Genomic DNA, 60,948 nt, shown 5'->3' with positions numbered 1-60,948 from the left:
AGGATTCCTGGGCAACTAGAGCGTCCACACAAGACTGACAGATGGCTCTTTTATATAAGGATTCTACTGGACTTCTACATTGCGCACATTCTAGATTAGGAGTTTTAGATGGCGCTTTCCTAGGGGCCTCAGCTGAGCTTTCATCTGCCTACAACAAAGCACATGATAACCCCTATTAGACCATAGAAATAAAAACATGGAAAAGGTCTCACCCACGGAAGCTGTAGTACTGGGCTGGGGCTCTTGGATTTAGAACGTCCACCTTCTTTCCCAGATTCAGGCATGTGGGAGGAGGTCTTCGGTTGGGAAACAAAACAGGAATTCAGGCACCAACTTCGGGATCCACTGCAGTGTAGAACTGCACCGGTGCAGGAGCTGGCTACTGCGGTCAGCGGGATCTCCGGATGCAGGAGAAGCAAGAGACGCCCAGCTCAGTCTCTTAAATTTTTGCGCGTCTCCCGCACGACCGCCGGAAGTGAAGTGTCTCCCAGTGTTTGCTGGGCCTGACGTCATCACTGTGCGCCATGCGCCTAGTCACATGCGCACACGCGTGCACACACGGGAAACGCGCAGAGACTGGAGAGCTGGCCACCCGACCCGCACTCTTCAGGAGAGAACACCGCCGAACCACGTGCCGGACACTGCCTGACCCCACAGCAGACATGCCTGCGGCTCCCAAGGAGACTTATGTCGGCCGGGAAATCCCTCAGAACCAATGGCAACGGGGCCCTGCAGCTCAGGACAAGAAAATAGGTCAGAATAAAATTCCCAGGCCTCCTATCCGTAGGACAGGAAACCTGAACTGAGGGTGGAGAGGAAGGAGGTCCACATTTATATCCAGGTTTCCTGTCCCATGGTGGGAGGTCCTCTTCAGGGGTGCTGTCATGGGTGATAGGGTTTTTACAAATTTTTCCCTAAGTAAAATAGAGAGCTGGTTGTTTTTTTTTTTTTGGTCGCAAATGACCTGACAAAAAAAAGGTCATGTTTACAATAATAGAAGAGGGCCATTTTGTCTTGTCCAATACCACCTACAGTAAAGCATGGTGGTGGCAGCAGCATCATACTGTGTGAATGTTTTTCAGCAGGGAGAAGGGTAAGGATTGAGGGAAAGCAATGTACAGAGACTGTCTTAATGAAAACCTTATCCAGAATGCTGTGAATGTCCCTGAGTGGCCTAGCCAGAGCCCTTACTTAAAAGGGGGTTATCCAGGATTAGAAAAACAGAGCTAATATCTTACCAAAACAGCACCACGCCAGTCCTCAGGTTGTGTGTGGTATTGCAGCTTTATTCCATTGAAGTGAATGGAGCCAAGTTGTAATACTCAGCGGTCAGGACCCCCACGATCAGACACTTATCACCTATGCTAGGCGATAAGTTGTCTTTCACTGGACAACCCCTTTAAACCTCACTCAACATCTCTGTAGAGACCGAAAAATGGCTTTCCCCATCCAATCAGCGATTGGCTGAGCAGGCAGTCACTCCTGCCTGTCTCCAACAGTGGGGGCCAGAGTGCCTCGGAGACAGGCAAGTAGCCAAGCCCAGTACAGAAGATTGCAGGGTGTCCAGCCGCTGGAAAGGGGACAAATTTCTCTGGTATTCCCAGCTGAAATAGTATCTAACCTCTTTACATATTGCTAAAACTGATCAAATAAAAAATAGCACAAGACCCAGTATAATGTGATTCTATGGCTGGCTATTATTTTCATAAAACTTTACAGGTACAGAGAGCAGGAGAGGTCTGCTATGGGGATTTACTCCTTCTCTGGACAGTTCCTGATATGGACAGAGGTGTCAGCAGAGAGCACTGTGGTCAGACAAAACTATACAACTTCCTCTGGAGCATACAGCAGCTGATAAGTACTGGAAGGATAAAGATTTATTTAATGGAAGTAATTTACACGTCTTTCTGGCACCAGTTGATTAGAAAAAGAATGTTTACCACTGGAGTACCCCTTTAACTATATAATTTGAAGACAAAAATTTGGATTCCTGTCAGTTTTTTTTCTGAACAGGGGCAAACTGAAGACTAAGGCTGGGATTCCACTTGGAAGTTGTTGTTTTTTTCAACTGCCAATGCAGTTTTTGAGCCAAAGCTTGAAGTGGATCCAGTAGGCAGGAGAAGTATAAATCCTAACTTTATATTTCAAATTCCAATTGAATGTTTGGCTTTGGCTCAAAAACTGCAGTGGCAGTCTTCCAAAATGCTGTCAAGTGGAAACCCAGCCTAAATAGCAATCAGACTGGCTCTGCATATTGAAGTATTAAGTGCATTATAAAGTTGGGTCAAGAAAATCAAAGACAAGCACATGATGAAAGTTTCCTGTGATTATATAATATTGTCCCTGAACTACTAATAAATAAAATAATATCAGCCAAATGCACATTTAATATTTTATTTACCATAGTATAAAATACATTTAAAATCAGCAACCCAAATACCAGCATAGAAATATGTTATAAAGTTTCAAAAAGGAAAGAATATTAGTGAGTTTATAAAATACATCAGTTATTTGTACACCCAGTATGAAAAGAATCATTAAAAATCAGGCACTTGTTGGTATTGCAGGTCCCCATTATTTGGCAATATAGAATAGAAGCCATCATGGTTTTTTCATTTTACAAAATGGCTACTTCTAGTGCATAAATAAGAATGAGATCCATATTAAATTACTTTCCGGCACATCATTTATCAGTTTAGATCTAGAGATTGCCAGCACAATACTGTGCAAGGGTAGGGTCACACAATGTAGGGTCATTTCACAATGACGATGTGCCAACGGCAGTCACAAGAGGGACCTGAGAGAAAGAGCTCTGTGTCCGCTAGTTGCGGCGGATTTCTACAGTGGGAAATCCGCCACTACAAGCGGACACACAGAGCTACCCAGACACAGCAGGGGGCTTGCACTGCAGCGTGAAATAAGCTGCGGATGTGCAACCCTGCCCATAGGCTATGTTCACATCTCTGTTTTGCTCCTCTTGCTGGAAAAGTATTGCTTTATAAAGCACCATTTTTCCTATTAAAATTATACACACCACTTAACGGAACTATAGTTAGTCAATGAGGCTGTGGCGCTACCATGTAATGGATCCAAACTGCATTGTGGTTTTGATTTGTATTGGTAACCACTATGCAGATACGGACAGAGCCTTAAAGGGGTACTTCGCCCCGAGACAGCTTATCCACTATCGGAAGGATAGGGGATAAGATGTAGGATCATGGGGGGCTCCCCGCGATCTCCCTACTGCACCCAGCGTTTGTTTTGAGCATTGGCTGCACCAACGGAGGCTCGTGACGTCACGGCCACGCCCCCTCAATGCAAGTCTATGGGAGGGGTTGTGAGGCAGTCACACCCCCTCCCATAGACTTGCAATGAGGGGGCTCGGCCGTGACGTCACGAGCCTCCTCCCCGCATCAGCAGTCATCCAGCATGGAGCAAAGTTCGCTCCGTGCCCCGGCTGTCTGGGCTGACGCAGCGGCGGGACCCCCTTTGGATAGGGGATAAGATGTCTCGGGGCAAAGTACCCCTTTAAAGAGGTATTCCCAACCAGGACATGCCATAAATGTGTTAACGTGATTGTACCAGCATCTATCTGAAGATTAAGGGCCCATCCAGCTTGCAGTCACTGAAGGTAGTCAGGAAGACAAAAAAAAAAAAAAATTCCAAGTAGCCTTTTTTACACATTTTGCATAACTCCCATTCACATGAATGGGAGTTGTGTGGCACCTTGAGCTCTGCTGTTTTCTTAAAGGAGTTCTCTAGGATTAGAAAAATATTGCTGCTTCCAGATATAGTGCCACTCGTGTGCTCAGTTTGTGGGTGGTCTTGCAGATCTTTTTTTTATTAAATTTAAATGGAGCAGAGTATTAATACCGTACACCACCTGAGATCAGGTGTGGCATTATATTTGGAAGAAAGTATCCATGTTTTCCTAATCCTGGATAACCCCTATAGTTCAACTGTTACAAAAAAAAAAAAAAAAGAATTTGCTGTTTACACAATTCTATTAACCTGTACAGAATTATACAAACTACACAAAACAGACAAATTGGCTTTTATTCCACATTCAGCCCCCAGAAGCAGAGTTGGGGGGCCCTCGATCTCAATATAGTCAGGTGTCCCAGAGATAAGAACCACATTTATTACCATAGATGTTAGATGAACATAGGATGAATCTACCAAGTATGGTAAGACTGGCTGACCATCCTTAAAGGGATACTTCGGGGGAAATGTATAAAAAAATTTTTTTTTTTTTTTTTTTTTTTTTTTATCAACTGGTGCCAGAAAGTTAAACAGATTTATAAATTACTTCTATAAAAAAAAAAAAATCTTAATACTTCCAGTACTTCTTAGCTGCTGAATACTACAGAGGAAATTCTTTTTGGAACACATAGCTCTCTGCTGACACCTCTGTCCATTTTAAGAACTGTACAGAGTAGGAGAAAATCCCCATAGCAAACATATGCTGCTCTGGTCAGTTCCTAAAATGGACAGATGTCAGCAGAGAGGACTGTGCTCATGATTCAGCAGAGAGCACTGTGTTCCAAAAAGAAAAGAATTTCCTCTGTAGTATTCAGCAGCTAATAAGTACTGGAAGGATTAAGATTTTTTTTCATAGTAGTAATTTACAAATCTGTTTAACTTTCTGCCACCAATTGATTTAAAAAAATAAAAAAAATAAAAAAAGTTTTCCACCGGAGTACCCCTTTAAGTGTAAGTAGGTGTTCAAACTCTCCTCCGATGGCAGGGGAAGGAAGGGGACATGTTGGATTTAAACATTTTTGTTCTCACAGAAGAAAAACCACCAGCAGAAAGCTCATCTCCCTTCTGCCTACTGAGATCACTTACTTGCATGACTGAGCCAAACATGCACACATACTGGGAGGCTATGGATCGGGAGGAATACCTGTTGGCTAAACACGCATTCAGCTGAAAGTGCCACCTTTTAAGATAATAAAGTCCATTATTTTACTTGTTAAATCAATAAATAATTTTAAGAATCTCCAACCTGATATTTTTTCTTCTGTAAAAGAGTTTAACAGTCAGAAGTGCAGCTAGATGAGTGTAAATGACAGAACAGCATGTAAACATATTCATACACACAGGAACACACATCAGATTTACTTTACAAGACAGAATTCTGTAAATCCCATAATGCTATTTTAAGGACTTTTGAGCACAGTCCACAACTTTGAAGGTGTTAGTCCTGGCTGTGTAAGACCTTATTGCAAAGTACATTGAAATATTGCTTTATATTTTTTATATTATATGTTTTATAGCTTACATATATTATATATGTTTTATAGCTTGAGCAGCTTATGTTAAAACTGCTATTACAACACTGAGATTTCTCAGACTACAACAATATGGAAGGTGCCATCCACATCGGAGCAGTCTCGGAGAATTCAGCTCTAGGACTAAACAGTAAGTATGTTGCCAAGATTAATCTGACTGTCCTGGTACATAAATGATACTTAATTGACACAAACCCCATTCTTACAAATAAGGATGCTTTCTGAGGTTGTTACATTTAAGACACATACAAAAGATATATACATAGAAACATCATAGATAAAACATACAGCCCTCCTCTGCTATCACATACATTAGGAATACAGTGATAGATTGTGCCCACACTTTATAAAGCGCTTTGTTTTCATAGAATCTTTATTACACAAGTGGAATATAAGATATAATAGAAGAGAATTATTCTCTAAAGAACATATGGGAATGTTACTCCTCTTTGTCAACTTCTTCTGATCTTGTGTTTATCATCTTCTTTGGCTAAACGACAAAATACACAGAAATTACTACAGAACACCAGATGTCATAAGAATGATGAGACCACCTAACCAAACCTTTATTGGGCAGTCGTCATGTTCTTACCTTGTTTCTGGTGCCAGTAGTCCTGCAGAAATGAGAAATACCATTTAATGTGCACATAAAGCCAACACACAATTCTTCTCAGTATCTTAAATGTACAATGTACGTAAATGTACGTCCTGGTGCTGTGGTACTTAATGCACCATGACGTACATTTAGGCTCCGCAGTTATGCACGGCAGGTCCCAGCTGCTATCAGCAGCCAGGGACCCGCCGGTAATGGCGGACATCCGCGATCGCACGGAAGTCCGCCATTAACCCCTCAGATGCCGTGATCAAAACAGATCATGGCATCTGCAGCAGTGCGGTACTTTAAATGGATGATCGTAGCGCCCGCAGCGCTGCCGCAGGGATCCGATCATCCATAATGGAGGTCCCCTCATCTGTCTCTGTCCGTCTCCAGGGGTCTTCTGCTCTGGTCTGAGATCGAGCAGAAGATGACCGATAACACTGATCAGTGCTATGCCCTATGCATAGCACTGAACAGTATTAGCAATCAAATGACTGCTATAAATAGTCCCCTATGGGGACTATTTAAGTGTATTAAATTGGTATCGCCGCGTGTGTGTAAAAGTCTGAATTGTCAATATATAATGTTAATTATCCCGTACGGTGAACGGCGTAAAAGGTAAAAAAAAAAAAAAATTGCTGCTTTTGTCACCTTTTACTCGAGAAAAAAAAAAAAAAGTGTTAAAAAGTAAAACCTAAGCAAAGTGGTACAGATAAAAACTACAGATCACGGTAGAAAAAATGAGCCCTCATACCGCCCAAGTTATAGGTGGTCAAAATAGGGCAATTTCAGACATACTAATTTTGTTAAAATGGTTTGAGTTTTTTTTAAGCGGTACAATTATAGAAAAGCATATAACATGGGTATCATTTTAATCGTATTGACCCACACAATAAACAAATATGTAATTTTTACCGGAAAGTGTACAGTGTGAAAACAAAACCTAACAAAATTTGCTAAATTGTGGGTTTCTTTTCAATTTTCCCACATAAATAATATTTGTTTGGTTGCGCCGTACATTTTATGGTAAAATAAGTGATGTCATTACAAAGTACAATTGGTGATGCAAAAAACAAACCCCATATGGGTCTGTGGATGGAAATATAAAAGAGTTATGATTTTTAGAAGGCGAGGAGGGAAAAACAAAATAAAATGGGCCTTATCCTTAAGGGGTTTTTCCTTTACTGAGGGTGGGGTGTTTGATTATTGCACCTGTTCATCTAATTAGGCTGCTGGTGTTCACCCAGGGGAACTGAGACTAATAAGTGGGTTGAGGTCAGTTTATGTACAGTTTTGATGCATGTTTTCTAATTCATAGTGTGTTTTTTTAGAGCAAAATTTATTGCCATGAGACAAAAGTGATTTGACTTATAATTAGAGATGAGCGAACTTACAGTAAATTCGATTTGTCACGAACTTCTCGGCTCGGTAAGTCTCCTAGGACTATATCCACCTATTCCAGCCCACCGGAGCACCTGAAAGCTGAACTAATCAACTGCCGAGCCAAGAAGTTCGTGACAAATCGAATATACTGTTAGTTCGCTCATCTCTACTTATAATCACTAAGGTGTTTTGAAGTCTTTAGGCTGTGTTTGCATGTTATTTTTTCTGCATTTTTCATATGTTTTCTGCATTTAGAATTTGCTGAGATTTTCCAAGCTCACAGTAAAATTACACATTAGCTCAATTACGGTAAAATAGCAACATTTTTTTTAATGTTGCCGCAATTTGGGGAAAATTACAATGCAATGTGTGAACAAAGCCTCAGGGGAGGTGTATAACTACTATGAACCCTGGCCCCATAGAGATAGCAGATGGAGCTGGGAGGGGTGGGGAGACTGACATCCTGCTCTGATACATTAAGCACTAGAAGGTTTGGAGAGTCAGTCACGCCGTACAATTTATGGTAAAATTGCATGTTTTCTTTATTCTGTGGGTCAATACGATTAAAATGATACCCATGATGATATATGCTTTTCTATAATTGTACAGTTAAAAAAAAAAAAAAAAAAAACTTAACAAAATTAGTTTGTTTGAAATTGTCCTATTTTGACCACCTATAACTTTCTAATTTTTCCGTAGACTGGTCATCACATGACCAAGTTACTGTAATAAAACACAGAGATGCAGCAGAGTGCTTCTTTACTACATGTCCATACCTCCGGAGAGAAAGAAAGTCAAGAACATAATTATTTTCTGTATACTAAACTAATAGTCCCATCAGCGGGGGGGGCAGTAGTCACATTAGGGTCCTGGTGCCTAAAAGAGGTGAAAGACCATACAGAAAGACTAGTGATGCAAACTGTATGTGATAGGTAGGAGAACTGTTAAAGGCAGTCTAATACCAATTTTGGGGAAATTAAACTATTGGTATTGCTGACTAGAGGATGTTATTGTGTAACAGATGCTACCTTTAGCATTTTGTTTTGTAGCTTTTGGTGCACTAGAGGCATGACTGAATCTCTAGGAGCACCACTATGCCCACTCTGGTTTCTGCCATCTCCAACCATGAACAATGAAAAGAAGGAGATGGCAGGGGTCAGGTCGGGCATAGTGGTGCAGCAAGAGTAGCAGAGTATAATTTCACCAGGTAGACTCCCTTTAAAGATTTGGCATTGGGACCCAGGAGCTTCAAGTTACACATCTGCCCACAGGGTACAAATGTGATGAAACATTTTAATTTGACTGAAAAGACAGATAACATTCTTAAAGATCTGATTTTGAAAAAAAATAAATACAAAAGTTTCAAAATGGCAGTTATGTAATATTTTTTAGGTCCTAAAACAAGGGCATATACAGAGTGACTGTACTACCTGTTAGATGCTCCTCCTGTAGGACCAAATACATCCTGGTATTGGTGTCTGACCATACTGGCATTCTCTTCTATGTTCCTTTTTCTCATCTCTTCAAGATTGGAGCGATGGGTGTTAGTTGACCTATACAGATTGTCAATTCTGTTATGATCCCTCCTTGTGTTCTCTGCAATAGCCCTTGTTTGGTTCCTGGAAAAGACTGCAGTATGGCCCCCCAGTGCTGAAACAAATGAGAACACAACCCATTATATAAGTCATTTACATATATATTGTCTAGATAAACATTGGGAACAGAAGCAATAAAGAGTTAACTATGTCCTATCTTTGTAAAGACTTTTAATAGAAACATGTAGCAGGCCGACTACACTCAATTCAGATCTGAACCAGGAGAGGATACAATGAAAGGAAAACCTGGGTCCCTAAAAATGTATGACGAAAGAACAGCAAGATGATGGGATTGTGTCCTAATTGACATATACAGCGACTGTTCAGCCCCTACTAAAGCTTTTAGCAAAAGAGGAAGCAATGCAGAATACTCTATGAAAAAAGGGTTTTTGCATCATATTTTATGAAAGGGCCTTATGGTTGACATCTAACTACAAATCTAAACATAGGAGTTGACTGGTTTAACCACTTAAGAACCAAGTCCATTTTGGCCTTAAGGACCAGACCAATTTTATTTTTGCATTTTCGTTTTTTCCTCCTCGCCTTCTAAAAATCATAACTCTTATATTTCCATCCACAGACCCATATGAGGGCTTTTTTTTTTTGCATCACCAATTGTACTTTGTAATGACATCACTTATTTTACCATAAAATGTACAGCGCAACCAAACAAATATTATTTATGTGGGAAAATTGAAAAGAAAACCGCAATTTAGCAAATTTTGGAAGGTTTTGTTTTCACGCTGTACACTTTACAGTAAAAATGACGTTTTCTTTATTCTGTGGGTCAGTACGATTAAAATGATACCCATGTTATATGCTTTTCTATAATTGTACCGCTTAAAAAAATCTCAAACCATTTTAACAAAATTAGTATGTTTGAAATTGCCCTAGTTTGACCACCTATAACTTTCTCATTTTTCCGTATATGGGGCAATATGAGGGCTCATTTTTTGCGCCATGATCTGTAGTTTTTATCAGTACCACTTTTGCAATGCAATGCATTTTAAAGCAAAACTGGCATTTTATCTCTATTCAGTGGGTCGATACGATGACTATACCCATAATTACATAGCTTTAGTATTACTTTACAAATTATATAAAAATATATATATTTTTTTAAAGAAGTATACTTAAAATTGCCCTATTTTGACCCCTATAACACTTTTTCTGTCTTTGGTGCTGTATGAGGTCTCTTTCTTTTGAGCCGTGATTTGCAGTTTTTAGCCGTACCACTTTTGCGTATGCATGACTTTTTGTTCAAGTTTTTTCTGAGATGTGTTGTGTCCAAAAATCGGAAATTTGTACTTTGCTATTGTTTTGCATTAATAGTTACTAGTTCACCGTAAGGGATAAATAATGTTATATCTTAAAGAGTACCTGTCATCAACTAAACTTTCCCTGATCCCCCTCCCCATCTGTCCCTTACTCTAACTATGCCGATCCCTGTGTTTATTGAGGTTTAAAACGCTGTGGAAATACCTTTTTTTATCCCTCTTCATTAGCTCAGGAGCACTGTCTTTCTGAGGGGTGGAAGGAGGCGGGTCCTGGCAGGCATGATGTCACATGAAGCCTGGCCGGGACTCTGCTTCTGCCAGTCTTCCTGTATGCTGCTCTCCCGCTGCAGCAGTGTTTCCCAACCAGGGTACCTCCAGCTGTTGCAAAACTACAACTCCCAGCATGCCCAGACAGCCAACAGCTGTCCGGGCATGCTGGGAGTTGTAGTTTTGTAACAGCTGGAGGCACCCTGGTTGGGAAACACTGCTCTGCAGTGAGCATACAGACTAAGTACAGGGGAGGGACGGCAGCCTCTGTCTCTCTCTCTCTCTCCTGTGTCTCTCTGCACTAAAAAGTCAATGCTGAGAACCAGGGGTGGTGGGAGCAATTACAGAGGCAGTAATTAAGATGAATGTCGGGGGGGGGGGGGGGGGGCACAGAGCAGGGAGTGCAGTGAGATAATACAATGTATAAGATAACGTGTGGTAAGGGGCATGGAGAACACAGAGCAGGGGGGAGGGGGAGGTGACTGGCCTCTGTTATATGAGAGGCATGTGCAGGCTTGTAGCTCACAGTGCTGCTCCAGGCTGGGAGCGAGTCCTGAGCTGAGAGTATGGAACTTCCTGTGGAAGGACCAGTGCCCTTTCAGCATTAGTCCTAAAGCTGTACACTTACTATGAAAAGCATAGGAAGCTGCCAGCAGACCAGGCATAGAAGAGAGACCCCTAGTGGCCAAAAGTATAAAATGAAAAACTGGTATGAATATTAATATTTTTTAATGAAGATATATTACAATATGTCTTCATTAATGATTATGAACAGCATATTAAAAGTTTTTGTTGATGACAGGTACTCTTTAACAGATTGGACAATTCAGCATGCAGCGATATCAGATGTTTAATTTTATTTTTTATTAAAAAAAAAATGGGGAAAGGGGGAGGTTTTAAGTTTTTATATTCAGATTATTTTTTTCACATATTTTAACTCCTTAAGGACGCAGGGCGTACCTGTATGTCCTGCTCTCGCTGTGACCCCGTGTCATATCGGGTCTGATGGCTAATAGCGGACATCACCGATCGCAGTGATGTGCGCTATTAACCTTTTAGACGGGGTGATCAAAGTTGATCGCCGCATCTAATGTAAAAAAAAAAAAAAAAAAAGCATTCCTGGCTGCTCAGGCGGGCCGATCGCAGTGAAAACGCAATGTCCCGATCAGCTAGGATGCATCAGGGAGGTCCCTTACCTGCTTCCTGCACGTACGATCAGCGATTGATTGCTCTAAGCCAGAGATCCAGGCTTGAGCAATTGACCGCCGGAAAAAAAAAAAAATGTATAAATGTGATTTAACCCCTTCCCTAATAAAAGTTTGAATCACCCCACTTGACCTATTGAAAAAAAAAACTATGTAAATAAAAATAAATATAAACATATGTGGTATCACCACGTGCGTAAATGTCCAAACTATAAAAATATATCATTAATTAAACCGCACAACCAATGGCGTACGCGTAAAAAAAATAAATCAACAATTGCGTATTTTTCGTGACTTTTTATACACTAAAAAATGTATAATAAGTGATCATTAAGTCCGGTCAAAACAAAAATGGTACCGATAAAAACTTAAGATCACAAAAGAAAAAAAATGAGGGGAAAAAAAAATAAAATGTATAGGGGTTAGAAGATGACACTTTTAAACATATTAATTTTTGTGCATGTACCGTATTTATCGGCATATAACACGCATTTTTTAGGCTAAAATTTTTAGCCTAAAGTCTATGTGCGTGTCATACGCTGATAAGCCGCTGCAGTTCAATGATTTTTAAATCAATGAACTGCAGTGGCTTTTGCAGGTGCAGAGACTTGCGTCCCTGCCGGCTTCTCTCCCCCTGGCTATCGGTGCCGCTGCTCCTTTTCTCCCCCTGGCTATCGGTGCCGCTGCCCCATTTCCGGTGCAGATAGCCAGGGGGAGAGAAGCAGCGCCGGCAATGGGGCAGCGGCGCCGACAGACAGGGGGAGAGAAGGGGCAGCGGCACCCATTGCTGGCGCCGCTGCCCCGTTGCCTCATCCATCCCCGGTTGTATAATTACCTGTTGCCGGGGTCGGGTCCGCGCTGCTTCAGGCCTCCGGTGTGCTGCGTCGTTGCTATGCGCTGCACGGCGTGGCGCAATGACGAGTGACGTTACTAGTCATTGCGTCTCGCAACGAATAGCAACGACGCAGGGGACGCCACACCGGAGGCCTGAAGCAGGGTGGACCCGACCCCTGCAACAAGTAATTAAACACCCGGGGATGGGGGAGGCAACGGGGCAGCGGCGCCGGCAATGGGTGCCGCTGCCCCTGTCTGTCTGCATCGCTGCCCCATTGCCGGCGCCGCTTCTCTCCACCTGGATATCGGCGTCGGCAATGGGGTAGCGGCACCGATAGCCAGGGGGAGAGAAGGGGCAGTGGCACCGATAGCCAGGGGGGAGAGAAGGGGCAGCGGTGCCGATAGCCGGGGGGAGGGGGGGAGAAGCGGGAGCAGCAGGGCTCTAGACCCCAGGAAAGGCAGGGGGAGAGAAGCGGGCAGCGGCGGCCTCTCTCCCCCTGCCTTTCTTGGGGGCTTCTGCGGGGTCAGAAACAGTGTATCGGGGTATATCATGTTATAGGCCGGTGTGTGGTATACCCCGATAAATACGGTAGTTATGATTTTTTTTAGAAGCCAGACAAAAATCAAAACTATATAAGTAGGGTATGATTTTAATCGTATGGACCTACAAAATAAAGAGAAGGTGTCATTTTCACGGAAAAATTGATGCAGTGTGTAGAAACGGAAGCACCCAAAAGTTACAAAATGGCGTTTGTTCAATTTTGTCACACAATGATTTTATTTTTTGGTTTCTCTGTACATTTTTGGGTAAAATGACTGATGCCATTACAAAGTAGAATTGGTGGAAATTTTGTTGGAAAATTTTAAGGGTTATGATTTTTAAAAGGTAAGGAGGAAAAAACTAAAATGCAAAAACTAAAAATGTTGAGTCCTTAAACCCCTTAACGACCATGGACATAAGTGTACGTCCTGGTTTGGCAGGACTTCCCGCACCAGGATGTACATTTACATCCTGTGTATGACCGCTAGGATCGGAACAGTGCTCGCGTCATACACGGCAGGTTCCGGCTGCTAGTAGCAGCCGGGGACCCGCTGGTAATGGCCGTTAACCCAGATACAGATCACGGCACTTTGAATGGATGATCGGATCGCCCGCAGTGCTGCTGCGGCAATCCGATCATCCAGCATGGCGGCTGGAGGTCCCTTCACCTGGCTCCGGCAGTCTCCCGGGGTCTTCTACTCTGGTCTGAGATCGAGCAGACCAGAGCAGAAGATCACCAATAATACTGATCGGTGCTATACATAGCACTGCACAGTATTAGCAATCAAATGATTGCTATAGATAGTCCCCTATGGGGACATAAAAAGTGTAAAATAAAAGTTGAAAAATGTAAAAAAAAAAAAAAAAAAAAAAAAAATTTCAAAATCCCCTCCCCCAATAAAAATGAAAATTATCAGTTTTTCCCATTCTACCCCCAAAAAGCGTACATTTTTTTTATAAACATATTTGGTATCGCCGCGTGCATAAATGTCCGTACTATCAAAATATAATGTTAATTATTCCATACGGTGAATGGCCTAAATGTAAAAAATAAAAAATAAAATTTAAAAAAAAAAGTCCAAAAATGCAGCTTTTTTTGTCACATTTTATAAAAAATAAATTTTAATTAAAAAAGATTTAAAAGTTTTATATGCGCAAATGTGGTATCGATAAAAAGTACAGATGACGGCGCAAAAAAATGAGCCCTCATACTGCCCTATATACGGAAAAATGAAAAAGTTATAGGTGGTCAAAATAGGGCAATTTAAGATTACTGATTTTGTACAAAAAGTTTTAGATTTTTTTTAAGCGGTAAAAAAATATAAAAGTATCTAGCCATGGGTATCATTTTAATCGTGTTGACCCACAGAATAAAGAACACGCCATTTTTACCGTAAAATGTATAGTGTGAAAACAAAACCCTCCAAAATGTTCAAACTTTTGGTTTTCATTTAAATTTCCTCCCTAAAAAAATTTGTTTGGGGTTTGCCGTACATTTTATGGTAAACTGAGAGGTTTCATTACAAAGTACAATTGGTCACGCAAAAAATAAATAAATAAATAAATAAAAAAACAGCCCTTATATGGGTCTGTAGATGGAAATATAAAGGAGTTATGGATTTAGAAGGCCAGGAGAAAAAAACGAAAAAACGCAAAAATAAAAATTGGCCTGGTCCTTAAGGTTAAAATGGGCTTGGTCCTTAAGGGGTTAAATCCCCATAAGGGCTATTATAAGCAATCATTAGACTGTATTTACTGAACAAGACTATGCTTTTATATAGCATAGCTCAGTGTGATGGTCATCTGCTAGTAAAGTCTGTGATTGTGGTGCCACCTGTATAAAAGGACTCTGGCTGCCAGGGAAAATGTTTGAACCCCTGTAGTCCTGTTGTGGGAGTGCCAGTCTGCAGGTAAAATATGCCGTTCCTGTCAGAAAACTTAAATGCCACGATTGCGGCATTTAATGAGGTTACCGACAAACTTCACCGTGAATGTTCATGTTGGTCACTTTATAGAGTTACTGTACACATACATGTATGTTGCTGTGCGCTAATAACCATGCAGCGGCAACATACATGTACGTTGCATGTCCTCTAGGGGTAAGAATACCACATCCACTAGTGCAGAAAGCAGTTATTGTCTGTTTTAACTGTCTGTAGTATATGCATACTCTACTGGGATCACACATAATAGTTTGGTCAAGAACTCAGAAAAAGATGCAAATCTTTCTATTCTTCTAACTTTCTATAGTTTTAATTAATGTTGGTTTCAGCCTAATAGTTTTAATTAATGTTGGTTTCAGCCTAAGGATCCAATAGGCATCCAGGCATTGTCTACCTATCCTATCAAAGTATTATTGTGAATTTTCTAAAATGAATTACCATCCCAAATAATACCATGATAGAGAAGCACAACCAGATTGTGCAGCAAAGTTCCAGCTCAACTTCTGCACTGTCTGTAGAGTGCCAAGAGATCTAGCCAAGCCAGCTGAGGAAGGGTCCAGAAAACGCCTTTAACTTTTTGTTTTGTTGCCTTTGAATTTCAGTATTCGTCATCACATTATGCATGAAGCACCAAGGATACCCAAGTACACACAAGTGTATTTCCAGCACCCCCATTGAGAATTCAGAGTGTGTGCCAATTCCACACTCCATGCAGTGTAGATTCAGAGCCCTGTTCTAGAGATTGTGGGGGGGGGCCCACATGTACTCCAAAATAGTACCAATACAAACGTGTGATTGCTGTATAAAAAAACTAAAAAAAAATAAAAAAAAATCACTGAACTGCTGTTAACAGAGCAGTAGCTTGGGCAAGATGGCTTCCCCCCCATAATCCTACACAGAAAGGAAAATTACAATGAAATATAAACAAAGTAAAAGGAGAAGAGGAATATGTTCCATTATCTGGTTTTAATTTGTGAAAATAAAATGTAATAGATAAATTCCATTTAAGCCTGAGGAGCTCAGTGTGAAAATCTTCGAGCAGTACAAAAGGGGCTCAGGCTCCATGGTTTTGCTAATTTATGGTGGCCTGAGAGCAATGACCCCATTAGCATCTGCAATATCTGACTTGTCAGAAGATGATTTAAGGTCAATTTTCCTTTTAAATTATTTTGTATGCAACAAACCTGTTCTGGGACCATGTAACTGGGAAGCTGTTGGCCCAGTATTACTCCTGTGATCTTCTTCAGCTGGGGAGACATCATCAGCAAAAGTTGGAGTAGAAAACTGAGATGTTTTCTCAGAGTTTGGACCCATGTCACACTGATCCTATGATAAACGAGTAGTAGCAATTATTAGATGGATCTATGCATTTGTATTAACAAAATACTAGTACATGGTACCAGATTACACCCCCATGCAGATTTTATAAAACTAAATGCAAAAACAACTCTATGCTAAGAGGTTTCACACTATTTCTGCTGGCTACTTGTACTGGCTTATTCCCCAATGAGTAGAGTAGAACCACTGGCTTAAGAGTCTTCTTATGCTGCTCGTAAGGCCTGCTGGTTTAAAGTAACAACTATTTAGGGTTTTAAACTGTCGGTAACCATATGCCATGCTAAACAGGGTGTGTGATCTGCAGGCATCACAATATAGAGCAGGAAGAACTTAGATTGATATATAGTTTTGACGAATAAGAATTAGTAGAACCAAAACTGATGACAGCCTTATAAATACAGAGATAACAGACAGGAGTAAGTGCTGTCATGTGATTGGCCAAACAAATAAGGGAATAGGCTATAACATTACAATTTTGGAATATAAAGGTTTAAGTGGACAATGTAAAAAAAAAAAATGTAAATTGTCGTCAGGTACAATTTAATGAATTATTTTTACGTAATTGTGACCAAAAAATTGTTCTGGGTAAATTCCCCTGACTGGATGAGGAGGCACCCCTCTCCCTCATTCCCCGCTTGTTCATTTTAGTGAACAGACAAAAGGGAAATGATCTGTTTTAGGCTGCATTCACATCTCGTTTTTACAATACGGGTGCTGGATCCGGCTGGGGGAGAGGGCAAACCCCTCCCCAGCCGGATCTGGCACCCATAATGTTAAAACGTGATGTGAATGAAGCCTTACACACAGTTATGCAAGAGCTTGTTCCTGCTGTCAACATATATATGACTATGTGATAGAGGTCGCCTGTTTTCACTGATTAATAGCCCATCATTGTTTACTTGTTGTTAGTCCTACGTATGTTTTTTGAGTCATGGATTATAATTGTTATGGTAGTATAGAGCATTTTCATTCTCTGTCCTGTAACTATTTACATACTGTAGTAGGCGCAGATTTTTACAATGCAGGTACCTGATGGTGAAACAGGATATCCCCTTCCATTAAAACACCACAGAATTCACATGGAATGAGCACACTCTGAGGATTGTGAGAAGGAGGGGAGGATGATCTGAGAATTTCATCAAAGTCCAGCGGAGGACTGGGAGAACATCGTCTATCTGAGGAAGAAACACTGGGCCTGCAACCAGACTGCAAAAATAAAGAAAAAAAAACAAATAATTTTATTAGAGTTGTTTATTAACAAATGTGTAACTTTAATATACATTTTTAAGTTAAAGATCTCTATCTGTAGATGGCATTTATTTGTGCGTACTGTATGTCCTCTCCTGACCTGAGATCACACTGCATCAAGTTCTCCACAGACTTGAACGAAAATTTTAAGTTATGCCAAGAAATGCAATAATGCTAAGTGTGTATATACAGCATAAATGACACAAACTGTAGGAATATATAAATCATTTCTGCATTTTATGGAGCACTAAAAATTGATGAGTAAGCAGAAAATCACATAAAAGGAAGTTAGAAATAGAAATTCACATTTTCTTATATTTAGCAATGACTGAAGTTCATATTGGTTTAAAGGTGTTATCCCCCATAAGGTGATTTTAGTAACTACCTGGCAGACAGTAATGGACATACTTAGGAAGGATCTGCGCTTGTCTTGGGGCTAAATGGCTATGTTGTGAGAGTACCATTATACTGTGGCTAGCTTTTTGTGAACTGGTATTTTCCTCCCTCCCACACATCCGCCACCCCACCCATTTAAACATAAATGAGCTGCATCCATTCAAAGACCTGTATTTTTCAACCAGGGTGCCTACAGCTGTTACATCAGTTGCAGATTGATCTCTCTCCCACCAAGCGATTGCTCCACCCATTGAAGCAGACAGGCTCCCTGTCATCAGCTGACTAGTGAGTCAGGTCTCGGCTGCATTGCAACCTGGGAAAAATCTGAGACAACAGCAGTCATTTTGTATGCTGTTAAAAATAAATATGGGAGTGAAAAATCACAGAAGAATTGGGAGAAAACAGTCACACACACAGGTACAGACACTATATTATGAACTACACTAACTTTACAGCCCCTGTAGCATAGTCAAATAAAAAAAAATTCCCAGAATACCCCTTTAACCACTTAGGGGCCCAGGGCGTACAGGTATGCCTTCACTCCCTGGTACTTAAGGACCAAAGCCCGTGGGAATTTCAGTCATCGCCACGCGTCAAGCGGGGACCAGACCGGGGTGACTGCTGATATCTACCCCCCATGTCTGCAATCGCCGCAGATCACCGGTGAAACCACACCGGCGATTCCGGTCATACGGGTCACGTGTGACCCGATGACCTGGATATCCATTGGGGGGAGGGGGCGGGGGTAGAATACATTCCCAATCACCTCCTGTATCTATGGGGAGGTGGCGATTTCGTCACCCCCCAAGGAGAGCTGCTAATGGCCGGACCAATAGCAGCCGGCAGGGGAGGGGTTAATGTCCCCTTCTTGCAGTTCTGCTAGCCCACTGAGTTCAGTCAGCGGGCAGAGCTGTGAAAAGGAGCCAGGGATCCCCCCCTCTGCCGAGATCGGAGCCCCTCATGGTCCTTTAGTTTGGGTGAGTTTTTATGCAGGGACAGGTAGGAGGTGAAAAATAGAAAAAAAAGTCAAAAGAATTCCTCCCCCCGAATAGGTCCTCAAGGGTCCACCACAGTTTTTCAGCATGACCCGGGCCCTATAAGGGGTTCAGGGTGCTGCATTTGGCCCCCCTTTTTTTTGGTCTGCAGCTTTCCCCCCCCCCCCCCTCCCCATATAACGGTGTGTGATTTATAATTACACACCGTTATATATAAAAGTTACACCAAGCACACACACTACAAATTTCCCGCCAAATTTTTGGAGGCCTACGTTCCCTTCAGGGAGCTCTCGGTAGATGAGTCTCTTATCAGTTTTAAGGGGAGACTCATCTTCCGCCAGTATATTCCCTTGAAGCCGGCACGGTATGGCGTGAAACTCTACAAGCTCTGCGAGAGTACCTCCGGGTACACTTGCAAGTTTAGAGTATATGAGGGATGAGATTCCCGTATTGAACCCCCAGAATGTACCCCCACTCTGGGCATTAGCGGGAAAATAGTTTGGGACCATGCGGAAGAATCAGAGAAGCCTCCCTCTAAATTTTGTTCAGACACCTATGCCCAAGGGCGAGTCCCGTGCCCTTACCCATGAAAACCTGTTGCTGGTCAGGTATAAGGATAAGAGGGATGTCCTTATGCTGACCACTATTCATGGTAACGGCAGCTCACCTGTCCCTGTGCGAGGTACCACAACAACGGTCCTCAAGCCCGATTGTATTCTGGACTATACTACAATCGGCATATGGGGGGAGTTGATCTCTCTGATCAAATCCTCAAGCCATACAACGCCATGCGCAAAACACGGGTATGGTACAAAAAAGTTGCGGTCTACTTGGTACAGGTTGCCATGTACAACTCTTTTGTACTGTCCCAGCATGCTGGCAACACAGGGACTGATCTTTGGCGACCGGGAAAGAGCCGACCGGAGTTCGGCTGGGTTCACATCAAGTTTTTGCCATACTGTTTTCAAACAGTTTTTCTAAAGAAAACCATATGGCAAAAAAAAAAAACGGATGGAACAGTATGGGAAAAAATAAACCGTATGCGTTTTAAAACTGTATACTGTTTTTAAAAGTGCATACAGTTCCGTCTTTTTTTTTTTTTTTTTTTTAAACATACGTTTTTGAAAATTTTGTCCATTTTTAATGGGAGGGGTGTTGGGTGGGGACTTTAGGATGCAAATGTGCATGGGCAAAGTAAAAACCGTATACTGTTTACCGTATGGAACCGTATACATGTGCGTTTCCCATTGACGTCCATGTTTAAATTAAAAAAAAAAAAAAAAAGCGTATGCAGTTGCAGTACGGTTTTTAAACAGAGTAAAAATCGTGGTTGCCATACGGTTTTCTTGAGAAAAACTGATTGAAAACAGTATGGCAAAAACGTAATGTGAACCCAGCCTTCCCAAGGAACTAAAATTATAGGTCCCAGGCCAAAACTTTCCAGGTGAAGTCCCCCACACTGGAAAGAAGGGACGATCTCAGAAAAAAAGCAGAGTGTGTCACAAGAAGGGGATTCGGAAGGACACCACCACTCAATGTGACACTTGCCACGATCATCCGGGCCTCTGCATTAAAGACTGCTTCAGGAAGTATCACACTTTCATGCACTAAATTTTCCCTTTTCATTTTAATTTACAATAATTTGACCCCAATGACACCAGGTCCAGAGTACATTCCAAGTTTTAACCCCAGAAACCACTAAATTGCCCAAAAAAATGTTTAAAAAAAAAACCCTGATAAGACCTCTGGGGGTATTTTTTCCAAATATTGGGTCATGGGTCACTATCATCGGGGACTTTTTTATGTTGCCTCAAATGCGCAGAGCTCTCTCTCCACCTGAGCGGGGTGCGCATTTGAGGCAACAGGTTAGGGACGGCCACACGCATCACATTCCCAGAATGATGATTCAGAGCATAGGGTTTGGGGTGGGCAAATTTTTTAGTTTTGGCTATGCTCTGGGTCATCATTCTGGGAACATAACCTATTTTATTATTTTACGTTCCACTGTGCCCCATTTTAGTAATTTACCCCATGTAACGCTCCTTGAGGGGGGGGGGGGTCCCACTGTTCTTGCTCCATAGGCAGCTATGTAAATGCTCAAGGCCCTCTCCCGTGACCGGTGTGCAACTGCAGAGCTGTTTACGCCCAGATATGGAGGTATGTCCTTACTCCAAAGAAATGTATTTACAAATTTATGGTGATATTTTCTCCTGTTACCACTTGTGAAAATGAAAAATTTCGGGTAACCTCAGCATTTAAGTGTAAAAAATTTTTCCTTTTCACATCCCACTTTAACGAAAAGTCGTCAAACACCTGTGGTGTGTTAAGGCTCACTGTACCCCTTGTTATGTGCCTTGAGGGGTGTAGTTTCCAAAAAAGTATGCCATGTGTTTTCTTTTTTTTCTGTTCTGGCACCATAGGGGCTTCCTAAATGTGACATGCGCCCGCCGCCCCCAATTTCAGCAAAATTTGCATATGTGACTCCTTCTCTTCTGAGCATTGTAGTGCGCCCGCAGTGCATTTGACGTCCACACATGGGGTATTTCCATGCTCAGAAAAGATGGGGTTACAAATTTTGGGGGGCATTTTCTCCTATTACCCCTTGTAAAAATGTAAAATTTTGGGAAAAAACAGCATTTTAGTGAAAAAATAAAAAAAATTAAAATCCTTTACACATTCAACTTTATCGTCAAACACCTGTGGGGTATTAAGGCTCACTGTACCCCCAGTTACGTTCCTTGATGGATGTAGTTTCCAAAATAGTATGCAGTGTTTTTTTTTTTTTTTGCTGTTCTGGCACCATAGGGGCTTCTTAAATGGGACATGCCCCCCAAAAACCATTTCAGAAAAACTCACTCTCTAAAATCCCACTGTTGCTCCTTCCCTTCTGAGCCCTCTAGTGCACCCACAGAGCACTTTACATACATATGAGGTATTTCCTTACTCGAGAGAAATTGGGTTACAAATTTTAGGAAGATTTCTCTCCTTTTACCCCTTGTCAAAATTCAAAAACTGGGTCAACAAGAACATGCAAGTATAAAAAATGAAGATTTAGAATGTTCTCCTTCAATTTGCTGCTATTCCTGTGAAACACCTAAAGGGTTAACACATTTTTTTTTTAATGTCATTTTGAATACTTTGAGGGGTGCAGTTTTTATAATGGGGTCATTTATGGGGTATTTCTAATATGAAGGCCCTTCAAATCCACTTCAAAACTGAACGGGTCCCTGATAAATTTAGATTTTGAAAATTTTGTGAAAAAATTTTGAATTTTTCACCAAGAAATTATGCAAGTATCGATGAAATTTTACCACTAACATGAAGTAGAATATGTCACGAACAAACTCTCTCGGAATCAGAATGAAAGGTAAAAGCATCCCAGAGTTATTAATGCTTAAAGTGACAGTGGTCAGATGTGCAAAAAATGGCAGGGTCCTTAAGGTTAAAATGGGCTGGATCTTTAAGGGGTTAAGAAATGAAACCATAATAAAAAGTAACAAAGAAAGAAATGACAGGACATTTACCTGGTGTAAGATAAGATCCTCCTCAGGAAAGAGCTTTTCACAGAACTCACAGGGTAGTTGGATGGCGTCATCTGCAGAAACAAACATAGGGGTAAAACAATATAACCAACTTGATCTTAGCCGTGACTTTATGGAGTAAAAGTGTCAGAAACTTTCGTATATACATGTAAGGTTCCCTGACCGCTAACTGTACACACGTAAACCTCTGACATATAACATTACACACCATTTTGATGTTAGAGCCTAAAAATGTAGGTAAAAGTGCAACTTACCAGTAGGAGTGCTGGGGGAATTTAAGTGCATAGAGTCATCATTGGGGAGATAGTCAAGGTTACGTCGGCCCTGGGCATTGGCCTTCATTTTATTATCTTTATAGTATAAGTCATGCCAGAAGTCTTGGTTATTTTCAGTAAAGGGATCAGCAGGCTCTGGACCAGATTGTGTGTTCTGACGGTTCTGAGAGCGGAAATCACTGAATGCTTTAGGTGTTTCTTCCAAAAACTGATGAAGTAAATCCAGTGGACTATCTATGTTGAGATCCACATTAGGCTGTCCTCTCCCTAGAAAGAGAAAGATTTGCAGTTGGGAGAGAGTTTGTTAGTCCTGCCAAAAATCAGTGGATGCAGTAAGCTTACAATGGCATCTTTATTTGTTGTTCTCTGGTATTTCAGACATAGTAGAACGTTTTGGATGCCATTAATGGAAGTCTATGCATATTACAGTCGATTTATTGTAAATGTAACAGCTCCCAGATGCAGAAATCTGAGTCTTAACTGACTAACAGTATGACATAGAATATATTCAATACATGTTAGCAGACAGATAAAAGTGGAGGTATGAATACATAGAAACTACTTTTCATACTGCCAGGAAACATTTTAGAAAGGTCAGTAACTCTTCCTTGTTGGGGAGCGTTAGGTTGCACCATCTCAGATAAAAATAAAGGTGAAATTTTAGGAGATGAACCGGCCCACATACATAAGGCTGTGTTCACTATGGCATTGTAGCTTCCTTTGAAAATAAAAGCCACAAAACTGTGCCTGGCCCATTGCACGAGTGAAACCAGTGGAACCTGATAGCTCCCATTCACTTTTATAGTGGTGCTATTTTTTTAGTCGAATGTGACTCTACAAGCGAGGTTCAAAATTCCTCCACTCAGATGTAAACACAAGAGGTTAAGAAACTCAGCAACTTTCTAAGGCTGTGTTTAGAAATTTGCCTTAGAAAGTTTAGCAGTTTTTTTTACTTTTTAAGGACACAGCCCATTTTATTTTTACGTTTTAGTTTTTTTCCTCCACGCCTGCTAAAAATCATACCACTTTTATTTCCATCCACAAACCCATATGAGGGCTTGTTTTTTTGCGCGACCAACTGTACACCACTCCTTTTACTATATAATGTACAGCAAACCCCCCCCCAAAAAAAATTTTGTGGGAGGAAATTGAAAAGAAAATGGAAATTTTGCACATTTTGGAAGGTTTTGTTTTTTACACTGTACACTTGATGGTAAAAATTACGTTGTCATTATTCTGTGAGTCAATACCATTAAAATCATACCCATCTTTACATACTTTTCTATTATTGTACTGCTTTAAAAAAATTTAAAAAAAACACGAACTTTTTTTCACAAACTAAGTATGTTTAAAATTGGCAACAAATAATACTAAGAATTCTGGCACTCTGGGTCATGGATAACTGAGGCACACTGAACTGGTTTAGTTATAAATATAAGGATATTTTGTTATATTCAAATAATGAGACACTGGATGACTGGCGACTTGCAGGGCCCTTGCTCGCCACTTACAGGAGTACTCCGGTGCTTACACATCTTATCCCCTATCCAAAGGATAGGGAATAAGATGCCTGACCGCGGGAGTCCCGCCGCTGGGGACCCCCGTGATCTTGCACGCGGCACCCAGTTTGTAATCAGTCCCCGAAGCGTGTTCGCTACGGGTCTGATTACGAGCAACTACAGGGCCGGCGGCGTGACGTCACGCCTGCACCCCCGTGTGACGTCACGCTCTGCCCCTCAATGCAAGCCTATGGGAGGAGGCGTGACAGCTATCATGCCCCCTCCCGTAGGTTTGCATTGAGGGGCGGAGCGTGACGTCACACGGGGGCGCAGGCGTGACGTCACATGCCGCCCGCCCTGTGATCGCCCGTAATCAGTTATAGGGGTTCGGGACCGTCGTGGTGAAATCGCAGCGGTCCCGAACAGCCGGGATAGTTTCACTTTCGCTTCAGACGCAGCGGTCAGCTTTGATCGCCACGTCTGAAGGGTTAATACAGGGCATCACCGCGATCGGTGATGTCCTGTATTAGTCGCAGGTCCCGGCCGTTGATGGCCGCTGGGACCATCGCGATATGACGAGGCATATCGCGGGAGCCGGCGCAGGACGTAAAGTCCCTAAGGGGTTAAGTACCAGGGGACGAGGGCATACCTGTACGCCTTGTGTCCTTAAGTGGTTAACAATGGCAGCTCCAGTGTAGCTTTAAAAAAATGTTTTCCCTTTTAATGCTTCCCTAGAAAAGGCATGACAGTTGGTTTTATGTGTATACATTTAAAGTCAAAATCCAATTGAAATGATAGGATCATATGACTAAAATCTGTTTTCTCCATTGAAATCTCACCTCCGTTTTGTTCTCTCCGGGTGTTTTGGTTTAAGTCATCAAATTTCTTTGACGATTGGTTTAAAATGGATTTTCCATAAAATCTTTCTGGGACACTCCTCCGAGAATAAAAATTGTCTGCAATAGTACTTCTACTGTTCAGAGAAGATAGGGACGGCACCTCATAGTTTCTGTTGTCTGCCCAACTATGGACACTCGTTTGTTTCTTTTGCTGCTTTACTTTGCCACACACTGTTGGGTGGCCATTGAGGTCCTTTATCATTACACTGGAACCACACTTTTCACATGGTTCTGTCCTCGCTCCACAATAATCTTCATGGTTTCCTAGTTTATTAAAGGTCACTTCCAGATCACAAAACTGGCATTTGGCCATACGCAAGGGACAGGAAGATATCTATATATAAAAAACAAAATGAATAAAATAATTATTATTTTTTTAATTACAGTGAAATTTCCAATAATCACCTACTGTATTTAAAGTGAATCTGTCATTTCTAGATCGTGCTCAGGGCTCAAGTGTCAATGAGGCTGTGCTGAGCTTCCTTCCTTCACTCCATGACTAAATGACGTACAAGGCTCGGCTTTTAGCACAGTCCTGCACATCAACCTGTCAAGTAAGTGAAAGGTAAAGAAGGGAGGAAGCTCCTGAGCATGATTTATTACTGACAGATTCACTTTAACAATACTGCATTGAGCACAGCAGCTGAGAAAGGGTTTCTTATTTTATAGGTCATACTAGCCGAGTACCCGGCGTTGCCCGTTTTTTTCTTCCTCATCCTTGATGGGGAGGAAAATCAACAAAGGAGGAAGCTTTTGACTTCATATCCCATCCCCATATATTGTTGTCATATCCCAACCCCATATCCCGTCCCCATATCCCATCCTCATACCCCGACCTCCCATATGTGTACCAGATATTGAAATATCTCCAGCCGTACGGAAGTTATGTGGGAACATACATTTCCCATTAATTTGCATGGGACTTTAAACAAAAACCCTGACCCTCACAAATGGGGGTAGTTAAGGGTTAAATGAACTATCCTATATTTTAAGTGGACATATAAGTAACATGTGACCAAGTATTATCAAAATATCTCAAGCAGTTTGGAAGTTATGCAGTAACATATTTCCATTGACTTGTATGGGACTTTAAACATAAACCCCGCCCCTGGCAAATGGGGGAGAGTAAGGGTTAAAATACCTATCCTATGTTTGTTGTTGACATATAAGTAACATGTGTGCCAAGTTTCATGTTAATATCTTTGGCCGTTTGGGCGCGATGCTGGAACACACACACGATAGATAGATAGATATATAATTATCAATATATAAAAACCACAGAAGATATCTCATATTAAACAAGCTATACTAGAATACTTTGTGCAGAAAAGAGCACTGGCACACTGTTTTCTGTTTGCCTCTGTAGGCTAATAATTAAAGAGGTTACACTGTATATATTAAATCATACAACGTTCAGTATAGTTTACTTACCAGTTACAATATCTCTGCTTACTGTCACTTAATTGTACAATCACTGGTTACATTCAGGGGATCAAATTAATCTTAAATCCTCTAAACTAAACACATCAGAAGCAAGTTCCTCTCTATCTGTCCTCAACTCCAGGTTGATGGTTATTATCTCCACTCATAAGGAGCAAAGCAGAAAGTTTCAGAATTAAATGTTACTTATTGGCATCTATGGCAATACAACAAGTATATGCAAGTATCTACATTCTCATATGAGAAGTGAAGTCCCACTCAACCAATTACCGACTGAGGGGGGACACCATTGAAGCCAGTGATTGGCTGAGCTGGCTATCAATGCTGAGACTAGTATATGTCTCGGAAAGTGGGGGCCAGAGCATTCAGCAGGAAAAGTCAGGCCATGTTGGATAACCCCTTTAAAGGGGTTCTCCGGTGATTAGACATCTTATCCCCTATCCAAAGGATAGGGGATAAGATGCCTGATTGCGGGAGTCCCGCCGCTGGGGACCCCCGTGATCTTGCACGCGGCACCCCGTTTGTAATCAGTCCCCGGAGCGTGTTCGCTTCGGGTCTGATTTCCGGCGACTATAGGGCGGGCGGCGTGTGACGTCACCCCCCCCCCCCGCCCCCGTGTGACTCAATGCAAGCCTACGGGAGACGGCGTGATAGCTGTCACGCCCCCTCCCATAGACTTGCATTGAGGGGCGGAACGTAACGTCACACGCCGCCCGTCCTGTAGTCACCGGTAATCAGACCTGGAGCGAACACGCTCCGGGGACTGATTACAAACGGGGTGCCACGTGCATGATCACGGGGGTCCCCAGCGGCGGGACTCCCGCAATCAGGCATCTTATCCCCTATCCTTTGGATAGGGGATAAGATGTCTAAGCACCGGAGAACCCCTTTAAGCCATCCAGTTTTAAAGCCCCTTAGTTTCAGTTCACACTTCCTTGTTTTTTGCTGCAGCAGATTTTGTTATTCATTGAAGTCAATGGGCAGCAAAAATAATGGACAGGTAAAATGACCTGTAGGGTGTATTTACACACACAGTATCCTGTGCAAATCTGATGCTGCAGATTTAAAGGGGTACTCCCTGTGGAAAACTTTTTTTTTTTTTTTTTAGATCAACTGGCTACAGAAAATTGAACAGATCTGTAAATTACTTCTATTAAAAAAATCTTAATCCTTTCAGTACTTATCAGCTGCTGTATGCGCCACAGAAAGTTGAGCTGTTCTTTTATATCTGACCACAGTGCTCTCTACTGACACCTCTGTCTGTGTCAGGAACTGTCCAGAGAAGGAGCAAATCCTCATAGCAAACCTCTCTGGACAGTTCCTGACACGAACAGACGTGTCAGCAGAGAGCACTGTGGTCAGACTAAAAAGAACTACACAACTTCCTCTGTAGTATACAACAGCTGATAAGTAATGGAAGGATTAAGATTTTTTAATGTTAGTTATTTACAAATCTGTTTAACTTTCTGGCACCAGTTGATTTGAACCGGAGTACCCCTTTAAAGCTATGCTCAAACCTTTAGTTTACATTGAAATCTGCAGCATAAAATATGTGAGGAATACTGTGTGTGAATACACTCTTAAGGTCTATTCATACATACAGTATCCTGTACATATTTGATGCTGCAGCTGTCAATGTAAACTAAATGCTTGAGCATAGGTTTAAATCTGCAGCAACAATCATTTGCACAGGCCCGTATGTGTGAACAGACCCCTCAATCTATAAAAAGCTAGACAGGGCTATAAGGCTGCCAGTGTGCTGTCAGGCTGACATATTACTTGCCATACAAAACTACGCCTTCGGAATTTTTTTTTTTTTTTTAAATCTTACAAAATTAACCAGTAAAAAAAAAAAATATTTATTTTTATCTTTTTCACAATTCTTAAAGGTTTTTTTTGTGATGGCGTGTCTGGAGTCGGCAACTGGCAATCACACTAATCCTTATAGAAGAAATAGTGACTGTGGAAAGCTAGGTGTTTTTTTGTTTTATCATGACTGTCAGTAAGGAGTGGACGTACAAGGCGGAGTACGGAGTGATTTTTACCAAGCCCTGTGCACTAACTATACGTTTGACCATTGCAGTCATGCTAGAAAACCAGAAATAGATTTGCTTATTTGTACTGATCATGGCTTTTTAAAATACAGCTTTCTCACAAGTGCCTACAATGCATAAAGATTATGCTTATGAGACATTCATACACACAGTGATGTCAATATTACAAGACTTTTGTTATAAAACCATAAACAACCATCAGAATAATGCATTATGCAGATAAAATATAAAGATAAGGAAAGAATAAACTGACCTCGTGTTCCTCCTGTGCACACTTCTCCATGGTCATGTTACATTTGCAAGTCACCTGCAATATATACAGAAATTATCTAACTAATAGGACAGATGTTTATGCCCAGTTATGTTACAGTGTGTTACATAGTTTATTCAATACACAAATTGTTATTGTTTGCACAGGGAAGGGGGTCTGTCTTGTTTCAGTCACTGTTTTTAAAAAGCTCCAGTATCTGAACCCTAACCTGCATGTCCGTCAGCCTCCGAATGGAAACACTGAGGGGGAGATTTATCAAAGCTTGTGCAGAGGAACAATTGCCCAATGGCAACCACATTCCAGCTTTTTTTCTGTTTTAAAGGCCTGATTGGTTGCTATGGGCAACTGCTCAACTGTTCCTTTGCACAAGATTTGATAAACCCCCTCCCCTGCACTGACAGAAAGAGCCTTTAAAGTGGATCGGTCATTAAAGTATGCTCCACTTTCTGATCAGTGGGGGTCTGACTTCTACAACCCCAACACATAGTGGGTATAGAGGTGAAGTGCTGGTGTAGTGAGTTCCATTCTGTGTTTTCATACATAGCGGCGGTTCTTGGCATGTGGCTGTGTAGTTCTTCACATAGCTAGATGCCCACTGTGTTTTGGATGAGTTCCAAGTCACCGCTCTAGGTTGAGGATCTGCTCTAAATTAGGTAATACGTGCATGGAGAGAAAAATCACACACTGACACAAGACTAGGTCAAAATCGTTCTCTCGGATTTATTGTATTGTGTACACACAAGATATATCCTTCAGTAGGGTGTAGCACATTGTGTAAGCATTCTAATTGGTTAGCAGACTACGTTACATAAGCATTGCATCATATTTTCTGTGCCAAGCAGGGTGGTCACACAGGGCGTGATACAGGATGCAACCACCATCTTAGAAGAATGATCTTCATTTTGTATCTATTATCCATAACAATGGCACGGTATAGGGTATCCCCACTATCTGCAGGAGTCCAAGAGGTCAAACCTCAAATATAAACAGATGGCACATCCTAGTGATATGTCATCACTTTGACATAAGAATGACCCTTTAAGTATATATTAATTTAAGGTTAAACACACACAATGTAACCTTTTCATATAAATATCTCAATAACTATTCTTTCCTCTGAGCCAAAATTAATAAATTTGCAGTACTAAATCACATCAGTAAAAACTACTCCCAACATTTCTTACCGGGACATGTTCACTGGCATAGTGATCCTCCATGTCACTTTTGGGAATGGGCTCTTTGCACAGCTTGCACATGGAGATATTTCTCTTGCAGTGGATCTCATGGATGGTAAAGTTATCCACGGGAATGTCACGTTTACTAGGTAAACCATACAAAAAGAAAAATAAATCGCTGATTTAGATTTGACTTGTCAACTCATTTCCTTCAATCCCAAATCCTTAAAAAGGGAATTCTCATTTCAATTACTGTAGTTAAAAAGGAATCTGTCATCAGGATCACCAGCACTAACCTGTTGGTACAGGCTTGAAGTACAGGTGACACTGATAAAAATGATACTTACTGGTCCTCGCCTGTTCTCTACATGTGCAATGGCCACAGACGTTTTGCTACATTTGAGCTCCATTCTGCAGAAGAGGAGGCTCCGCACAAAGGAGGAGGAGGAGTTACAATGAAGCCGTCCGGAGGTCAACGTGCACCAGGGCATTAGAAACGCATCAAGCAGGATCATTAGCATATACCAAATAATGGAGTTTACAGAAACTGAAGTACAGAGCAAAGATTGGCAAGTATGATTTTCATCAGTGTCTCCCGCACTACAAGCCTGTACCAACAGATTAGTACAGGTGATACTGATGACAGATTCCCTTTAACCCCTTCATGACCCAGCCCATTTTCACCTTCAGGACCCGGCCATTTTTTGAAAATCTGACCACTGGCACTTTAAACATTAATAACTCTGGAATGCTTTTACTTATCATTCTGATTCCGATTGTTTTTTCGTGACATATTCTACTTTATGTTATTGGTAAAATTTCACTGATATTTGCATCCTTTCATGGTAAAAGATCTAAAAATTTCATGAAAATTTAGAAAATTTAGCATTTTTCTAACTTTGAAAGTCTCTGCTTGAAAGGAAAATGGATATTCCAAATAAATTACATATTGATTCACATATACAATATGTCTACTTTTTGTTTGCATAAAAAAATTGACAAGTTTTTACTTTTGGAAGACACCAGAGGGCTTCAAAGTTCCGCAGCAATTTTCCAATTTTTCTCAAGATTTTCAAAATCGTAATTTTTCAGGGCCCAGTTCAGGTTGGAAGTGGATTTTAAGGGTCTTCATATTAGAAATACCCCATAAATGACCCCATTATAAAAACTGCACCCCCCAAAGTATTCAAAATGACATTCAGTAAGTGTTTTAACCCTTTAGGTGTTTCACAGGAATAGCAGCAAAGTGAAGGAGAAAATTCTAACTCTTCATTTTTTACACTCGCATTTTCTTGTAGACCCAATTTTTGAATTTTTACAAGGGGTAAAAGGAGAGAAATCACCCTAAAATTTGTAACCCAATTTCTCTCAAGTAAGGAAATACCTCATATGCGTATGTAAAGTGTTCGGCGGGCGCAGTAGAGGGCTCAGAAGGGAAGGAGCGACAATGGGATTTTGGACAGTGAGTTTTTCTGAAAGGGTTTTGGGGGGCATGTCCCATTTAGGAAACCCCTATGGTGCCAGAACAGTGGACCCCCCCCCCCCCACATGTGACCCCATTTTGGAAACTATACCCCTCATGGAATTTAATAAGGGGTGCAGTGAGCATTTACACCCCACTGGCGTTTGACAGATATTTGAAACAGTGGACTGTGCAAATCAAAAATTTTATTTTTCATTTTCACAGACCACTGTTCCAAAAATCTGTCATACACCAGTGGGGTGTAAATGCTCACTGCACCCCTTATTACATTCCGTGAGGGGTGTAGTTTCCAAAATGGGGTCACATATGGATATTTATTGTTTTGCGTTTGTCAGAACTGCTGTAACAATCAGCCACCCCTGTGCAAATCGCCTCAAATGAACATGGCGCACTCTCCCTTCTGGGCCTTGTTGTGCGCCCCCAGAGCACTTTGCGCCCACATATGGGGTATTTCCGTACTCGGGAGAAATTGCATTACAAATTTAGAGGGTCTTTTTTCCCTTTTACCTCTTGTGAAAATGAAGAGTATAGGGCAACACCAGCATGTCAGTGTAAAAAAATTAATTTTTTTACACTAACATGCTGGTGTAGACCCCAACTTCACCTTTTCATAAGGGGTTAAAGAAGAAAAAGCCCCACAAAATTTGTAAGGCAATTTCTCCCGAGTACGGCGATACCCCATATGTGCACCAAAACTGTTGCCCTGAAATACGACAGGGCTCCAAAGTGAGAGAGCGCCAGGCGCATTTGAGGCCTGAATTAGGGATTTGCATAGGGATGGACATTGGGACTCACTGGCATAGAATACCCCTAACAGGGTGCCTCCAGCTGTTGCAAAACTCCCAGCATGCCTGGACAGTCAATGGCTGTCCGGCAACACTGGTTGTTATTTTGCAACAGCTGGAGGCTCCGTTTTGGAAACAGTAGCGTACCAGACGTTTTTCATTTTTTGGGGAGGGGGGGCTGTGTAGGGGTATGTGTATATGTAGTGTTTTTTACTTTTTATTTTAGGTTAGTGTAGTGTTTTTAGGGTACAGTCACATGGGCAGAGGTTCACAGCAAGTTTGCCGCTGGAAGTTTGAGCTGCAGCGCAAAATTTGCGCCATCGCAAACTTGCAGCACTCACTGTAAACCTCCGCCCATGTGAGTGTACCCTGTACATTCACATTGGGGGGGAGGGGGCAAACATCCAGCTGTTGCAAACTCCGAGCATGCCCTTTGGCTGTCCGTGCATGCTGGGAGTTGTAGTTTTGCAACAGCTGGAACACTGGTTTGGAAACACTAAGTTAAGTAATAAACTTTCAAGTGTTTTGCAACCAAACTTAGTGTTTCCAAACCAGTGTGCCTCCAGCTGTTGCAAAACTACAACTCCCAGCATGCATGGTCTGTCAGTGCATGCTGGGAGTTATAGTTTTGCAACAATTGCAACAGCTGGAGGCACTGAGGTAGGAAACGGACAATGTTTCCCAACTAGTGTGCCTCCAGTTGTTGCAAAACTACAACTCCCAGCATGCCCAGACTGAAGGATCAGATGTTGCCGAACTACAACTTCCAGCATGCTTGGGCAGTCTGGGCATGCTGGGAGTTGTAGTTTTGCAACATCTGGAGGTCCACAGTTTGGAGACCACTGTATAATGGTCTCCAATCTGTGCTCTTCCAGATGTTAGAGAACTACAACTCCCAGCATGCCTGGACAGACTGAGCATGCTGAGATTTGTAGTTTTGCAACATCTGGAAGAGCACAGATTGGAGACCATTATACAGTGGTCTCCAAACTGAGGACCTCCAGATGTTGCAAAACTACAACTCCCAGCATGCCCAGAAAGCCAAAGGCTGTCTGGGCATGCTGGGAGTTGCAGTTTTGAAACTCCCAGAGGCAGCAGTGAGATCGCTTTACGGCGATCTCACTGCTGCCAAAGAAGATGCCGCACTGCTGCCGGAAACTCACCTCCGGGACGCAGCGCCGCCGGGACCGCCTGGAGGACGCCGCTCGCGCCGGGACCGCTCGGGACACCGCTCGGACAGGTAAGTGACGCCAGGGGAAAGGTCAGGGACACTTAGCAGAGCGGTGTGTGTCCCGATCCCCGTGATCGGGACTCACACACCGCGCTGCTAAGTATTCTGATAGCGAAACGCTGCTATCAACTAGTCAGATTTGACCAGCTGATAGCAGCGATCGCTAAGGGTGGGGGATGAAACCCCCCGTGGTCGCATGGTAAGATGGCTGGCTATCAGTGATAGCCACCATCTTTCCGGGCGCTGCGGGATGCGCGAGTAGCGGCAAAAATGTTCATGACGTACCTGTATGTCATGGGTCGGGAACACCTTGCCACCCATGACAAACAGGTATGTCATAGGTCGGGAAGGGGTTAAACTTGTAGGGCACGTCATATTTTTGTAAATACTGTTGTGGAGCAAATTTGCTTCCTACACTAGATATTCTTGGTCCTTTCCTCTGCTTCTAGATTGGAGTGGTAGTCTGTAACCTAGGGAATGAGCTGTCAACAAGGCGAGGAAAAGAGCAAAAATATCCGGAGGAGGAGGCAAATTTCTTGAATAAAATTTATTTGAAAAAAATATTTAACTTTACATGCTCTACAAGTTTACCTATATTAGTTGAATTGGAAATAATCCTTAAATTCCCATAAGATTTCAAGTTACTCATACCCATCTGGTTCCCTTTAAAGGGTACCTTTCATCAAAAAAACTTTTGATATATTATAGATTCATGTATGCAGAATCACTTTCCAATAGCATGTTATTAAAAAATATGCTTCTTTCTATTTAATTTTCCAATTTGTAAAAGTGACCACTAGGGGTCTCCCTACCAGTCCTTTTTTATAGATTTCAGACTCATGCTGGAGTCCTAAATCTCAGACTGTATCCGGAACACACACAAACTCACCACTGCTCACTGCCAGGGAGCAATGTTGCGCTTGTCTGTGTCCCGGATGCAGTCTGAGATTTCGGACTCCTGCACGAGTCTGAAATCTATAAAAAAAAAAAAAAAAAAAAAAGGACTGGTAGGGAGACCCCTAGTGGTCATTTTTTCAAAGTGGAAAACTAAATAGAAAGAAGCATATTTTTTTATAACATGCTATTGGAAAGTTATTCTGCATACATTAATCTATAATATATCAAAAGTTTTTTTGATGAAAGGTACCCTTTAACTATTATCTTAAAGATCACTTTCAGTATTTCCCTAAATAAAACACAAAAATTCTTTCTAGTCTAGACAGTTTCACCAAGGAGCAGTGACCGAACCTGGGCCAGGCCCTATGCAGGCAGCACTTGGCACACATTAGCTGTTACAAGTGTTTTATGTCTGCATGTCAGAAGGTCACTGAGTGTATATGAGGGCTCGTTTTTTGTGGGACAATTTGTCTTTTTTAACGGTGTCATCATGGGGTACATAGGATTCTTTAAAGGAGTACTCCGTTCCCTTGCTTTCGGTGCTCCGCTCCCCAGCGTCTGGAAGTTATTGTTCCAAACGATGTGTGTGCAGGCTTCCTTGTTCAGGGCCTCCCCTCGTGACTTCACGCCCCCCCCTTCCCATAGACTTTCGTTGAGGGGGCGGGCGTGACGTCACGAGGGGCGGCCCTGAACACGGAAGCCCGCACACACATCGTTTGGAACAATAACTTCCGGACGCTGGGGAGAGGAGCTCCGAAAGCAAGGGAACGGAGTACCCCTTTAATCGCTGTTTTTGTTTAAAGGGGGGGGGGGTCTCTACACTTTCTAATGCAGACTAAGTAAGGGAGAAAAAGACTGGTGACATCCAGTTGTTAATTTATTCAAAAATATCCATGAGCATTAAGAGGAACAACATAAAGCAGAGTTATGAAGAAATATGTTCCAGAGTTGTTTCACATAGGGGAAATAAGCCTTTCCTAACACAGATATATCAGAAGGGTTGTCTTTAACCTCTTCCTGACATACCTGGATGCTGAGCAGCTCCACACAGGGTGGCTGTAGACTGGCTACTGCAGTCGACACCCCACTTGCCATGTTGCTCATAGTTACTGTTCACCATACAGGAATTTCTGTAATTGTGGCAAAGCAGCAAACCTACTGCAGTAAAAATAAGTGATGTCTCTACTGTGATTATGAAAATCCCCATATAAAACAAAAGTGTTAAAAAATAAATAAAATATAAGTCTCAGCACTTCTAGATAGCTTTGGCAAGGCATTTATTTATGAGTTATTACATGGCATCAGAACCTATCCCTGTGTCCTCCGCCCATAACAAATAAACAGCTATTATGCTATATTACTCACCAGTTTCCACACAGCAGTGTCTCCTGCTCGGCACTGGAAGCCATGTCAGCGATTCTAAAGAAAACACCTCAGTTACTATCACTTTCATTTCTTGTTAAAGGGATACTTCAGCCCCAATACATCTTATCCCCAGATCACGGGGGTCCCGCCGCTGGGGACCCCTGCAATCTGTCATTCAGCACCCACCTTTGCGAGCTCTCTGCAGCGCTGGAGGCTACGAGTGTGCAGCGTGACGACCACGGGGCCGGAGTGTTGTGACGTCACGACTCTGCCACAGTGTCATGTCACGCCCCGCCCCCTCAACGCAAGTCTATGGGAGGGGGCGTCATGCCCCCTCCCATAAACTTGCATTGAGGGGGTGGGTTGTGACATCACGATACTCCGGCTCCTGATACAGAGTGTACTGTCTGGCTCTATAGTTTTTATTAGGAGTCTTAACATAAACGTTAATGCAATAAACATAAAACAAACAGACAAAATGACACACAAGTTATCTCATAGACAGTCACAAAGTAATGTATAGTACATTGAGGAATAACGAGTCCAAGGTAAGTTATTCACACAAATATAGAAAATGCACAATATCTAAGACAAATACATTATTACAGTATGCTAGAATAATAAAAGTATAGTATATGTTCAAAGACAATTATGTGGTACAATAAGGTAAATGAGCCCATTGAGACCATCTAGATTAAAATAAGGAATAAGAGACCTTTTTCAAATGGATTCGTTTTACATTAAAAAAATTATATAACATAAAAAGCAATCCTCTTGTTTGTAAATATATATATATATATATATATATATATATATATATATATATATATATATATATATATATATATACACATATATATTTGCCTTACGTAAGATTGGCAATCAAGTTATAGAAGTCATAATGCAAAAGAGAAGCCTGCAAGATAAGGGATTTTTTCTGAATGTTAAGGAATAAGAGTATTAGTTTGTGGACCAGGAAATATTGATTTCTAAAATGTCCCAAAAGAGGGTTGTGTGTGGATATGACCATACAATATGGAGAAAAGTCTCTTTATTGCCACAATCTCCCCAACAGACTGAAGAAGTTTCAGGATTTTCTTAACCCCTTAAGGACTCAGGGTTTTTCAGTTTTTGCACTTTCGTTTTTTCCTCCTTACCTTTTAAAAATCATAACCCTTTCAATTTTCCACCTAAAAATCCATATTATGGCTTATTTTTGGCGTCATCAATTCTACTTTGCAGTGACATCAGTCATTTTACCCAAAAATTCACGGCGAAGCGGAAAAAAAAAAAATCATTGTGCGACTAAATTGAAGGAAAAAAAACACCATTTTGTAACTTTTGGGGGCTTCCGTTTCTACGCAGTGCATATTGCAAAAAATTACATCTTATTATTCTGTAGGTCCATACGGTTAAAATGATACCCTATTTATATAGGTTGGATATTGTCGTACTTCCGGAAAAAATCATAACTACATGCAGGAAAATGTATACGTTTAAAATTGTCATCTTCTGACCCCTATAACTTTTTTATTTTTCCACGTACAGGGCGGTATGAGGGCTCATTTTTTGCGCCGTGATCTGTGAGTTATCGGTACGATTTTTGTTTTGATCTGACTTTTTGATCACTTTTTATTCCTTTTTTAATGCTATAAAAAGTGACCAAAATACGCTTTTTTGACTTTGGAATTTTTTGGCGCGTACGCCATTGACCGTGCAGTTTAATTAATGATATATTTTTATAGTCAAAACATTTACGCACGCGGCGATACCACATGTGTTTATTTTTTTTATGGGAAAAGGGGGGTGATTCAAACTTTTATTAGGGAAGGGGTTAAGTGACCTTTATTAACACTTTTTTTACATTTTTTTTGCAGTGTTATAGGTCCCATAGGGACCTATAACACTGCACACACTGATCTCTCATGCTGATCACTGGCATGTATTAACAAGCCTGTGATCAGTGTTATCGGCGCTTGACTTCTCCTGCCTGGATCTCAGGCACGGAGCAGTCATTCATCGATCGGACACCAAGGAGGCAGGTAAGGGCCCTCCCGGTGTCCTGTAAGCTGTTTGGGATGCCGCGATTTCACCGCAGCGGTCCCGAACAGCCCGACTGACTAGCCGGGATACTTTCACTTTAGAAGAGGCGGTCAGCTTTGACCGCCGCTTCTAAAGGGTTAATACCGCACATTGCCAAAATGGGCTGAGTCCTTAAGGGGTTAATTAAAGGTGTACTCCACTGAAATTTTTATTTTTTTTAAATCAACTGGTGCCGGAAAGTTAAACATATTTGTAAATTACTTCTATTTAAAAATCTTAATTCTTCCAGTACTACTTAGCTGCTGTATGCTTCACAGGAAGTTCTTTTATTTTTGAATTTCCATTCTGTCTGACCACAGTGCTCTCTGCTGACACCTCTGTCCATGTCAGGACAGTTCTTGACATGGACAGGTGTCAGCAGAGAGCACTATGGTCAGACAGAAAGGAAATTCAAAGAGAAATGAACATCCTCTGGAGCATGCAGCAGCTGATAAGTACTGGAAGGATTAAGATTTTTAAAGGGGTACTCCCACCCTAGACATCTTATCCCCTAGATAAAGGATAGGGGATAAGATGTCTGATCGCGGGGGTCCCGCCGCTGGGGACCCCCACATTATTGCATGCGGCACCCACTTGTTTTTTCACCGGAACCGCTGGAGGGTCTGAGCTGCGACTCCGGGAACGGAAGTCCATGACGTCAGGACTCCGCCCCTGTGTGACATCACGCCCCCTCCCATAGACTTGCATTGAGGGGACGGGCGTGACGTCACACGGGGGCGGAGTCCTGACGTCATGGACTTCCGTTCCCGGAGTCGCGACTCAGACCCTCCAGCGGTTCCGGTGAAAAAACAGGTCCCCCAGCGGCGGGACCCCAGCGATCAGACATCTTATCCTCTATCTTTTGGATAGGGGATAAGATGTCTAGGGTGGGAGTACCCCTTTAAATAGAAGTAATTTACAAATCTGTTTAACTTTTTGGCACTAGTTGATTTAAAAAAAAAAAAAAAATATATATATATATATATATATATATATATATATATATATATATATATATATATATATATATATATATAAGTTTTCCAGTATAGTACCCCGTTAATTATTAATGGGATTCTGCCACTCAGTTTACATTCGGATTCCGCTGGCGGAAACTCCCGGAGATGTCCCAGCACTGCGCTGTAGTGAACGGGACGGCCCTTACTGTCTGCAGCAGATTCTGGAAGGGGCTGCTGTAAGCAGAATCCCTCCAGAAGGAGATTCTGTAGTGTGAACGAGCATTTACATGGTTCTGCTAGCACAGTGTTTCCCAACCAGGGTTCCTCCAGGTGATGCAAAACTACAACTCCCAGATTCTGGAAGGGGCTGGGAGTTGTAGTTTTGCAACATCTGGAGGCACCCTGGTTGGGAAACACTGTGCTAGGCCATTCTACTAAGGATGGGTGCGATTCTCTCTGCCCACAGCTACTGATTGATCACTTTCTGCCTATGCACAGTTTCAGCAGACAGATGCCAATGAGTGACTGGTGGGCAGAGGGAGCAGGTCCTCATGAGTATTGAGGACTACTGAGAGCATAAACATAATTGAGAAAACCAGGGGAGGAAATCAGCAAAACTGCTTCACAGAATGATCGGATACATTGTTGTGATCATAATCTCTGTCACTAGGTCATGCTGCCCCTAAAAATTCAAACCAGATCCTCTTATCCATACACATATCTACTACACTCAACATTAGAAATGCTTGTGGAAACTTAGATGCGGCCCCTGCATATCTTACACACCTTTTACTTTGGCAATTGTTCCATAGATCTGCTATGTAAGGTAAAACTAGAACAGGTCAGACCTGTAACCATGATGTCACCTGGGCAGCGTCAGGATGAGATGGCAGGAGCAGTTCTAGAATTGGCACCATCAGAATGAGTTCACACTAATCTACCATCTGTGCCTTTACCCTAAAGCTATGCACGCCTAGAGTTTGTGAGACGTAAAATGGCCCCAAAACAGCCCTTCTACGTCTCAAGAAATGCCTATTTTTACCCCTCTCATATACTGGACAGATCATTCCTGCTGCTTGTGTCCTATACAACTGATCCTGAACAGACAAAGATGCCAGGTAGGGACGCCCAATACCATTTTATTTTAATTTTATTTTTTTTAAAGGACTAAGCGTTTTTCCACTTTCATTTATTCCTCCTTACCTTTTAAAAATCATAAACCTTTAAATTTTGCACCTAAAAGTCCATATGATGGCTTATTTTTTGCACCACCAATTCTACTTTGTAATGACAGTCAGCGAAATAGGAAAAAAAATAATCATTGTGCGACAAAATTGAAGAAAAGACACCATTCTGTTACTTTTGGGGGCTTCCATTTATACGCAGTAAGTTTTTCAGTAAAAATAACACCTTATCATTCTGTAGGTCCATACGGTTAAAATGATACCCTACTTATATAGGTTTGATTTTGTCGTACTTCTGGAAAAAATCATAACTACATACACGAAAATCTATACGTTTAAAATTGTCATCTTCTGACCCCTATAATTTTATTTTTCCGCGAACAGGGCGGTATTAGGGCAAATTTTTTGCACCGTGATCTGAAGTTTTTAGCGTTTTTTGTATGATCGGACTTTTTGATCGCTTTTAATTTATTTTTTTATTATATAAAAAGTGACCAAAAATACACTATTTTGGGATTTTTTTGCGCATACGCCATTGACCGTGCGGTTTAATTAACAATATATTTTTATAATTCCGACATTTCCGCATGCAACGATACCACAGATGTTTATTTTTATATACAGTTTTTTTTTTTTGGGGGGGGGGGGGGTTTATGGGAAAAGGGGGTGATTCAAACTTTTGTTAGGGAAGGGGTTAAATGATCTTTATTAACTTTTTGTTTTTGCAACGTTAGGAATAGAATCACCACAATTAGGTGGAAGTACTCAAGGTAGGTAGGGAATCCCAATTTATTATTAGGTAGAAGCCCCGAGTACATAGGGAATCTCTCCCCCCCGATTTGGTAGAAGCCCCTAGTAATTAGGAAATCCCTATATTAGGTAGAAGCCTCCAGTAGGTTAAAGGGGTTATCCAGGAAAAAAAACATATTTATATATCAACTGGCTCCAAAAAGTTAAACAGATTTGTAAATTACTTCTATTAAAAAATCTTAATCCTTTCAGTATTTATGAGCTTCTGACGTTAAGGTTGTTCTTTTCTGTCTAAGTCCTCTCTGATGACACGTGTCTCGGGAACTGCCCAGTTTAGAAGCAAATCCCCATAGCAAACCTCTTCTAAACTGGGTGGTTCCCGAGACACGTGTCATCAGAGAGCACTTAGACAGAAAAGAACAACCTTAACTTCAGAAGCTCATAAGTACTGAAAGGATTAAGATTTTTTAATAGAAGTAATTTACAAATCTGTTTAACTTTCTGGAACCAGTTGATTATATATAAAGTTTTTTCCTGGAATACCCCTTTAATAGGTAGGGAATCCCTCTATTATGTAGAGAAGGAAGGGAATGCCCTAGTAGATAGGTAGGTAGATGCCCTCATCAAGTCATTTTCCCCCAAAAGTCCCCTGTATAAAAAAAGAAAAAAACAACAATAAAAATCCTACTCACTACTACAGTAGAATCTCCCAATAGCCGACACTCACGGGGAATAAAAAAAGTGTACACTAGAGCTGGGCGGTATGACCAGAAATGTGCATCAGGGTATTTTTGTAACTTATGGCGGTTCCGCGGTATATAACGTTATTTCACCCCCCCCCCAAATCATGTGACACGCGAGCGCTGTTCTGCTTGGCACCCCCCTCCCCACACAATTATTTATCAGCCCAGTGCTGCGCTGTCCCCATCGGGGAACTAATCACATGTCACCCGCAAGTGCTGCCCTCCTCATTATCCTGTTTGTTGCGGGCCGCCGGCGCTGGAATTCTGTACGCTGTATCCCTATGCCCGGTGTAGTGAATAATTATGTGTCTTGAAGCGTACAACTGCAAAAGATAAACAAAATAAACTTTAACTCACCTCCTGTTGGTCCGATACCGGCCTCACCTGCTTCCTGGGGATGGGAACGTCAGAGAGCCGTCAACCTTTCAAGGGCCGCGGCGATGTTCCGCCTCGGCCGGTGATAGGTTGAGCGCACTTTCATGTAAGAAGTGCGTTCAACCTATCACCGGCCGAGGCGTAACATCGCTGCGGCCGGTGATAGGCTGACGGCTCTCCAATGGGTGAAGTGAGTTAAAGTTTATTTTGTTTATCTTTTGCAGCCCGTGCATAGGGATACAGCGTACAGTATAGAGTTCCAGCGCCGACGGCCCGCAACAAACAGGAGGACGAGGAGGGCAAAGCTTGCGGGTGATATGTGATTAGTTCACCGATGGGGACAGCGCAGCGATGGGCTGATAATTAGTTGGGGGGGGGGGGGGGGCAGAACAGCGTTCGCTGGTGACATGTGATTAGTTCCACGATGTGGGGACAGCGCAGCGCTGAGTTGATAATTCAGTCATTCCCGAGGGGGAGGGGCCGAACTGGTATTGCGGTATGGGAAAAATTCATATCGTGCAAAACAAAAATTTCGGTATTCGGTATGAACCCGTATACCGCCCAGCCCTAGTGTCCACTATTGAGAGATGTCCCTTATTGGGTAATAGGCTCAAAATTCTTCCTAAATGACGGAATACTGTGCTGTACTCACTCCAGAGTGTAATTACCAATAAAACACTATAAAAAGTAATATTACAGTAGAATCTCCCGGTGTTGTTAAAGGAGTACTCCGGTGCACACTTTTTTCATTTTATCCCGTCCGGGCTGCAAAATAAAAGAAAACACACTTTCTCTTACCTGCCAACGAGCCCTCGGAGCTCCGGTACACTCCGGTACAGGTGTTCGGTCCACGGGCTGTATTCTTCTTACTTCCTGTTAGCCCGGCACGTCACACGGAGCTTCAGCCTATCACCGGCCGAGGCGGGACATCACTGTGGCCGGTGATAGGCTGAAGCTCCGTGTGACGTGCCGGGCTAACAGGAAGTAAGAAGAATACAGCCCGGGGACCGAACACCTGTACCGGAGTGTACCGGAGCTCCGGGGGCTCGTTGGCAGGTAAGAGAAAGTGTGTTTTCTTTTATTTTGCAGCCCGGACGAGATAAAATGAAAAAAGTGTGCACCGGAGTACTCCTTTAAACCTCCCCTTACACCCACCCCCCTCCCGTGTATCATTGCATCCCCCAAAGGGATAAAAGGGGGAATAAGAGGGCACAGGGGTGGCAGCGGGGCCCTGGGCCCCTTACTGGGGTATGGCTGTACTCCCTGACGGTGGCTCTGTGTACAAAGTAGGGCCGGCACATAAGCCTGGTTGTCCCCTATTGGAGGTGTTTTGTCTTCTATTGTGCCCTATTAGGTGCGTGTTTGCGACCGCTATTTGGAATGTCCCCTATTTGGAGGGTGCAAATACATTAAGTCTAAGGCTAGGTTCAGACTACGTAATTTCCGCCGGAATTTCCGCTTTGAAATTTCCGGCAGAAATTCTGCTTACTATAATGCATAGTGTAGTGAATGGTTTTCCGTTTACAAATTCACACTTCGGAATTTGTGAAGCGGAAAATCCGGATGAAAAATCTGCTAGAAAATTTCCGCCTGAAGAAAGGGGTTGCTCTTTCTTCAGGCGGAAATCCTAGCGGAACACATAGCAGTCTATAGGAGACTGCAGTGTCCGCGCTGTCCTAGCGCCGACTAATTCAGTCGGCACAGGCGGAACTCGGAATCTCCGGGCGGAAATTTTCTGCCCGGAGATTCCGTAGTCTGAACCTAGCCTTAGGGCATGTTCACACTACAGAGTGTGAACGGAATCTCCGCTTGCAGAATTCCGCGAGCGGAGATTCAGTCTGGCAGCCGACGGCGGCGGTAGGACCGCTTGGCACTGCGCTGTCACCATTGACGGCTATGCAGTACTCGCGGACTTCCGCGCAAAGAATTAACATGTTCTTTCTTTGCGCGGAACAATTTAAGCGGTGGAATTGTCCGCCGCTGAAACGCCACAGTGTGAACAGGTCTCGCAGAGACCCATTCACACTAATGTTAAATTCCACGGGAATTCCGTAGTGCGAACATACCCTTATGGGACTTAAAAACTGTCCGCTATGGGGAGACGTCCCCTAATGGGAGATTTCACTGTACTATCCTTTGCTCTGTTTGTGGTGCAGGACCTGTGGAGCGATGAGATGATCGGCCAATGAAGAGACCTCAGCACAGGTGGGCAGGGAAAGGGAGAGGACTTTGTGTTTTTTATTAATGGTCTGAAGTGCTCTGTATGGGTATATCCCTAATGCCAGGTAATCTGCAAGCCACAAGCGTCTACCACCTCTGCCCCTGTGTACTTTTATATGTGTTAAAGGGATATGACTACTAATGGAGCAAACATGTGGCTCTCCGACTACGACTCTCATCATGCTGAGGAGCCACAGGTTTAGGAGCGCTTTAGATAATGGGATGGTTGTAAAGCCGGGCACAGTGCAGAGAGAAGCCATGAATCACCATGACACAGAGGAAACACGGAGCAGGCGCCCTTTATCCCCCCCCCCAACTCCGTGCTGGGACTTGTAGTGCTGTACAGTCTACACATATATACCACAGCCTTCAGGGGAAAGCTCCATTGTCTTACCCGATAATAGAAGAGCACAACACCCGGCTGTCACCAACGGCTGCTCCGCTCCTCAACACTCCAGGGCTCCAATAAACTGGAGACACCAGGGATGACGTCACGGTCAGGTGGGCGGTCACATGGGTGGGAGGAGTCGTGAAGTTTAGTTTTGTTTCTGTATCCCAGTGTTTCCCAAACAGGGTATCTCCAGCTGTTGCGAAACTACAACTCGCAGCATGCCCGGACAGCCTTCGGCTGTCCGGGCATGCTGGGAGTTGTAGTTTTGCAACAGAGCACCCTGTTTGGAATGTTCTATTCCAGGCGTAGGCAATCTTCGGCGCTGCACATGTTTTGTACTATATTTCCCATGATGCTTTGGCAGCATTTTGGCTATATGACCATCCAGGAAGAAATAGTCCAAAATATCTCTGCTCTAGGCAGTAGTTTCTATGTTTGTTTCATGTTGTTGCAAAACCTGTTGCATCTTGGGAGTTGTAGTTTTGCAAGAACTGGAGAGCAGGCTGAACTCCAGTGTTCTCTTTTGGCTGGAAGGATGGAGGTTTATCATAACATGTCCAGACGAAAAGTTGCTGAGTTGCCCATAGCAACCAATCAGACTGCTTCTTTTATTTTTGAAAAGGCCTCTGAAAAATGAAAGAAGCGATCTGATTGGTTGCTATGGGCAACTCAGCAACTTTTCCTCTGGATGGTTTTGATAAATCTCCCCCTTGGTGTTTGTCATGCACAGGTGTCTATATGTGTTAATGTGTCATTTGGAAAAACCTTCAATATCAGAATTTTTGATCAGTCGGAGATCCAGTGCTGAGATCCCCACTGCTCATTAGAGGAGCAGGGAAAAGTACAAGGTTATACACTTCACCAGCTTCAGGAGCCCCCAACCAATCAATTCTGGCTATTTTGCTGCCTTAGGGCATGCCTACTGAGCCATCTTCTGGAGGACATCCCTACTGTGCCATCTTCTGGAGGACATGCCTACTGCGCCATTATCTGGAGGAGATACCTACTGTGCCATGTTTTGCAGAACATGCCTACTGCACCATCTTCTGGAGGAGATGCCTACTGGCCTACTGCACCATCTTCTAGTGCACATGCCTACTGAGCCATCTTCTGGAGGACATCCCTATTGTGCCATCTTCCAGAGTACATGGCTACTGCACCATCATCTAGAGGACATACCTACTGTGCCAAGTTCTGCAGAACATGCATACTGCACCATATTCTGGAGGAGATGCCAACTGGCCTACTGCACCATCATCTAGTCCACATGCCTACTGAGCCATCTTCTGGAGGACATCCCTATTGTGCCATCTTCCAGAGTACATGGCTACTGCACCATCATCTAGAGGACATACCTACTGTGCCAAGTTCTGCAGAACATGCATACTGCACCATCTTCTGGAGGAGATGCCTACTGGCCTACTGCACCATCTTCTAGTGCACATGCCTACTGAGCCATCTTCTGGAGGACATCCCTATTGTGCCATCTTCCAGAGTACATGGCTACTGCACCATCATCTAGAGGACATACCTACTGTGCCAAGTTCTGCAGAACATGCATACTGCACCATCTTCTGGAGGAGATGCCAACTGGCCTACTGCACCATCATCTAGTGCACATGCCTACTGCACCATCTTCTGGAGGGCATGCCTACTGCACCATTTATTGGAGTAGATGTCTACTGCACCATGTTTTGGTGGACATGCCTGCTGTGCCATCTTCTGGAGGACATGCCTACTGTGCCATCTTTTGGAGGAGATGACTACTGTGCCATCTTCTGGAGGACATGGCTACTTCACCATCATCTAGAGGACATGCCTATTGTGCTAAATTCTGCAGAACATGCCTACTGCACCATCTTCTGGAGGACATGCTTACTGCACCATTTTTTGGAGGAGATGCCTACTGCGTCATGTTTTGGTGGACATTCCTACTGCCTCATTCCCTGGAGGAGATGCCTACTGTGCCATATTCTGGAGGACATTCCTACTGCCTCATTCCCTGGAGGAGATGCCTACTGTGCCATATTCTGGAGGACATTCCTACTGCCTCATTCTCTGGAGGAGATGCCTACTGCGCCATGTTCCGGTGAACATGATTACTCTTCTGGAGGCCGTGCCTACTGTGCCATTTTCTGGAGGCCGTGCCTACTGTGCCATCTTCTAAAGGACATGCCTACTGCGCCATCTTCTGGAGGAGATGCCCACTGTGCCATCTGCTGGATGACATGCCTACTGCGCCATCTGCTGGATGACATGTCTATTGTACCATCTTCTGGAGGATATGCCTACTGCGCCATTTTCTGGAGGAGATGTCTACTGCGCCATGTTCTGGTTCACAAGCCTACTGTACCATCTTCAGGAGAACATGCCTACTGCCCCATCTTCTGAAGGACATGCCTACTGCCCCATCTTCTGAAGGACATGCCTACTGCCCCATCTTCTGAAAGACATGCCTATTTCCCCATCTTCTGGATGACATGCCTATTGCCCCATCTTCTGAAGGACATGCCTATTGCCCCATCTTCTGTATGACATGCCTATTGCCCCATCTTCTGGATGACATGCCTACTGCCTTATCTTGTGGAGAACATGCCTACTGCCCCATCTTCTGAAGGACAGGACTACCGCGTCATCTTCTGGAGGAAATGGCTACTGCGCCATCTTCTGGAAGACATGCCTACTGCGCCATCCTCTGGAGGACATGTTTACTGCACATTCTTCTGGACGTCATGTCTACTGCACCATCTTCTTAAAGATGACCTAAGGCAAACCCCCCCCAAAATGGGATAGCAGTCCCAGTCGTCCGACCCCCCCCCCCCCCCTAAAGCGGTGAGACATCTTATCTCCTATCTTTTGGATAGGGGATAATATGTCTAGCACCGGAATATCCCTTTAAAGAATATTTTGTTTTACTTATTCTATTGTTAACATTCTTCCTCTTTTTTTCAGTTTTCAGTTTCATTTTTCCTTGCAAAATGTGATGACATATAGCTAAAATATGTAATTCCTTGTAAAAAATGTGGTTCAGTCTGTGGGACCCCTACCCATTGTTCCTTCTATAGAATGCAGGACGCTGGAGCTATTGCCTATAAACCACATGACTCAAACTAATATTTTGCTCTTGAATGTATAGTTATTGGGTGTTATCCAAATGGCACAAAATATTTGTCAAGACATTTTGCAGTCCATAAATAGAATAATATACTATTATACTATAAAATTCCAGTATAATAATGAAATATACCAATTGCCACAGAATGGGAAAGCGCTAAAGAAGTTTTCACTATTTAAAACCACAGCTCCCAGAATGACTTAAAGGGGTACTCCATCTGAAAACATTTTCTTTTAAATCAACTGGTGCCAGAAAGTTAAACACATTTTTAAATGACTTCTATTTAAACAAAAATCTTAATCCTTCCAGTACTTATCAGCTGCTGTATGCACCACAGGAAGTTCTTTTCTTTTTGATTTTTTTCAAATTTCTGACCACAGTGCTCTGCTGACACCTCTGTCCATGTCAGGAATTGTCCAGAGCAGGAGAAGTTTGCTATGGGGACTTGCTCCTGCTCTGAACAGTTCCTGACATGGACAGAGGTGTCAGCAGAGAGCACTGTGGTCAGACAAAAAGGAAATTAAAAAAGAAAAGAACTTCCTGTGGAGCATACAGCAGCTGATAAATCCTGGAAGGATTAAGATTTTTAAAAAGAAGTAGTTACAAATCTGTTTAACTTTCTGGCACCAGTTGATTAAAAAAACATATTTTCCATCAGAGTACCCCTTTAACCCTTTAAGGACTCAGCCCATTTTGGCCTTAAAGGGGTAGTCCAGTGGTGAAAAACTTATCCCCTATCCTAAGGATAGGGGATAAGTTTGAGATCGCGGGGGGTCCGACCGCTGGGGCCCCCTGCGATCTCTCTGTACGGGGCCCCCTCTCTCTTCCGAGATAGCGGGTGTCAACCCCCGCACGAGGCGGCGGCCGACACGCCCCCTCAATACATCTCAATGGCAGAGCCGGAGATTGCCAAAGGTAGCGCTTCGGCTCTGCCATAGAGTTGTATTGAGGGGGCGTGTCGGCCGCCACTTCGTGCGGAGGTCGACACGCCCCCTTCCCGTGGGCTGTCGGGGCTCCGTACAGGAGATCGTGGGGGGCCCAAGGGGTCGGACCCCCCGCGATCTGCAACTTATCCCCTATCCTTAAGATAGGGGATAAGTTGCAAACCACTGAGTCACCACTGGACTACTCCTTTAAGGACAATTTAATTTTTACGTTTTCATTTTTTCCTCCTCGCCTTCTAAAAATCATAACTCTTTTATATTTTCATCCACAGACTAGTATGAGGGCTTGTTTTTTGCGCGACCAGTTGTCCTTTGTAATGACATAACTCATTATATCATAAAATGTATGGCGCAACCAAAAAACACTATTTTTGTGGGGAAATTAAAAAGAAAAACGCAATTTTGCAAATTTTGGAAGGTTTCATTTTCACGCCGTATAATTTACGGTAAAAATGATGTGTTCTTTATTCTGAGGGTCAATACGATTAAAATGATACCCATTATTACATACTTTTATATTATTGTTGTGCTTAAAAAAAATCACAAACTTTTTAACCAAATTAGTACGTTTATAATCCCTTTATTTTGATGACCTATAACTTTTTTATTTTTCCGTATAAGCGGCGGTATGAGGGCTCATTTTTTGTGCCATGATCTGTACTTTTTTTTTATACCACATTTGCATATAAAAAACTTTTAATACATTTTTTATAATTTTTTTTATAAAATGTATTAAAAAAAGTAGCAATTTTGGACTTTTTTTTTTTTTTACGTTCACCGTACGGGATCATTAACATTTTATTTTAATAGTTCGGACATTTACGCACGCGGCGATACCAAATATGTCTATCAAATTTATTTTTTACGCTTTTTGGGGGAAAATAGGAAAAAACGGACGTTTTACTTTTTTATTGGGGGAGGGGATTTTTCACTTTTTTTTACTTTTACATTTTTTAACATTTTTTTTTTACACTTGAATAGTCCCCATAGGGGACTATTCATAGCAATACCATGATTGCTAATACTGATCTGTTCTATGTATAGGACATAGAACAGATCAGTGTTATCGGCTATCTTCTGTTCTGGTCTGCTCGATCACAGAGCAGAAGACGACGGGAGCCGGAAGCAGGAAGGTGAGGGGACCTCTGTGCGGCATTCTGAATGATCGGATCCCCGCAGCAGCGCTGCGGGCGATCCGATCGTTCATTTAAATCGCGCACTGCCGCAGATGCCGGGATCTGTATTGATCCCGGCACCTGAGGGGTTAATGGCGGACGCCCGCGAGATCGCGGGCGTCGGTCATGCTGGCGGGTCCCTGGCTGGGGTCAGCAGCTGGGATCAGCCGCGCATGACACGGGCATCGCTCCGATGCCCGCGGTTATGCACAGGACGTAAATGTACGTCCTGGTGCGTTAAGTACCACCGCACCAGGACGTACATTTACGTCCTGCCTCCTTAAGGGGTTAAGCAGTGGTAAGGTTATGCTGGGAGTTGTAGTTTCACTCACCATAACTGTAGAACTTACAAGTGACTACAGCACAGATGGGACATAGTGAGGAGAATACACAATATTATCAGTAACTATAGGTGATGTCTTCTCTATAGTCTTTCCTTATCTAATTCAGATGTACATACCGCCAGGACTTGTTCCAGTTAAATCTTCTCTCTGCAGAATGTGACGCCCAGATGGCTCCTCACTATGTCAGTGCACTCTCATCCTCTATATGAAAACAATTATTATTATAAACTTGCCAGACACTGTATCCTCTAAATATAATACTACTATACACTGCATTTTTTGAATATAAACCTTCCACACACCGTACCCTCTGAATATAAATCTGCCACATACTGTACCCTCTGAATATAAATCTGCCATATGCTGTACCCTCTAAATATAATACTGTCACACCGTACCCTCTGAATATAATACTACCACACATCGTACCCTCTTACTATAAATCTGCCACATACTGTACCCTCTGAATATAAATCTGCCACATACTGTATCCTCTAAATATAATACTGTCACACCCTACCCTCTGAATATAAATCTGCCACATACTGTACCCTCTTAATATAAATCTGCCAAATGCTGTACCCTCTAAATATAATACTGTCACACCGTACCCTCTGAATATAATACTACCACACATCGTACCCTCTGACTATAAATCTGCCACATACTGTACCCTCTGAATATAAATCTGCCACATACTGTACCCTCTAAATATAATACTGTCACACCTTACTCTCTGAATATAATACTACCACACACTGTATCCTCTGACTATAAATCTGCCACATACTGTGCCCTCTGAATATAAAACTGCCACATACTGTACCCTCTAAATATAATACTGTGACACCGTAACCTCTGAATATAAATTTGCCACATACTGTACCCTCTGAATATAAATCTGCCATATACTGTACCTTCTAGATATAATACTACCACACACCGTACCCACTGAATATAATAAAACAAAAGCAGGTAAGTCCAGCTCACCCCGCCCAAGACAGATGGAGCACAGATCCAGGTGCTGGACGGCACCAGCGTAGCAAATTACCTGTGTTCCTGTGTCTTGTCATGTCGGAATAAATAAGCAATTTTATACTTCACGAGCTGGATCCCATCTTGCTTCATTCACTGAATATAATACTACCACACACTTTACCCACTGAATATAATACTTTGACACACTGTATCCTCTGAATATAATACTGTACATTGTGAATAAAATACCAACACACACTGCATTCTCTGAATATAAACTTGCCCCACACCACACCCTCTAAATACAATACTACCATACACTGCGCTCTCTGAATATAATACCACCACACACTGTACCCTCTGAATATACTACCACACGCTGCACCCTCTGAATATAACCTTGCCATACAGTGCACCCTCTGAAAATAACCTTGTCTTACACTGTACCCTCTGAATACAATACCACAACAGCAGTAGCACCTTCATCATCTGTTAGCTGTTGCTATTACCAGGGGGGGGGGGGGGGGTTTGGAGGTGTTGCTGGTGGATGATGAGGGTGCTACTGCCGGGGGGGGGGGGGGGAGCATTAGGTAGGCAACAGTTCCTCACATTAGGTAGCATCAGGCTGGTGTCACCTGGCGCACCCCGGTTGCTGCTTTTATTAGTCATGTAGCTTACTGTATATTGCTGTTGATAATATTTCTTAGGCTATGTTCTTATGCCCTTTCTCTCCCTTCCCGCTACTCTCCCATCATTGCTGCTAAATGGACCATACTAACAAACGGATGTAAACTCATGCAAAGGAATGCCATTAAGTGGCATCCTGTTGCATCAGTTTTTAATCTGTATTCTTTATTAGTTGGTAAAACCTCTTCTGAGCATGCTCAGAAGTAATAACGGATCAAAAATGGATTGAAAAAAACTGATTCAAAGGGATGACATTACAGGCTCAATGTTAAATTTCATATATCCGTTTCTAATCCGTTATTTTTGATGGAAAAAAATACTGCATGCAATGTCTTTTCTCCACTAAAAAAATGGAATAGGTTGAATGCAAAAAGGTCCTCCTCATGTGTAAGTTATAAAGAAAATGAGAATAAGATACTCACCTTCTGGTACCACACACCGGAACTACTTCATCCATTTTTCCCTCAGGTTCAACCACAATGTTGGAGGAGTCAGGTTTCAGTGGGTTCACTTCCTCATATCTTTTGGGATTGTCCGGGAGTCTCTGAATATTGGACCTCGGTCCACAATCTTTTTGAGCAGGTCACGGGGATTATTCTCCCCTTTGACCCCTCAACATATCTCCTCAACATACTCCCTAGAAATATTGCCAAAACAAAGACTAGACTCATTTTATACATATTAACAGCTGCTAAGTGCATGATTGCAACTTGGTGGAAGAAAACTAGTCCTCCTCCATTTAGTGCACTAATGGACAGAATTCGAGAAATTCACAGGATGGAAAGTCTCTCAGCAGTTCTTGAAAATAACCTAACCAGTTTCAATACAATGGGCCTCATTTACTAAGCTGAAACCGACCAGTTTTTGTCTGGTTATTTTGTCTGAGACATGTCTGCGCCAGTCTGCGCCAGTGTTCGACAGTGTGCGCCTGAAAAATCCGACAAACCCGAAAAGAGGGCGTGGTCTACCGCAAAAGGGGCGTGGTTTCACAACCCGACCGATTTACTATCGAATTCACAGAAAATCCTGTGGGTAAATTGCTGGAAATATCGACCTAGAAAAAGCTGGTCAGAAAATGTTCCCAACTTTTCCCAATAGTAAATAGAGAGGAATCCTGCAAGTCTGAAACAGCTTTTCACACTAGTAAAAACCCAACACTCTTAGTAAATGAGGCCCAATATGGCTAGACTGGGAGGTATACGAAGCCTGATAGTTACAATGGTTGAAATGGGGGTTACTCGGAGGGGACCGTGCAGTAATATAGCGTTTGTCTGCCCTTTTTCCTTTTTCATTTTCTCTTTTTTGTTTCTTTTCTTACTCTCAATCCCCTAGTTATTACACTCAATATTTTATGATTATTAATATGACCCTTTTTTATCTTTCTAAGAGTTATATGCCCTTTTCCTTACAGGTGATCCATATGGAGTCTTTACCATAATGTATATTTCCTGACTTATTGCTGAAATTTAGCCTACGAAATTATCCCGATAATAGATTGTGGTAATAAAGGTATCTGGTGATACACAAATGTGATTAGAATAGATATGATCTTCTTAGATATCATATATACTAATAATTGAAGAGGAAATATGAAAATGAGTGTCACGATTCGGCAGGCTGGATGTGGATCCTCTGTGTCAGCAAGGGATTGGCGTGGACCGTGTCGGTGGACCGGTTCTAAGATGCTACTGGTGTTCACCAGAGCCCGCCGCAAAGCGGGATGGTCTTGCTGCGGCGGTAGCAATCAGGTCGTATCCACCGGCAACGGCTCAACCTTGCTGACTGCTGAAAAAGCGTGGGACAGAAGGACTAGGCAGAGGCAAGGTCAGACGTAGCAGAAGGTCGAGGCAGGCGGCAAGGTTCGTAGTCAATAAGGATAGCAGGAGATCTGGAACACAGGCTTTGGACAACACTAAACGCTTTCACTGGCACAAGGCAACAAGATCCGGCAGGGAAGTACAGGGGAAGTGAGGTGATATAGCCAGGGAGCAGGTGGAAGCTAATTAGGCTGATTGGGCCAGGCACCAATCATTGGTGCACTGGGCCTTTAAATCTCAGAGAGCTGGCGCGCGCGCGCCCTAGAGAGCGGAGCCGCGCACGCCAGCACATGATAGCCGGGGACCAGGACGGGTAAGTGACTTGGGATGCGATTCGCGAGCGGGCGCGTCCCGCTATGCGAATCGCATCCCCGCCGGCAATGTCAGTGCAGCGCTCCCGGTCAGCGGGTCTGACCAGGGCGCTGCAGAGAGAGAGACGCCGTGAGCGCTCCGGGGAGGAGCAGGGACCCGGAGCGCTCGGCGTAACAATGAGATTCCTATAGTTGCCTGTATTGTTATTATGTGTATGGTTGTTGTCTTTATGAAAATGTTTAATGGTAAAATCATAAATAAACAGTTATATATAAAAAAATGGAATAGGAACCAATGGAGTGCAAACGGATGACAAAGGACTCTGAACAAAAAGTGTAAAAAATCTCATTGACGGCAAAGCCGTTTGCAAAAAGGCTTGAACGGATATGCGAATGGGCATTTAACTGGTACTGACGTTAATGGGAATGAGCCCTTACCTTTGTTGGTCTAAGAATCAGATTATTTTGTATACAGCTAGCAGGCAAAGTGCTGGGTGGTAGATACAGGATACTAAGACTGCTATGCTCAGTCCTAGAGCAACCGGCATTGCGAAAGACAACTCCCATCATGTTACTTGAAAATTGTGGATGAAGAAAGATAATTTGGGTAGATCCTAGAGGATTTCTGGGACTAGCAACAGATATATACAGATGTCTGGAAGTGTGTATAAGAGAAAGGATCATGTGAAAAAATAACAGAATTTGGGAGTGGCTATAGCAAGGGAGTACGTAGCCTAGTGGCAGACCATGCGGCTGCTGTGGGGCCCTTAGAGAAAGCAGGCCCCATCCTGGTTTGTCCAATTTCTTTTTCTGTTGGTAAACTTTACAGATCTCTTCTATGCCTTCTATGACCAATTAGTCATGGAAAGCAAGGGGAAATAAACACCAGCCCTTTCGTTCTTGAGGGGCAAAATAAAACATAATATGAGGAAGCCCATTTCAATAAAGCTGTGGGACACTATGTACACCACTGGGCTCTAGTAAAAGTAAGTAAAAAAAAAAAAAATCGCTCCCATGCAACACCTTTACAGATTTTACAGTGGGGCTTCTAGTTTAATAAAAGCAGACTTTTATTGAGTTATTGGAAAAAGAGTATTAAAGGTGTACTCCGGTGGAAATTTTTTTTTAAATCAACTGGTGCCAGAAAGTTAAACAGATTTGTAAATGACTTCTATTAAAAAATCTTTATCCTTCCAGTACTTTTTAGCAGCTGTATGCTACAGAGGAAATTATTTTTTTGTCTTGTCCACAGTGCTCTCTGCTGACACCTGATGCCCATATCAGGAACTGTCCAGAGCAGGAGAAAATCCCCATAGCTCTGGACAGTTCCTAACACGGACAGAGGTGTCAGCAGAGAGCCCTGTGGACAAGACAAAAAAGAACTTCAAAAAGAAAAGAATTTCCTCTGTAGCATACAGCAGCTGATAAGTACTGGAAGGGTAAAGATTTTTTTTAATAGAAGAAATTTTGCCACATTAAAGGACTGTAAAGAATGTTTTTTTTTTTAAAGAAAGCATGTCAATTGTTTGTTTTTCTTTTTATACTTTATTTTGCTGCTGAAAAAATCCACAAGTGGGTTTGCAGCTTTTAACAGCGCATTTTCTACCTGTGGCTGAACATGCTACAACCTGGTAGAGGCATCTGTGATCCCAGTTGCTGAATTGATTTGTATATTAAGGTCTAATGTTTCCTTGATCACATCTCAGTATGGATAAACTGGCAAAACATCTTCAGACAGAAGTAGCTGTGGTTGAAAGTTAAAATATTGATGCAAGGGACAGAAGAGCAATTCCTCTGATTGCAGCCAAAACCCCCACAAAACAAAGGCCCCTAAAAGCATTGAAGACTTGAATGCAAGTTAAAGGAGTACTCTGGTGCAGAGTACTCCTGCTCCGTCCTGCCCGGGCTGCAAAAAAAATGAAAATAAACCATCTCTCACCTTCCTGGGTTCCTGCGGAGCGCCACTACAGCTGATCGGTTCTCCGGTCCATCTACTTCATACTTCCATGTGAACGAAGCGTCACATGTCGCTCAGCCTATCGCCGGCCGCCGCGATGTTCAGCTTCAGCCCATAATAGGCTGAGTGCCATGTGACGCTTCGTTCACACGGAAGTATGAAGTAGATGGACCGGAGAACCGATCAGCTGTAGTGGCGCTCTGCGGGAACACAGGAAGGGGAGAGATGGTTTATTTTCTCTGAACCAGAGTACTCCTTTAAAGAATTAGTGAAGTATTAGTGAAAACCATCAGGCGTGGATTATTTCCTTATTAAAGGGGTTCTCCACCATAAGGTGATTTTAGTACGTACCTGGCAGACAGTAATGGACATGCTTAGGAAGGAACTTGTCTTGGGGCTAAATGGCTATGTTGTTCTTATTCTTAGAATGTGTAAATTTACATTAGACAGTTTAACAATGTACTAGACTTATTCCAGTCGCTCAGGTTGTTTGCAAAATCTGTCATTTTCTTAGATCTGTCTTAATTGAGATAGACATAAATAGACTACTGTAGTTCCCTTCCTCCAACTATAAGTCCCCTAATTACTTGTTTGTAAATGTAAGGGCACTTTTCTCCCTTCCACACCTCAGCAACCCCACCCATTGAAACTCACCTGTGCTCCCTTCAATGCAGTAGGCCAGTGTTTTCTAACCAGGGTGCCTCCAGCTGTTGCAAAACTACAATTCTTTTCAGAATGATTTCCCTCTCACCCAGCGGTCACTACACCCGTTGAAGCAGACAGGTTCCTTTTCATCAACTGACTAGTGATGTAATGTTTCAGGACGCACTGCCATCTTGGAAAACCTGGGGGGAAAATCCCTTTAAATTTCATAAAATATTAAAAGTTCATAAATAATATGAAAACAAGGAGTGTTGTGGTATTTTTAAACTCCTCTGGATATTCTGGGGCCATGGAGGTCAAGGCTTAACACTGCGAGCAACTGCACTGAAGCGAATGTGATATGAGTTTAAAGGAAACCAAGCATTAGATTTAACCATATATAACACAAAGCAACAGAGGCTGTTTTTCCCCTTAGGGATGGTTAGGATATAAAGTTATAAAGTCTCCCCCATTGCCCTGTAGTTATAAAATCTCCCCCACTGCCCTGTAGTTATAAAGTCTCCCCCACTGCCCTGGGCAGAGGGTTATACTTACTTGGTCCCTTTGCTCTGGCCATAGTGATGCCACTTTGGGCATGATTGACAGCCCGACAGGACCAAAAAAGTATAACTCGCCGCCAAGGGGTCTACTTACGGGGCGGCCGGGGAGACTTTATAACTTCATATCCTCACCATCCCTGGGAGCAAAAACATCCCCCGGGGATGGTGAGGATAAAGATTTTACCATACGTAAAGTGTTGCCAAGCGTTATATATGGTAAAATCTAATGATTGGTTCCCTTTAAGGTGGTGCTGCTTCACCCACTACTTTGTGTAATATGGGATCAGATCATTCATAAGGTGATTCAGAGTCTCTCCTTTTTTCTCTGCACAGGTCACAAATCATGCCTAGAAAATGTTCTAATAGAAATCATTGGAGTCCCCTCCAGTCTCTTGTTTCCTATATCCAAGCAGTTTTGCAGATTTGGGGATTTTTTTTTGTTTAAATGATGTTAAAAGGTTAGCATGGTTTTATGTGTTTGTATTCAATGTTTAACTCCTTGGGGACGGAGCCCATTATAACCCTAAGGACGGGAGCATTTTTTGCAATTCTGACCACTGTCACTTTAAGCATTAATAACTCTGGGATGCTTTTACTTTTCATTCTGATTCCGAGAATGTTTTTTCGTGGCATATTCTACTTTATGTTAGTGGTAAATTTTTGTCGATACTTGTATCATTTCTTGGTGAAAAATTCCAAAATTTGATGAAAAAATTTAAAATTTTGCATTTTTCTAACTTTGAAGCTCTCTGCTTGTAAGGAAAATAAAAATTCTAAATAAATAATATTTTGATTCACATATACAATATGTCTACTTTATGTTTCCATCATAAAGTTGACATGTTTTTACTTTTGGTAAACATCTGTTACGCCTAGCGCTCCGGGTCCCCGCTCCTCCCCGGAGCGCTCACGGCGTCTTTCTCCCTGCAGCTCCCCGGTCAGTCCCGCTGACCGGGAGCGCTGCACTGTCATGGCCGTTGGGGATGCGATTCGCACAGCGGGACGCGCCCGCTCGCGAATCGCATCCCAGGTCACTTACCCGTTCCCGTCCCCTGCTGTCATGTGCTGGCGCGCGCGGCTCCGCTCTCTAGGGCGCGCGCGCGCCAGCTCCCTGAGACTTAAAGGGCCAGTGCACCAATGATTGGTGCCTGGCCCAATTAGCTTAATTGGCTTCCACCTGGTCTCTGACTATATCTGACCTCCTCCCATGCACTCCCTGGCCGGATCTTGTTGCCCTTGTGCCTAGTGAAAGCGTTTTGTGTGTCTAAAGCCTGTGTACCAGAACTTCTGCTATCCACCCTGACTACGAACCTTGCCGCCTGCCCCCGACCTTCTGCTACGTCCGACCTTGCTTCTGTCTACTCCGTTGTACCTCGCCTTTCATCAGCAGTCAGAGAGGTGAGCCGTTGCTAGTGGATACGACCTGGTCACTACCGCCGCAGCAAGACCATCCCGCTTTGCGGCGGGCTCTGGTGAAAACCAGTAGTGACTTAGAACCGGTCCACTAGCACGGTCCACGCCAATCCCTCTCTGGCACAGAGGATCCACCTCCTGCCAGCCGGCATCGTGACAGTAGATCCGGCCATGGATCCCGCTGAGGTCCCTCTGCCTTATATCTCTGATATCACCACGGTGATCGCCCAGCAATCCCGACAGATCGCCCATCTAACCCACCAGCTGTCGGAAATGTCCACCATTGTGCACCAACTTCAGTCGCAACTTCAGCAGCAATCATCTCCTCCGCCAGCTCCTGCACCCCTTCCGCAGCGAGTGGCCACTCCTAGCCTCCGCCTGTCCTTGCCGGACAAATTTAATGGGGACTCTAAGTTTTGCCGTGGCTTTCTTTCGCAATGTTCCCTGCACATGGAGATGATGTCGGACCAGTTTCCTACTGAAAGGTCTAAGGTGGCTTTCGTAGTCAGCCTTCTGTCTGGAAAAGCCCTGTCATGGGCCACACCGCTCTGGGACCGCAATGACCCCGTCACTGCCTCTGTACACTCCTTCTTCTCGGAAATTCGAAGTGTCTTTGAGGAACCTGCCCGAGCCTCTTCTGCTGAGACTGCCCTGCTGAACCTGGTCCAGGGTAATTCTTCCGTTGGCGAGTACGCCATACAATTCCGTACTCTTGCTTCTGAACTATCCTGGAATAATGAGGCCCTCTGCGCGACCTTTAAAAAAGGCCTATCCAGCAACATTAAAGATGTTCTGGCCGCACGAGAAACTCCTGCTAACCTGCATGAACTCATTCATCTAGCCACTCGCATTGACATGCGTTTTTCTGAGAGACATCAAGAGCTCCGCCAGGAAAAAGACTTAGATCTCTGGACACCTCTCCCACAGTCTCCACTGCAATCTGCGCCTAGGCCTCCCGCCGAGGAAGCCATGCAAGTGGATCGGTCTCGCCTGACCCTGGAAGAGAGGAATCGCCGTAAGGAAGAGAATCTTTGTCTGTACTGTGCCAGTACCGAACATTTTTTGGTGGACTGCCCTATCCGTCCTCCACGTCTGGGAAACGCACGCTCGCACCCAGCTCTCGTGGGTGTGGCGTCTCTTGATGCTAAGTCGGCTTCTCCACGTCTCACGGTGCCTGTACGCATTTCTACTTCAGCCAGCTCTTCCCTCTCAGCCGTGGCCTGCCTGGACTCTGGTGCCTCTGGGAATTTTATTCGGGAGTCCTTGGTGAATAAATTCCGCATTCCGGTGACCCGTCTTGTCAAGCCACTCCACATTTCCGCGGTCAACGGAGCCAGGTTGGATTGCACCGTACGTTACCGCACGGAGCCCCTCCTAATGTGCATCGGACCTCATCACGAGAAAATTGAATTTTTGGTCCTTCCCAATTGCACTTCCGAAATTCTCCTTGGACTACCCTGGCTTCTACACCATTCCCCAACCCTGGACTGGTCCACTGGGGAGATCAAGAGTTGGGGTCCCTCTTGTTCCAAGGACTGCCTTAAACCGGTTCCCAGTACTCCCTGCCGTGACCCTGTGGTTCCTCCTGTATCCGGTCCCCCTAAGGTCGTTAGGGACTCTGCCTGCCACAGAAAATGCCTCTCCCCCCCTCCCAGTCCCTTCAGGCAAGCCTCTGTGTCCCCTCATGGCTCCCGTCCTTGTGTCTCCCTGCCCCGTGCCAAGCTTCACCCTCTGCCCTCCCTCCCCATTCCTACTCCTGCTGTACTGCCTGCCATTGAGGAAACCATCCATTCCTTCCCGGTGTCCTCATCCCAGGGGAGGCAGTCACCGGACAAAAAAAAGGGGAGACCTAAGGGGGGGGTACTGTTACGCCTAGCGCTCCGGGTCCCCGCTCCTCCCCGGAGCGCTCACGGCGTCTTTCTCCCTGCAGCTCCCCGGTCAGTCCCGCTGACCGGGAGCGCTGCACTGTCATGGCCGTTGGGGATGCGATTCGCACAGCGGGACGCGCCCGCTCGCGAATCGCATCCCAGGTCACTTACCCGTTCCCGTCCCCTGCTGTCATGTGCTGGCGCGCGCGGCTCCGCTCTCTAGGGCGCGCGCGCGCCAGCTCCCTGAGACTTAAAGGGCCAGTGCACCAATGATTGGTGCCTGGCCCAATTAGCTTAATTGGCTTCCACCTGGTCTCTGACTATATCTGACCTCCTCCCATGCACTCCCTGGCCGGATCTTGTTGCCCTTGTGCCTAGTGAAAGCGTTTTGTGTGTCTAAAGCCTGTGTACCAGAACTTCTGCTATCCACCCTGACTACGAACCTTGCCGCCTGCCCCCGACCTTCTGCTACGTCCGACCTTGCTTCTGTCTACTCCGTTGTACCTCGCCTTTCATCAGCAGTCAGAGAGGTGAGCCGTTGCTAGTGGATACGACCTGGTCACTACCGCCGCAGCAAGACCATCCCGCTTTGCGGCGGGCTCT

At 43.2% G+C, this 60,948-nt stretch overlaps 1 protein-coding gene across 4 annotated transcripts; it reads right to left on the bottom strand.

Moving 5' to 3' along the window:
• Positions 1 to 5,287: 5,287 nt before the first annotated feature.
• On the bottom strand, positions 5,288 to 50,281 carry TRAFD1 (TRAF-type zinc finger domain containing 1). Of its 4 annotated transcripts, none has more exons than XM_056536604.1 (12): positions 50,229 to 50,281; positions 35,831 to 35,884; positions 30,079 to 30,214; positions 28,877 to 28,930; positions 25,070 to 25,463; positions 22,711 to 22,998; positions 22,439 to 22,509; positions 17,305 to 17,481; positions 16,122 to 16,263; positions 8,706 to 8,925; positions 5,887 to 5,908; positions 5,288 to 5,784 (listed from the first exon to the last, which is right to left on the bottom strand). In XM_056536604.1, the coding sequence occupies exons 2-12, from the start codon at positions 35,872 to 35,874 to the stop codon at positions 5,734 to 5,736; spliced, it is 1,599 nt and encodes a 532-aa protein (XP_056392579.1). In that variant the 5' UTR covers positions 35,875 to 35,884; positions 50,229 to 50,281; the 3' UTR covers positions 5,288 to 5,733. The 4 variants fall into 4 exon arrangements, with proteins under 4 accessions (XP_056392579.1, XP_056392584.1, XP_056392572.1 ...); XM_056536609.1 differs by lacking the exon at positions 50,229 to 50,281 and adding an exon at positions 44,538 to 44,740 and having other exon boundaries at positions 5,288 to 5,810; XM_056536597.1 differs by lacking the exon at positions 50,229 to 50,281 and adding an exon at positions 44,538 to 44,740.
• Positions 50,282 to 60,948: the final 10,667 nt, after the last annotated feature.

This window comes from Hyla sarda, chromosome 1 (assembly GCF_029499605.1).
Source record: "Hyla sarda isolate aHylSar1 chromosome 1, aHylSar1.hap1, whole genome shotgun sequence".
Lineage (NCBI taxonomy): Eukaryota > Metazoa > Chordata > Amphibia > Anura > Hylidae > Hyla > Hyla sarda.
Note: the sequence above shows the minus strand (reverse complement) of the source record. Positions and strands in the feature narration are given on the sequence as shown.

Coding starts and splice junctions, on each gene's coding strand:
- TRAFD1 (XM_056536604.1), bottom strand. CDS start 35,874: ATGGCTTCCAGTGCCGAGCAGGAGACACTGCTGTGTGGAAACTG. Junction 8,926..16,121: donor GTTACATGGTCCCAGAACAG/GTTTGTTGCATA, acceptor CATTTGTTTCAG/CACTGGGGGGCCATACTGCA. Junction 5,785..5,886: donor CTACTGGCACCAGAAACAAG/GTAAGAACATGA, acceptor TTTGTCGTTTAG/CCAAAGAAGATGATAAACAC.